Here is a 72,089-nt window from a genome sequence, read left to right as displayed (position 1 = left end):
TAAGCGAACTCAACCAACGGCGTCACGAAGCATATCTTCTAATATCTGAATGTCCTCTCCATCTGACCATTAGTCTGGGGATGGAAAGTAGTGCTAAAAGCTAGCTGCGTATCCATAGCCTCCTGAAAACTTTTCCAGAATCGTGAAGTAAACTGAGGATCTCGGTCTGAGACTATGGATACTGGTACTCCATGAACATGAACTATCTCTTAAACACATATTTCTGCTAGTTTTTCCATGGAATAACCAATTTTAATGGGGATGAAATGAGCAGTCTTCGTCAAACGATCAACAACTACCAAAATTGCATTCAATCTCTGCCGCACCAGTGGTAACCCCGTAACAAAATCCATCGAAACGTGGTCCCACTTCCACTCCGGAATAAACAACGGCTGCAACTGTCCCGCTGGTCTCTGGTGTTCAGCTTTAACCTGCTGACACGTCAAGCACTACTGAACAAACTCAACTATCTCCCTCTTCATTCCACTCCACCAGAAATACTCTCGCAAATCCCTGTACATTTTAGTACTGCTGGGATGAATCGTGTATAGGGATCTGTGAGCCTCCTCCAGTATAGTCCTCCTGATCTCAGTATCTGCAGGAACACATAGCCTAGTACGGAATCGCAAAGTTCCATCATCTGATATGCTGAACTCCTCACCCTGACCATCACGTACTCTAGCCATTACTGCTGTCAACTCTGTGTCATCACCCTGGGCTGCCTTAATCCTCTCGTAAAGTGTAGGCTGAACCACTAAGTTGGCAATAACTACTTGAGGACTCTCCTCCACCAATTCTATACTGAGTCTCTCAAAGTCCACCAGAATTAAGTGCTGAATCTCCATAGCTGCCAGCACGGATCCCCCTGATTTCCTACTCGGGGCATCTGCCACTGCATTTGCTTTTCCTGGATGGTAGCTAATTGTGCAATCATAGTCTTTAATAAGTTATAGCCACCTTCTTTGTCTCATATTTAATTCTTTCTAAGTAAAGAAATATTTCAAACTCTTATGATTTGTGTAAATCTCGCACTTTCCACCATGTAAGTAATGCCTCCAGATTTTAAAAGCATACACCACTGCAGCAAGTTCTAAATCATGAACAGGATAATTCTTCTCATATTCTTTAAGATGTCTGGACGCATAAGCAATGACCCTGTCGTGCTGCATCAACACGCCTCCAAGACCCTTCAAAGAGGCATCACTGTATATTACAAAACCATCCTACCCTGATGGAATAGCCAGTACTGGAGCTGAAACTAACCGCTGCTTTAACTCTTGAAAGCTCTGCTCACAGTCATCAGTCCATTCAAATTATACATTTTTCCTCGTAAGTCATGTCAATGGACCTGATAGCCAGGAAAAACCATCCACAAAACGTCGGTAATAACCTGCTAACCCCAGAAAACTCCTAACTTCCTGAACATTTCCCGGCCTCTCCCAATTCACCATTGCCTCTATCTTACTCGGATCAACTGATACTCCTGCTTCTGAGATCACATGGCTGAGAAAAGTAACCTGTCTTAACCAGAATTCACATTTCTTGAATTTTGCATATAATTTCCTTTCTCTCAATATCTGCAACACCAGTCTCAAATGATGCTCGTGGTCCTCAAAACTCCTCGAATAGACCAGTATATCATCAATAAATGCAACCACAAACTGGTCCAAATACTGGTGGAACACTTGATTCATCAAATCCATGAAAACCACTGGTGCATTAGTCAACCCAAATGGCATCACCAATAACTCGTAATGCCCATATCTGGTACAAAAAGCGGTCTTCGAAATGTCCTCTGCTTTGACTTTCACCTGGTGGTAACCTGACCGCAGATCAATCTTAGAGTAAACCTGGGTCCCTTGGAGCTGATCAAATAAATCATCGATCCTAGGGAGAGGATATTTATTCTTGACTGTCAATTTATTTATCTCCCTATAATCGATGCACAATTATCGATCAAATAAGTCTACTGCCTCTTTCTGTTCTTGTTTCCATTTTCCTCTCTTTTTAATATTTAAATACCAGTATTTTCTGGGTCGTTACACATAACATCGGTATCGTGCAAGGGCTAGCCTAAATCAAGCCAACCAGGTTCTGATAACATATATTATATACTGAAACTGTGACATATAGATATTTCATACCATTAATTACCGAATCAATATCATCATATCATTTTGCGTATGTATATCATGAAAATTTTCGGCCTGTACGCCGGTATTTCACATTTTACCATAGCTCGGCCCGTACGCCGGCAAATCATATCCATAACTCAGTTGTTACGCTAGCAAATCATATCCATAACTCGTCCCGTACGCCGGCAAATCATATACATAGTTCAGCCCGTACGTTGGCAAATCATATCCATAGCTTGGTCCGTACGCTGGAAAATCATATACATAGCTCGGCCCGTACGTCGGTTTTCTATTATAGAAATCCATAACTTTATCATATTCCTATAAAACTGTATTTCATAATAATTCTACTCATGCCACACAAACTAGGTTTTTCATATATTTAACATAACATCATTTTCAGCAGTATTTTTTAAATATAAAACATATATAAATATATTTATTTTTCTGAAATCATATGCTGTAATAACATACATACATTTTCATAAAATAACTAGTTTAGTTTACCCCTTACCTGAGTCCTAAAAAACCCCTAAAACAAACAACCCCGCACTCGCAGGGTTCCCTATTCAACACCCTGAAAATAACATTCCCCAAAACTAAAGTTCAGTATTACTACGTGTACTACGCTTTCTACAACTATCAAATAGGCAAATACTAAGTAGAAAACCTTACCCAGAATTTGGGATGGTTTCCAACTCAGCCCCACCGACGATCCACTTCGGCAGACTTGCAGAGAACTTTCCCAGGAGCATCGTGGTGGTCTCAAATCATCGATCCAGTAGAAAATCGGCCCGAGATCTTAGAGAGAAGGGTAGGGAACCGAAGGATGAGAGAAAAAGAGAGATTCCTTTGCACAAATGGGTTGAAAAATCACATTTAGAACTATTTATACTACGGGATTCGTCGACGAGTCCTGTAGAAAGTTCATCGACGAACCTGAATCCTCGTTGACAAATTTCAGACTTCCAAAAATCATCTCTCGGTATCTTTTTGTCGGCGAGATCCTGAAGAAACCTCGTCGACGAAACCCCTGTGTTCGTCGATGAGACCTGGAAAATTTCTTGGGATTATCCCATTCAAAATGCAGCGTCGTCGAAGAACGCAAGTCGGCTGCCTTCTCCTATTCCTGTTTCCATTTCCCTTTCTTTTTATTATTTAAATACTATTATTCTTCGGGTCATTACATTCTTAGTTTGGGGGGGGGGGATATCAATTCTACTACTTTCTTGTAAGTAGTATTCTTTGTAATGACTTGTTAACTGAAGAGATAAAGTAAATGTTCATTGTTCCATTTGTGTCCAATGTTTGGCTTAGCTGAATAAGTCAAGATTGGGCTTTGTAGAGACCCCAAACCCATTAATAAGGAAAACAAATCAGAAAAGGGTAACATGGTAATTTTGCAGGCTTCGTCGACAAAGCCAAGGTTCTTGTCGACAAAGGCCCTTCTGTGATTCATCGCCAAAATTCAAAGTCTCGGCAATGAGGAGATCCCGACCAATAGGAAAAAATATCAGACAAGGGTTCGTCGAAGAAAGAAGAGGTTCGTCAACGAAGAGCCTTCTGTGGCTCGTCGACGAAGGCACCATTCGTCAACGAGCTTGACCGGATTAAGGGGTCTATAAATATCATTTTTAGTTGCTTAATGGTTAAGAAATCACAAAAGCTCTCTCTCTCTCTCTCTCTCTCTAGAACTGACGAACTCTCTCTTTCGTCACCCGAATCCACGATTCGACGTTACTACGTGGATTAGGGGGAAAACCTCCACAATTATTGCAGATCGGATCTTCGTTTTGAGGATTTTTGGATTTCATTCCGAAATTGAGGTAAAGGTCTAAGTTCATTTTTGTTTTGGTAGATCTGTAGTAAATAGGATTGTGTTGAAATATTGTTCTTCAGTTTATAGGTTTTGAGAACTTAGTTCACTGTTTTGGAGCTATAAAGTTCGTATTTCGGAGTTCAGGGAAATAGGTAAAGGGATTTGTTTATATCAATCATTTTAGAAACTAAATCGCTAGAAAGTTAGTTTATGATTATATGCACGTATTAATTGCTAATTTGCAAAGTTTCACTGGGTGAAAATGCCAATTTTTACGATTTTACGGTTTTGGTACAAATGAGGGTTTTGGCGTATGATCTCCAAACTTTTCAAAAATTCTTTATTTGCATTAATCTTAACGTAGGAGATGCTTGAACCTTTTGTTTTCCATTTAAATGATATTTATCGAGTTATATGCTATATAGCGGATTTTGACCAAACGAGTGTGACATATGTTATGAAATGGAATATGCGAATCTTTTTAAATACGTATGTGAACTATGGAAACTAGAGTTCCATTTTGTTATCTGAAAATGTGGAAAACAAGTGCCGATTATATACTAAGTTTTGTATGTGAAAAGGGTTAAACAGAGAATGTGTGCACCGGTTTATACCACAGTATGAATGAATGAGTTTGTGAAAATACTAGAACTGCACAGGTGATTTATGAATTGGAAACAAGTTAATTTGGTTTTATCGTAAATTGTATATATGATATTGGGACCGCAGCTTGTTACTATAAAAGCCTTAAAAAGCTCAATGTTATATGAGAGCCTTAAAAAGCTCAACGTTATATGAAACCTTAAAAAGCTTAAGTGCTGTTCCGTTACTATATTCTGGATACAGTGCAACCACACATCTGATTTTTAGTATGGGTATCGAGATAGTTGGCTGGATTGGAGTGTGCCATTGGTGGATTAATGGACTAGGTGGATTCAGTCGGACTATAGTAAATTGCACAACCTGCGCCATAGGGTAGTATTGGCATTAGTTATGAAGTTTCTAAGCTGGACTATGTTCTAAATATGCATATACATGATTTAAAAACTAAAATAGGCAAAGTTACAGGTTTGAGTACTGAGCGGAGGGATTGTACAGTGTATGGGCCTATACCTTACCCTAACCCCGGGAACTCTCTCTTGTTATGATGCTAAACCATCTATTGCAGGAATTATGTCTATATGTCTCCTATATTACAGTATTGAAAATATGCTATATATGTAACTGCTTTCAACTGAAATTAACGCATGTGGTTACATACCAGTGTAATATCTTCCACCTTACTAAGAAGTGTCTCACCACAACATACAACCTTTGTTTCAGGTCCTGCAGGACGTCGGTCCAAGTTTCTAGATAGACTTGAAGTGTCGTATTGTGTTTAGCTTACGTAAGTGTGTTTTTGTATATGTATTAGACTTAGTTCAGAACATAATGTCTTTTTGGGGATTCTAAAAACAGGTTATGTTTTAAGTTTGGACATATGTATATATGTGAGGATACAACTGGAAACTCTGGCATGTCTTTTAAATTTCCATATGGATGTTTATGTTTTGCGTTGTGCATAAGATTTCATATTAGTATGAAACACCCATATGTCCTTATTCAGGGAGGGTTGTATATGTATGTTTATCAGAGACAGATCTATTATACAGGTGTAGTAGCACTCTAGGGCCGTATAACAGGCCGGGGCATTACAGTTGGTATCAAAGCCTTAGCGAGCCGGAAGTGTGATGTGGTTCACACTGTCTGGTTAGGGAAATATTCAGAGCTTAGGTTGCTAGGTTCTGTAGATTAGACTATACCAGAGTTTAGGATGAGAATAAGATCTTGAGTTTAACTTTGTATACTTGAAGGTAGAAATCCATTGATAGACTTGTTTTTCTGAATCAATTGAAAGGTTTAGAAAATCACGACAATCCATCTACAATTTTGTTTCCAAGCAGAAGGGCAGAACTTGAGTTAGAATGAGAATGTTAAATCAGTGGAGTACGTCAATATTAGGAATGTGAATTTAGGGAAATGAGTCTATAGTATTGTAGTACTAGCTGATACTTAGGTTATTAAGCTTCTAATCGATTTTCTAAAATTGCTTCTTTAGGATGGAGTCCAAGGATAATGCTGCCAACGTGGGAGACAGTAGTAGCAAGGGAGCCAGCCATGAGGCTGGTAGTAACTCTATGAGTGTATTGCGGCATTTCGCACAACAGCTTATGGCTGAGGTGGTGCGAACGAATAGAGGGCAGGACCATCTCACAGCGGAGATGGGATGCTCCATCGACCAGTTCACTAGACTAAAGCCTTCTGTTTTCATAGGAAGTGCAGATTCGATTCGAGCTGGGAATTGGATCCAGGAGATCGAGAAGATCCTGAATGTTTTGAATTGCACGGAGAAGCAGAAAGTAACCTTTGCAACGTTCAAGTTGTTAGGGGAGGCAGAGAGATGGTGGGTTTCAGTAAAGAAAATGGAGGAGCATCAACCGATACCAGTAGCGATGAAGTGGGCCCATTTCAGAGAATTATTCTTTGAACGATACTTTCCAACCACGGTTAGAAACGCGAAGATGGAGGAATTCATGAGTCTAACACAGGAGTCGCTGACAATGCAGCAATACGCCACCTGATTCTAGGAGCTATCCCGATTTGCTCCATTCATGATATCGGATGAGGCAATGAAGGCCTGGAAGTTTTAGAGGGGTTTGAAGAAGGAGATTCGAAGACAAACAACGATCTTGCAGTTGTAGGACTTTGCTACATTGGTAGACAAAGCTACTTTAGCAAAGGAGAGTCTGCTGGAGGACACAGAGGTCTACGTTCCTAAGAAGAGGCCAACGCCTCCTAGTTCTTCTTCTGGTGCAAGGCAGGGTAACTGGAAGAAGAACAGTAGTGGTACGTCTCAGAGCACCACATCCTATCGTGGTTGCCCTATGTGTGGTAAGGGGCACTCTAGGCAGTGTTGGAGGACTACAGGGGCTTGTTTGCGATGTGGTAAGCAGGGACATCTAGTGAAAGATTGTCGTATGCAGGGGAACAGTAGAGCCCCACAACAGCCATACAGAGGAGGTACGCATATCATGCCCTGAACTTGCAGGTGGGTCCCAGGTGTGAATAAAGTAACCTAACCTGTTTCTATATCAATTTAAACGTACATGATACAATACATAAAGGGGGGTCCGACCCCGTGGGGTAAACAGATGCCCACATACATACACACAATCATCCATACTCATCTACAATACGTGGCGGAATACAGTCTTTTATACAATAACAATATCATACCAGAGTCTATACAACTAGGATATACATTCCCATAATTACAACACATACTCCAGGTGTCCAAAAAACTATACCGACAACTTGGATGCCAAAACTCGTACTTAGTAGGTACTAGCAGTAACTACGACACCCTTGCTCCCAGACGCTAGGATGCTACTTACGACTACTTGAAGGTCCTGAAAAACATTGTACGTACATTCGGGGTGAGACACCTCTTAGTAAGGAAAAAAATATTTTATATCAGTGTGTGGCATACTAGTGTCATTTTGCATACTTCATAATACTATACATACGATACAGTTTGAAACAATTCGTACAGTTTCATACAATTCCATACAGTTCCAGTATTTTCACAAAACTATTCCAGTTCATACGATACCAAAACATACATACATACATACATGCATACATACATATGGTCAGTTTCGTCACACTAGTTCACAACTACACATGGTCACCTCGTCTCACGGCGATTACATTGCTACATACGCAACTATGTTGTGACGATCAAGGCCCAATAGTGATTACATTGCTCCATACGCAACTACAGAAGGTCACCTAGTCTCACAACGATTACATTGCTACACATACAACTACGAAGTGACGACTCAGGCCCACGGTGATTACATTGCCACATACGCAACTACACAAGGTCACCTAGTCTCACAACGATTACATTAACACATGCACAACTATGCTGCGACGACCTAGGCCCACAGTGATTACATTGCTACATACGGCGTAGAACATACCCTTCGGTGACCAGCCAAATCATACTGGTGATATTTCACACCCCAGATATAAAGTCGTCCACTCTCGCCCACGGTAGTTAACCGATACATGGCTTTTTTACAAAACCCTGGAATCATTTTGGAACTCACGTTCCTATACATTTCAGCGTACAGTAATTAGCTGCAACATAGCTGTTTTACAAATACTTGGAACAAATACATACAACCATACATACCACACTTATTTGGTTACGGCAAATCATATCATTTACAATTTCAAGTATATAGTTTATGCAAAATATGGATTATGGTCACCTCAATAATACACTTTAAGCATAACCAACAGTTTTCCAAACAAAGTAGAGATGATACCCGAAATCCCCAATTTCCCCAAAAAAAATTGTAACCCGAAAATCCCGTATTTTTAGCTGATAGATTTTTTCCAAATAAGTAGTCATAACATACATACCATCGTAGCCTACAAGCTTACCGATCCTGATTTCGAAAATGAACTGATATAAACAGAATCCCCTTACCTTAACCCGAATTCCAACTACAAACTCTACAGTCCTCAAAACTATGAACCGAGACTCCAAAACCTACAAATCACAGTACAGTACATGCTTACAATCTGTACTACTACACATATACTGAATCAGAAATGAAAACCGAGCCTTACCTCGATTTTAGCCCGAAACCCGAAAACGCTTGAAATGGGATTCCGATCCGCTAGAAATGTAGCAAACCCTTCATTGATCCTTGTAGTAACTTCGGATTTGCGAATCAGGCGACATACGATGAAGAAATCTAGAGAGAGAGAGTTCCTTCAAGTTCTAGAGAAAGAGAGAGAGAGAGAGAGAGAGAGTTTAGGGAAAGCTTAACCCCAAAACAACCCAAAAAAATCTTTTATAGGCCTTTGACCCAAGTAGATTTGTCGACGAATTGTGTCCTCGTCGACGAATTCTTCACTAGCCTCGTCGACGAATTGGCAGCCTCTTCGACGAGCCAAACATTTCAACTTTTTCCTAAGCCCCTCGGCATCTTCTTGTCAACGAGCCTCTGAATTTCATCGACGAGAAGCCTTCTACCTTTGTCGACGAATTATGGCCTCTTTGATGAAGTCTGCAAAATTCAATTTTTACCCCTCTTTTACATAATAATCCCACGTCTCATGGTTCAGGTTCTTACAATGCAGGCGTAGTGTGGTGGTTAACAGGGGGGTAGAGTCCAAGCTAGGGTGTATTCCCCGACTCTAGATGACGCAGAGAATGCTGGTGATATAGTCATAGGTACCATTTACACGCTTTGTAATGACCTGCTATTTAACTGGGTTTTTTTTTTTTTATACAATCACATTCTACATGCCCTGATACCATACTGGGGAAAACTCAATCATTAACCTAAGCAGCAAGAAGCGGAAATCAAATAAACATGTCCATATATAATTATATATAATACAATACCAGAGTGCTAACATGTTTCCCAAAATATATACGTATCACTGTTCCCCCAATATCCTCAACCGGTGAGGGGTATACAAAAATATTCCCAAAATATACTCACTCTCTCTTTGACAAAGCAGTACTGTGGCCCCTCTATCTGCAAGTCTGGTCTGCTCGCCTACCTGGATCACTTGAAAAATGATTTAATACTAGGATGAGTCAACGCTCAGTAAGACGAAATATGTTATTACTAGTGTGTGGCAATTGAGCTACAATACTGAGAAAATCTATTACTATATAGTTATGTATCACTGGATCTGTAAAGGACAATACTTAGAAATATAATCTTCATTTTTACCTGTTGCTTAACATTTCTGTAATTTAGGTTTCTATTCGAAATACTACTAGTATATTTATATCTTTTCTGTTTCTGTAAAGCTGTATAAACATAATAATAATTGTAAACTTCCCTGTGGATAACTGTGTGTCATAATTTAACCCCTCATGACAAGGTTGTGCGGTCCGTAGGCGGGATTTACCCTGGCTGGCCAACCAGGAATAAATCACTATACTCCATAGTCTCATCAGCCCTCCTCAACCCATATCTGATGGAGAGCTTGTCCACCCGTGGGCTCTATGCGATCGACTTTTATACCACGTATTATCTGAATAGGTGATTGCACTCTATAAACTGTATGCAGCTACTGTAACAACCTCAATTTCCTTAACATAAAATGTAATATAATGATAAAATAGTCAACCCGAACCCGTGGGTAATGGGGACACCTGTCAATCACAGCGGAAACCTAAGCAGCAGCAAACATAAAATTGAAACCATCCATTCATCAAGCATAATACCAAAGTTTACTACAACATCATAATACTGTATTTTTAGACATCCTCATAAACATCAAAATAACTCTAGGGTCAAACTCAAAATAATCCTGACCCTAATACAAAAATCTTACCCTCCTAACGGGGTAATATCCCTAACTCAATGGCGGCCACGACTCGCCGGTCACTTAGGGTGTCCTGAAAAATGAATTAATGTTGGGGGTGAGACACATCTTAGTAAGGGAAAATAAACTAAATACAGTTGTGTAGCAACATGAACATTTAATGCAATTATACATATACATACATTTCATATTTTCGTAAACATTCATTATATCATACTGAATAATCACATGCTTTCATATTTTCTAATAAGTCGTATCGTACATAAAACATCTGTTATACTGATAATACTGAAAACATACCCATGATAAATAGCTAGCTAATGTCATGTATTACCCCCCATGATGGGTTGTGTAGCCCGAAGGCGGGACTCGACAATGGCTGGCCGACCACTATCGAATCAAATATGTCTGTAAGTACGATGGGCCCGCCACACCCTGGTCCGGACTGCCAGGTGGACGTCCACACTATATTGAAAGTGACTCACTCGAAAAATGAGCAGCTTGGAAGCTATCCCAAGTATAGGAGTTCTGTCATGTAATATTAAGCCCAAGGGCTAGATCGTCTCCTCAGGGAATGCGTTTTAATCTCAGATTTTACGTTCTTCCAATCGAAATTAAAAGGTACTGAACTCAGTTCAGATTCGAGGTTTTTCAAGATTGTTGGGATTTCTTCTGACGAATTAAATGACACGTAATTTAAAAAACCTAAAACTAACATGCACTAAATAAAAGAAAACAAGAATAGAAACCCTACGTCTACTTAAGGAAACATTGGGACACGCATTAATAAAAACTGGAAACCTAGAACATGGAACTAAAACAAGCAAGAATGGAAACTCAATTAGACACAAACGCACATACTAAAATCGAACCTTTAACAAAACTACGAAAATTAAATCAAGCATCATATTTTAAACGCAAACACAAACTCAACGAGAATTTAAAGCACGCAAACAATGACGAAATATGATAAAAACATGAGTTTTTGCTCAAACCAACCCTAACTAAACCATGCTTCGATAAAAAGACTAAATTTTGAAAAAAAAAACAACTTCAAAACAAAAACACTCCAAATAAAATGGAATTTAAGTTGAAGGAACGATAAATAAATAAAAGAAACTAAATCAAATTCTTTCAATCTAATGACAACATAAATTAAGAGAACATAAAAAAAATCAAAATTAAACTTCACTCAAGCAAATTAAAAATTACTTAACAATCATTCAAAATAAGGATTTCAAAACTCTACTAACTAACTAAATAAGAAGAAAGGAACTATTTTGCTGCAATCAACAATAAAAGAAAGAAAAAAAATAGAGAAAAAGAAAGAGATATGTATAGCTGCTGGAGAGTGGTCGGAAGTTCTGCAGGGTGTGGAATAGAGGGCCTCTGCTACTGTGCTTCGGGCGCTGCTCTGCTGCATGTGCTGGAACAGAGGATGGTGCTGGAGTTGGAACTGCAGAGGCTTTCGGATTGCAGAGGGCTGGAGAAGCTGGTTGCAGCAGCTGGTGTGCTCGGGGCCTGCTGTTCCTGCTCGGTTGCTGCTGTCCTCTACTGTGTTCTTATGAGCTGTGTGCTCCGGCAGTTGCAGAGGAGCTTCTGCTACAATTTTGGAGCGTGGGTTCGCAACTGGAGTAGAGGAGGGGAGCGCGACTGTGGAGGAGCTGCTATAGAATCTGTGGATGCAGGAATTGGTGTTTGCAGCAGTGGATAAGTTGAGGGCTAGCTTTCGGATTGCAGAGGGCTAAGGACCTTCTGGAACTATCTGTTGGTGTGGAGGAGGCCGAGAGGGACAAAGGACTGAGAAAGAATGGGACTAAGGGAGAGAGGAGAGTAAGAAAGAGAGAGAAAACAAAAACAAAGCAAGAGAGGGTGCGGGGGCACACACGGGAGCAGAGGAAAACAACACAGGAGAAAGGGAAAAACTAGAGGAAGAAAAAGGAAAAGAGGGAAAGAGAACAAAGAAGAGAGATCATGGAAAGAGCAAGCAGAATTGAAAAGAAAAAAAAAACAAAACTAAAGAAGAAGAAGAAGAAGAAGAAGAAGAGAATAAGAAGAAGAAGAAGAACTAAGGGAAAAACAGGGAAGAAAAGATGATCCCCAAGGAGCTGTGCTGGAGGAGTTTAAAAAAGAGAAGAAAGAAGCCCTACGCGGTTTAGCCAACCCGACCCAGCCATGCATGGCCGGGTCACATCAAATATTCATTCAAATATATTTTTTATTTTCTCATTTTATTTGTTCTTTGTTCGTCGTAGATCTGACTCTTCTGGAGCTAGTATCTCACAAAACTCAAAACATAAAAGTTGTAGATGATCCTTTTCTCTTTCTCCAAAAATTTGAATCATCTCGATCAGAGCTCAGACGGAAAAGTTATGCATGAAATACGAACAGGTATCGGTTTTTGTTCCCGAAAATTTTTCTACGACAAAAAATTACCAAAACTTTATAAATAGTGCAATAAAGTTCAAGAATGATAATTTTGGCACTTTATTAAAATATTGGACAATTTTAGACATTTAATTAAATATATAAACCGTAAAGACCGGGCTAAGATGCCAAATTACGCAGTTTTGGTGCATAATCAGAAAGCCACATCGACTATCCATCTCTCACCCCCTCGTGGGGTGGTTAGCACTAATCTGAACATAGATATCTGATCTATATAGCTATGGTACCGAACTCCTGAACTGAACTAAACTAACATCCAGGTTCTGATAACATATAGTACATGGTTATATAACATCTTTTATAATTACGGTCTCATGCCGAACATATCATAGTTACGGCCTCGTGCTGAACATATCATAATTACGGCCTCATGCCGAACATATCATAATTACTGCCTCGCGCCGATCATATCATAATTACGGCCTCGCGCCGATATCATACATAAATATGTCATTCTAAAAATAATCATTTTATCATGCATTTATAAGAATCATAATGTATTGTATACCTTCATAACTTCTCAGATCATACTGCATTTACATCATTATCATATCAAAATATTTCTCCATGTAAAATAATATTCATGCCACACATTTTCTGCATTAAAACTATTCATTGCATTTGGAAATCATGATTTCTGGCATCTTATACGTATATATACTCGTTCCAACATAATAACAGTATTTTTCCCAAAAGTGCATTAATTCCATAATATACTAATATCATACATATTTTTCGGAAATCAATTTACTCATAAATAATAGTAATTTGCGTGAAAAGTAACTGCTTTAATTTATTCCCTTACCGACTACTGAGAAAAGCTCCTATAAACTCTAATCTCACACTCGTAGGATTTCCTGATCAATAACCTGAAATTGAAAACTTCCAGTATTAAATTTCAGTATTTCTACGTGTACATCATTTCCTATAACTGTCGTAAGACCAAATTTGGCTTAAAAAATCTTACCTCAACTCAGGGATGATTTCCAACTTGCTTTCATTAATGATTCGCTCCAGCAGATTTGGAGAGAACTTCTCCAGGAGCATCATGGTGACTTCGGAATGTTGAACCGGCGTAAATCCGGCCCAAAATCGATGAGAGAGAGAGAGAGAGGACCGAAGGGGAGAGAGAAAGGGCGAAGATTGCTTAATAATGAAGTTAAAAATCTGGATTTTTCTATTTATAGAACTAGATTCGTCGACGAGCCACGTCATTCGTCGACGAACCCTTCAATAATTTCGTCAACGAAATTCAGTCGACTCAAAACTCTCTCAGTATTTTTTCGTCTACAAAATTCAGTTTTCCCTTCCTCTTTATTATTTAAATACTATTATTATTTGGATTATTACAGCTACGGTACCGTGCTCTGTAACTGTATGGTCCAACAAGGTCTGATACTATATAATACATCTCTATATACAACTATCTATTTTACCATGATTCTGTAATAACTGTATAAACCATGACGCTGTAGAAATCTGTATATATATCAACTGTGTTTCTGTAATTAACTGTAAATCTGTAACTCATGGTACTGTAAAACTGTATAATCATGGTATTTCTGTAATTGCTGTAAAATACATTCACTATCTGTATATTTTGTAAAACACATCTTTGAAAATACTGCAAAGCATGTTTCTATACTATATACATATTCTCAAGCCACACAGTAATTTTAACACATATTAATCATATCTAATAAATTGTATGAATCTCTACTGTAAACAGTACTCTGGTGGAACATTTATAATTTTATACTGAAAACGTTCTCAAATAACCTAGCATTTCCTGCTAAAAATCTCGTTTCCTGCTAAAAATCCTCTATTATAACAGGTCCAACACTCGTAGGGTTCTCCACTCAACACCCTGAAAACCATAAATCCTAGAACAAAACATCAATATTTCTTGGCCTACATTTCCTACAACTGCCAGGAACCCAAAAACTGAATAAAAGACCTTACCCTGGATTTGGAATGAATTCCAACTTCGTTTCACCAACTATTCGCCACGGCAGACTTGCAGAGAACTTCGCTAGGAGCGTCGTGGTGGCTTCGGATTGTCGATCCGGCGACTGGCGAGGCCGAAATTGAAGAAAGAAGGGAAAGAGTCCGTAGGACAGAGAGATGAGAGAGAGAGAGAGAGAGAGAGAGAGAGAGAGAGAGAGAGAAGCCTGAAAATGTGATAAAAATCTGATTTTTCACTACTTATAGGGCCAAATTCGTCAACGAGACACATCACCTCGTCGACGAGTCCTTTAGTAAATTCATCGGCGAACCCTACCCTTCGTCGACGAAATTTAGAGTAGCCCAAATCCATCTTTCGGTATTTTCTCGTCAACGAGATCCTAAAGACATTCGTCGACGAATCCCTGTATTCGTTGACGAATCCTGGAAATTCTTGAAATTGTATTCTCCAAAATGCAATGTCGTTGACGAAGTCTACTGCCTCCTTCTGTTTCTATTTTCATTTCTCTCCCTCATTATTATTTAAATACTATTATTCTTCAGGTCGTTACACGCTTTCTCATAAAACTGTTATATTATTCGATTTAGGGGCAACGCATTCCTTTATTTCACGGGGATTCATTAAACTGTGTAGGTTAGAGGTACAACAGTTAGATCATGAACTGGTAGTGGCTAAGCCATCTGGGTCTATAGTCATATGTAGTAAAGTAGTTCGTGACTTTCTAGTAGAAATTCAGAAGAGAGTACTACCAGTCAGTCTCATTGTATTTGACATACATGACTTCAATATTATCCTAAGAATGAATTCGTTATCTGTCAATTATGCCAATATTGATTGTCACAGGAGAGAGGTGGTGTTTAGACCACTAGGGGTGTAGGAATTCAAGTTCTTAGGGTCGTGTGTGCGCAGGTTAGGAGATTAGTCCTGAAGGGATGCCAAAGGTACTTAGTGTTTGTGAAAAACATGTCGGAAGAAGAACGTAAACTGGAGGGGATTCCTGTAGTGTGCGAGTTCCCAGGCGTGTTTCTAGAGGACTTGTCGGGATTACCTCCAGATCAAGAGGTGGAGTTTGTTATAGAGTTGGTTCCACATACGGCGCCAATATCGAAAGCTCCATACTGTATGACTCCAACAGAATTGAGAGAGTTGAAAGAGCAGCTACAAGAGCTGTTAGAGAAGGGATATATTCGATCGAGTGATTCACCCTGGGGAGCACCGGTGCTATTTGTAAAGAAGAAGGATGGGTTGATGATGATGTACATCGATTACAAAGAGCTTAACAAGGTGACGATAAAGAACAAATACCCGCTACCCAGAATTGATGATCTGTTTGACTAGCTACAGGGCACACAGATTTTCTCTAAGAACGATCTATGATCTAGGTATCACCAGCTGAGGGTGAAAGCAGAGGATGTTCCGAAGATAGCTTTCCAAACCCGGTATGGCCATTATGAGTTCATGGTTATGCCATTCGGTATGACGAATGCACCTGTGGCATTTATGGATCTGATGAACAGGGTCTTTCACAAATTCATCGTGGTATTCATAGATGATATTCTAGTGTATTCTAGGAGTGCTGCAGAACATGAAGTTCATCTGAGATTAATACTGCAAATGCTCAGGGAAAAGAGGTTATATGTTAAACTGAAGAAATGTGAGTTCTAGATGGAAAAGATTACATTTCTAGGGCATGTAGTGTCCAAAGAAGGGATATCAGGGGATCCGAGTAAAATAGAAGCGATAGTGGATTGGGCGAGGCCGAAGAATGTTCAAGAGGTCAAAAGTTTTATGGGCTTTGCAGGATACTACCGACGGTTCATAGAGGGGTTCTCCAGTTTAGCAGGTCTATTGATGCGACTCACGAGAAAGAACATGAAGTATGATTGGACTGATGAGTGCAAGCTGAGTTTCCAAAAGCTGAAGCATCGATTGGTTACTACTCCCGTTTTGACCATTCCATCTGGGGATGGTGAATTTGTTATCTACAGTAATGCCTCTAAGAAAGGTCTCGGGTGTTCTAATGCAGTAGGGAAGGGTGATTGCTTATACTTCTCGTCAACTCAAGAAGTACAAGAAGAACTACTCAACACATGATATGGAATTAGCAGCGCTAGTGTTTGCATTGAAAATATGGAGGCACTACCTGTACGGTGAAAGGTGCGAAATTTTTATCGACCACAAAAATCTAAGTACATTTTCACCTATAAAGAACTGAATATGAGGCAGCGTAGATGACTTGAGTTGATAAAGGACTACAACTGTACCATTAGCTATCACCCAGGAAAAGCAAATGTGGTAGTTGATGCTCTGAGTCAGAAGTTTGTGGATGCGTTAGTCTCAACAGTGGGAGTTCAACATCAAATATGTATGGACCTGGAAAGGTTGGGCTTAGAGGTTGTGGAAGGAAATCACCAGCCCTTTCTTGCTAGCTTGGTGGTACAACCGACCTTATAGGAGAGGATTCGAACAGCTCAAAAGAAAGACGAAGAGCTGGTAGAGGTTATGGAAGGGGTACATAGTGGTTCAAAGCCGGATTTCAATATCTCTGATGATGGGATATTGAGATTCCACAGTAGGGTTTGTGTACCGAATGACGCCGAGATTAAATGGGTCATTCTGGAGGAGGCACACCATTCGCTCTACACCATACATTCTGTGTAACGACCTGCTTAATAAACTGATTTTATTTTATTTTATATATACTATGATAATCTACATGCTCTGATACCATACTGGGATAAACCCAACCATGAACCTAAGCAATGAGAAGCATAAATCACATAGACATAACCATATGAAAATATATACACAATACAAAAACCAATGCCACACAATACCAGAGTACTACTTGTTTTCCAAAATATATATACATACGTCTGTTCCCCAAATTACCCTTAACTAGCTAGGGTATACAAAAATACTCCCAAAATGTACTCACTCTCCACTGGCAGGGCAGTATAGAAGCCCCTCTATCTGCGAGCCTGGTCTGCTCGCCTACCTGGATCTCCTAAAAAATGTTTCAACACTGGGATGAGCCAACGCCCAGTAAGAAGAAATATGCTATTACTAGTGTGTGGCAAATGAGCTACTATATCATAAAAATTTGTTTTCAAATAAACATATATAACTGAATATATAAATAAAGTATAAGTGATAAAATCCACAACCCCTGTCCCTAATGTTTAACATGTCAGTATCGAAGAATATTATTCAAAATACTTTTAGTATAAGTAAGTATGTTCCCTGTTTCTGCAAATCTATACATACGTAATAATAACTGAAACTGTTCCTTATGGATATCTATGTGTCATGACTTACCCCCTCAAGACAGGGTAGTGCGGCCCGTAAGCAGGATTTACCATGGCTGGCCAAGTAGGAATAAATCACTATACTCCATCGGTCAATCTACCCACCTCAACCCATATCTAGATGGGGAGCCTAACCTTTTCAAGGGCCTAGGTGATCGACCTTACCACGTATTATCTAAATAGATGGTTGCACTCAAAAAGTAACGTAATATCTGTAGCAACGGTACCGTGTTCTGTAGCTGCATAGTCTAATAGGGTCTGATATCATATAATATATTTCTATATACATATCTATCTGATTTACCATGATGTTGCATAAACTGTAATTGTGGTTCATACGTAATACTAAGAGCTATATAATCATAACACTGACATCTGCATAATCATAGTACTGAAAGCACATGATCATAATACTGATATTCATATTATCATGGTATTGAGGTTCATGAAATCATGGTACTGAAATATCGTAAAATCAGAATACTGAAATATCGTAAAACATATCTCTGTACTATATTCATATTCATAAGACACACGATACTGTAATACATAATTTTCATCATTTAATAAAGTGTATAATATTTTAAAAATACCTAGCATAACATATTTCCCTTACCTAACTACTGGAAAGCCCCTATGGAGTACTAGCCTAACTCCCGTAGGACCTCCTACACAACACCCTGAAACCAAGATATGCCAAAACATAAGATTAGTATTTCATCGCCTACATCATTTCTTATAACTACCATAAGGCCAAAAATGGGCTAAAAGGTCTTACCCTGAATTTGTGATGAAATCCAACTTGATCCCACCGACGATCCGTCCTAGCAAACTTGAAGAGAACTTTGCCAGGAATGTCGTGGTGGCTTCAGATCGTCAATCCGGCGTCTGGCGGGGCCGAAAACGAAGAGAGAAATGAGAGGATCCGTAGAAGAGAGATAGAGAGAGAGAGGAGAGAGAGAGAGAGCGGCGTGAGAAATGAATAAAAATCCTATTTTTAGCTATTTATATGACCAGATTCGTCGATGAGACATGTCACTTCGTTGACGAATCCTTTAGTAAATTCGTCGACGAAGCCCTGTATTCGTCAACAAAATTCAGAGCAGCCCGATCCGACTCTCGGTATTTTCTCGTCAACGAAACCTTGTATTCATCGACGAAGTCTACGACCTTCTTTTGTTTCTGTATCTATTTTCTTCCCTCTTATTATTATTAAAATGTTATTATTCTTCGGGTCACAACATTCTAGAAGTACGAAGATGTATCGAAAACTTAGGGAATCTTTTTGGTGGTCGAACATGAAAAGAGAGATTGCCCGTTTTGTAGAGCAGTGTCTGACATGTCAATAGGTCATGGCAGAGCACCAGATGCCAGTAGGACCCTTTCAGCCACTTGACATTCTCAAGTGGAAATGGGAGCATATCTCAATGAATTTTGTATTGAGGTTACCTACAGCGGTGCATGGGCAGAATGCTATATGGGTTGTGGTAGATCGGATGACAAAGACTGCACATTTCATTCCAATCAGAGTCAGCTATTCTCTGAATAGGTTGGCAGAGCTATATGTGCAGAAGATTGTACGACTCCATGGTATCCTGGTTTCTATCATTTCATATTGAGACCCACGCTTTACTTCTCGATTCTGGAAGAGTCTACAGGATGCCTTGGGATCGCAACTCACATTCAGTATGTCGTTTCACCCGCAGACGGATGGACAATCCGAGATGACTATTCAGATGTTAGAAGATATATTGCAGGCATGATTACTAGATTTTGGGGACAGTTGGATACGGTATCTACCACTTGTGAAATTTGCATATAATAACAGCTACTAGGCCAATATAAAGATGGCACCATATGAGGCATTGTATGGTCGTCGGTGTCGGTCTCCGTTTGTTAGAATTGGTGTATTCCCAAGAGGGGGGTGAATTAGAAATTTAAACTTTTCTCCTAGGTTAAGTCAGAAGTCAATATGATTTGGTAACCTAGGATCTTTCTACACAATTCCAAATATCCTGATAAATAAAATATGCGGAATTTAAATCATGCACATCATTCATACCATAACATATTCGTGCGGTAAATATAAAGAGCAGAAATGTAAACAGACACACGATATGTTATCGAGATTCGGCGAACTGTGCCACGTCCCCGCCTCTAGCTCGCAAGCCTGAGGATTCCACTAAAGGCTCACTTAAGGGTGGAGCGGCACCGATTACAACCAGGTCAATTACCACACGGCTGACCTCAACCTTTACAACTAGGTCAATTAGTGGGGCTGACCTCAACCTATACTCCTTAACAAGATGGCGCACCTAACTTTCCTAATCAGGTCTAAGCCAGTCCGGGACTATTTTAAAAGGCTAGTCTCCCTCTTCAGGCCCGTTCCTGGAAATACAACAGTATTTGCAATTAAATAATATCGGTACAGTGATTGTGCTTTCGTGTAAAGCATATATGTACCCGGATGCACTCAGTTACATACACCACAAGATGATTTAATATATAAGCTCAGTGTGGTCTAGTATTTCAACTCTCATATATATATTTACTATCAGTGTAATGAGTGCATAAGAGCATCAATCAAGCAATCTTTGTATCACAAGATATTCAACCAACAGATTCACACAAAGATGTCAAGCAAGTTTCAAATGTATCAGTCTGAGGGATATATCAATCACGTAAATAGTAGATGATGTATATGCTTGGTTGGCAAAAGATGTATAGTCTTTGTATTCAATAAATGATATGCAAATAGATATTGAAACAAAGATCTATATTACAAACACAAATATTTTCTCAAAGATATATCAATATAAATCACACAAGATATTTGAATATATTTTGAAAATGATTTTGCAACCCAAAGACAAATACAAGCTTTTTAAGATATTGCAACACAAATGCAATACTTAGAAGCTTAAGCAAGTCTTCTTAGGATAGGCTTATGAACAAAACCCCCTAAGAACACTTAGGTTTAGCTCTCAAGAAAATCGTTTCAATCAAAAAAACAAGGAGAGCAAACCTTTGAGAATAATCACTCAATCAACTTACAAAAGACTTTTGGCAATAAAAGAAGGTAAGTATGAGTGGTTTTAGTATGAAAATGAATATTATAGGTTTTTGGATTTTCAAAGAATTTTCCCTAATCAAATCTGCTAATCTATTACTAATAATCTCAAATGAGGGGGTATATATAGACACCCCATGAAATATAACCGTTGGGGACATATTCGGGCTTATTAGAGAAGATTAACGATGTTTTAAGTATTTTAACCCTGATAAAAATAAGTTAACCACGGTAAAAATACAGGGAAACCCGAGAGGTCCGGTCGACCAAGACAAGTTCGGTCGACCAAAGTTCATATGGCTCGGTCGACCGGGATGATTTTGAACTAGGGACTCGGTCGAACGGACGTATATGTCCGAGGCAATTTTTCCATTTTATCGAGGTTCGGTCGACCAGGCTATTTTGAATTAGGCGATTCGGTCGACCAAACCGTTGAGATTTCTCCCGAGGACCCTCGGTCAACCAGATAGTTGCAATGCAATTTGTGCTTGGTCGACCAGGTGGTCAAAATGTTAACCTCAGGAGGTTTCAGTCGATCGGGGGCTAATTGAACTATTCAGTTCGGTCGACCGAGACATGGTCAACCTTTGACTTGGACCTGGGTTCGGTTGACCGGGATATAGATAAACTATATGGTTCGGTCGACTGGGCTGGCTGAGGTCAAATTATTGATCCAGGCCGGATTCGATTGACCGGGGCAAAATGAATTGCTAAGGTCGATTAACCGAAAGTGCACAAAGCGTGCATTTCAGTCCTGTTTTGATTCACAAACACCCTATTCAATATACCTAACATATATGAGCATGAGTGAGTGTCCTAAGGTCATTTCCTGGTCCTTTTGAAGACACCAAAAAAATCTGGTGTCAGTTAACCCTTAAGGTCTTTCTAAGGTCATTGGTATTATGAGCTTACGTATTTGACCATGCATATGATGTATGTGATAATTACATTCAAAGCCCTAATTACTATTACAGACCCTTCCTACTTAAATATTATAGACCCGAATATAAATTGCAACACATAAATTATATCTAGGGTCTTCGATTTCGTCCCGGTCTCCGAGTGCCATCATAGGATACTGCCAAGATAAACCTGCACACCAACTCGACAGACATTAAATACCTGAGTATTTGTCATAATCAAAACAGGGTATGACCCATAGGGTCAACATCGTTGTACTGGGATCAAGTAGGCAAGCGGCAGATACTAGGACCGCAATTGATTCAGCAGACCTCTGCAAAGGTCGAGCTGATTAGAGAGAGAATCAGGACAACTCAAAGTCGGCAAAAGAGTTCTGCAGATACTCGTTGACAAGAGCTAGAGTTCGAGGCAGGAGATATGGTATTCCTGAAGATTGCTTTGATGAAATGAGTAATGAGGTTTGGAAAGAAGAGGAAACTAAGCCCTCGGTACATTGGGCCATTTGAGATCCTAGAAAGGGTAGATCTGGTTACTTATCGAGTGGCATTACCCCCAGCACTATCCAGAGTTCACGACGTGTTTCACGTGTTAGTGTTGAGGAAGTACGTGCCTGACCCTTCACACATGCTGAGTTACGAGCTCTAGAGATCAGTGATGCATTAGCATACAAAAAGGTTTCGATACATATATTAGATCAGAAGGTGCAGCAGTTACGAACTAAGGAGATGTCATTGGTGAAGGTACTATGGTGTAACCATGCAATGGAGGAAGTTTCATGAGAATTAGAGTCAGAGATACGCCAGAAGTACCCTCAGTTATTTAGGGATAATTAGAGTTAGACAGGTAAGTAAGAATGTGTGTATGTATGGTAGAATAGGTGGTTCATATTATTTTAGATATGGTCTTTGGGAGAATTTTGTATGTGTATTGTAATCTCCCGAAGCATCACACTGTAACCACGGCATTTCTCCGCCATATGTGAGGGTATGTAATAACCTTGGGTCGGAGCCGCTATGTGGGTGGCTGCCGACTCTTTTGTAGAACTGAGTCATAAGGTAAGGTTATGCTTAGAAACAATTAAAAAATTTCAGGGACGAAATTTTTATAAGGAGTGGAGATTGTAGAAACCTGAACCCATAAATAAGGAAAATAAATTAGAAAAGGGTGAAAAGATAATTTTTGCAGGCTTCATCGACAAAGCCAAGGTTCTCGTCGACAAAGGCCCTTCTGCGGTTCGTCGCCTAAATTCAAAGCCTCGGCGACGAAGAGATCCCGACCAACAGGAAAAAAATATTGGACAAGGGTTCGTCGATGAAGGAAGAGGTTTGTCAACGAAGAGTCTTCTATGGCTCGTCAACGAAGGCACCATTCGTCAACGAGTTTGACCTGGTCAAGGGGTCTATAAATATCATTTTTAGTTGCTCAATGGTTAAGAAATCACAAAAGCGCTCTCTCTCTCTCTCTCTAGAACCGTTGAACTCTCTCTCTCTCTCTCTCTGATCCTTCGTTGTTCATCACCCGAATCCACGATCCGACATTACTACGTAGATCAGGGGGAAAACCTCTACGATTATAGCGAATCAGATCTTTGTTTTGAAGATTTTCGGATTTCATTCTGAAATCGAGCTAAGGGTTTAAGTTCATTTTTTGTTTGGTAGATCTGTAGTAAATATGATTGTGTTGAAATACTGTTCTTCGGTTTATAAGTTTTGAGAACTCGGTTCACTGTTTTAGAGTCGTATAGTTCATATTTCAGAGTTCGGGGAAATAGGTAAGGGGATTTGTTTACATCAGTCATTTTAGAAAACTAAACTGCTAGAAAGTTAGCTAATGATTATATGCACGTATTAACTGCTTATTTGCAAAGTTTCACAGGGTAAAAATGCCAGTTTTTTCGATTTTACGATTTTGGTAAAAATGAGGGTTTTGGAGTATGATCTCCAAACTTTTCAAAACTTCTTTATTTGCATTAATCTTAACGTAGGAGATGCTTGAACCTTTTTCTTTCCATTTAAATGATATTTATCGAGTTATATGCTATATAGTGGATTTTGACCAAACCAGTGTGACATATGTTATGAAATGGAATATGTGAATTTTTTTAACTACATATATAAACTATGAGAACTTGAGTTCCATTTTGCTATCTGAAAATATGGAAAATAGGTGTCAGTTATATACCGAGCTTTGTATGTGAAAAGGGTTAAACCGAGAATGTGTGCATCGGTTTATACCACAGTATGAATGAATAAGTTTGAAAAATACTAGAACTGTACAGGTGATATTGGAACCACAGCTTGTTACTATAAGAGCCTTAAAAAACTCAATGTTATATGAGAGCCTTAAAAAACTCAACGTTTGAAGTCTTAAAAAACTTAAGCGCTGTTTCATTACTATATTCTGGATACAGTGCAGCCACACATCTGATTTTCAGTGTGGGTATCAAGATAGTTGGCTGGATTAGAGTGTGCCACTGGTGGATTAATGGACCAGGTGGATTCATTCGGACTATAGTAAATTGCACAACTCACTCCACGGGGTAGTATTGACATTAGTTATGAAGTTTCTAAGTTGGACTGTGTTCTAAATATGCATATACATGATTTAAAAACTAAAATAGGCGAAGTCACATGTTTGAGTACCGGAAGGAGGGATTGTACAGTGTATGGGCCTGTACCCTACCCTAATCCCGGGAACTCTCACTTGTTGTGATTCTAAACCATCTATTCCAGGAATTATGTCTATATGTCTCTTATATTACAGTATTGAAAATATGCTATATATGTAACTGCTTTCAACTGAAATAAACACATGTGGTCACACACTAATGTAATATCTTCCACCTTACTGAAAAATGTCTCACCCCAACATACAACCTTTGTTTCAGGTCCTGCAGGACGTCGGTCTTAGTTGCTAGAGGGACTTGGAGTGTCGTATTGTGTTTAGTTTACGTAAGTGTGTTTTTGTATATGTACTAGACTTAGTTCAGAACATAATATCTTTTTGGGGATTCTAAAAACAAGTTATGTTTTAAGTTTGGACGTATGTATATATGTGAGGATACAGTTAGAAACTCTGGCATATCTTTTAAATTTCTGTATGGATGTTTATGTTTTCCGCTGTGCATGAGATTTCAGATGAGTATGAAATGTCCATATGTCCCTATTCAGAGCGGATTGTATATATATGTTTATGAGAGACAAATGTATTATATAGGTATAGTAGCACTCTGGGGCCGTATAATGGGTCGGGGCATTACAGGCTTGGTGTTCAATGTACCGCTTCGAAGCTTGTGTAGCCTATGCGAAGCAAGCCTACATAGGGAAGGACCATTTCTTTGAGGTTTTCAAAATCCCACATTGCTAATTTCCTATACGTGATTTTTTTTTCTAAGTATACCCTCAACCATGTTGCAATATTTAATAAAGGGTAAAAAGGAAAAAAAATATTTTCAAAAGTAAATTGTACCATGTTGATAGCATATACTTATTGGCAAAATAGGAAAAAAATATTTTTAATGATATTATGTAAATAAGGGTAAGAAGAAAAAAAAAATTCCAACCATATTACGTTTAAGAAGAAAATTATTTTTAAAAATTTTTATTTAAATAGATGTAGCCTGTAGGGATATAAATGTCATACATTCAAACTTAGACAAGGTTTGTGAGATTTTAAAAATCTGGTCTTTTGAATTAGGAGTATATTTTGTATTTTAAAAATAAATCATAATAAACATATTAAAAAATCGACACAAATATTGAAGTCCGACTCCAATTCTCCAAATCGCAATTGGTTGCGCGAGGGATGGTGACAGCACTCATTTCATACTCGCATTCTACACTCGCTGGTTCTTAACGCCACGTATGCTTTCTTTAAAAACAACGAACTGGAAACCGGCCACTCCAGTCTCCAAGAGGCTGTTTCAAAAGCATTCATGAATAGAATTAGAATTACTCGTTCCAACACATCCCTGGTATACAACAGCAACCCCTCTCTCTCTCCTCCTGCAACGAACTTCTCTCTCTATTTTTCTCTCTCAAGGCTTTGATCTCCTCTCATTGTGAAGCCACTCTTTGCCCACTGCAACCAAGCTGCGATGATGACAGCGAACGAAGCTTGCGACGGCGCGAGACAGAGCTGCCGTCGATGACGTCGGAGAAGGCGGTGGCAGCGGCGACGGCGACGGCTTCGGCTTGCTCTGTGGACGAGGGAGCGAATTCCGGCAGTGTCTTATTGCCTAGAGCCAATAGGCGACGGCAGCGACAGGTACGTTCCACTAGATCTGTATCTGATTCTTATTCTCACTTGCGGCACATCATGGCTCAGTGATTAGGGCTTAATGGCGTGGGCGATAGGTTGGATTTGGAGATTAGAGTTTCGAAATTGGAAATTAGGGCTTAGAGCCTGCGCCGCGACGTCTAATTGAGTGACGGCAGTATCTGAGAGAGTAGTTTGTCTTCTGAAAGAGTTTAAGGGAAAGATATGAACTTTCAGCACTTGGTTGAATAAACGATCCCTTTTAAACGAAGTATAAGCGATATATTAAAATTTTAATAAACTCTCTCTGACGAAGAAAAATTTGAGAATGGTATACACACTAGACACATGGAGCAACTTTATTTGTATGTCTCTCTAAACGAAAATTTCTATGGGAATGTATGTAATCGTATGCTTATATCACGTTCTTGCTGCATTTGCTTTTTCGTTGGAGGCAGGATATCTTGAAGGGGTTAAAGTGAATTGTCTGCGATGAGATATTTTTTCTCAGCAATCCTGAAATTTCAGCAGAAATGGTGTTTAGTAGAATTGTAGACGTTATTTCCTCTTTCAGAAGTCATTTGTCGGCCTCGCGGTCATCTACTGCTCCATACATGTCATCTGGATTGCCGTCTCAATCAGATTCTGGTCACGGTCTTGATTTTTCTGGCTCTGCCCAGAAGAAAAATTTGCGACTCTCTTCATCTCTCCAAGATCTCTCTGCATATCGCCAACTTGACCCAGAAGAAGGTGATCTTAACCCTGGGATTGATAGGAGTGTGATCCATGCAAAGCAAATTCATCCTTTACTAAGAGAAAATGGTGTGTCAAGCTTTTCAAAGGAGAAAGCATTACCTGGAACCCCATTTGTGCGGAGGAAATGGGTGCGATCCATCCTGATTTTTCTGTGTCTACTGTTGCTTGCTTTTCTTATATTTGTATTTTTAAAATTTTTTTACTCCAATTGGTCTCAACGAGCATCCCAATTCTATGTTGTACTTGATTGTGGAAGCACTGGGACTCGGGTTTATGTTTATCAAGCATCTATTGATCACAGAAAGGGTGGCAATGTTCCTATTGTTTTGAAATCATTACCAGAAAGTTTTCATAGAAAATCTGGTTCTCAGAGTGGCCGTGCTTACAACCGAATGGAGACTGAGCCTGGATTTGATAAGTTGGTGAACAATGAATCTGGCTTGAGGGCGGCAATTAAGCCACTTCTTCAGTGGGCAGAGAAGCAAATCCCCAAGCATGCACATAAGAGAACTGCTTTATTCCTTTGTGCAACAGCTGGGGTTCGCAGACTGCCAAGTGCTGACTCAGAATGGATTCTTAACAATGCATGGTCCATACTGAAAAAGTCACCATTCTTGTGCCATAGAGATTGGATTAGAATTATTTCTGGAGTGGAGGAAGCTTATTATGGTTGGATAGCTCTGAATTATCACACAGGCATGTTGGGTGCCATAGAAAAAAAAGCAACATATGGTGCACTTGACCTGGGTGGTTCATCTTTGCAGGTTACTTTTGAGAGCAACAAACATGCACACAATGAGACTAGCTTAAGCCTAAGCATTGGATCTGTTAAACATCATTTGACTGCCTATTCTCTTGCAGGCTATGGTTTAAACGATGCTTTTGACAAGTCTGTGATTCATCTTCTTAAGAGGCATACAAAAATTACTAAGAAAGATTTGATTAAGGGGAACATAGAACTTAAGCACCCTTGCTTGCAGTCTGGGTACAAAAAGCAATATATTTGTTCTCGGTGTACTTCCATAGTTGAAGAGGGTGGAATCCCTAGAGGCGAAAGAAATTTGAGGCAAGGAGGAAAACGTGGAATTCCTCTAACACTTACTGGTGCTCCAAAATGGGAAGAATGCAGTGCACTTGCAAAAGTTGCTGTCAACTTGTCTGAATGGTCAGATCTAAGCCCAGGAATTGATTGTGAGTTGCAACCTTGTGCTCTTGCCGATAATTTGCCTCGTCCTTATGGTGAGTTCTATGCATTGTCTGGATTCTTTGTGGTGTATCGATTTTTTAACTTGACTCCCGAAGCCACCCTTGATGATGTATTAGAGAAAGGTCAGGACTTCTGTGAAAGAACTTGGGAAGTTGCAAAGAACAGCGTTCCTCCACAACCCTTTATTGAACAGTACTGCTTTAGGGCACCGTACGTTACGCTATTATTGAGAGAGGGCCTGCATATCACCGATAGCCATGTCATTATTGGTTCTGGAAGTATCTCTTGGACTCTAGGGGTTGCCCTTTTAGAAGCTGGGAAGGCACTTCCAGGCAGAATGAGGTTTTACGGTCGTGAATTGTTCCAAATGAAGATAAATCCAATTATTCTTTTCGCTATTTTGTTGAGTTCGTTGATTCTCCTAGTTTTTGCTTTATCATGTGTTGGCAATTGGATGCCAAGGCTTTTTCGTAGGTCATACCTCCCCCTTTTCAGGCATAGCAGCGCATCAAGTGCATCTGTTCTTCGGTTCCAGCGTTGGAGTCCAATCAGTTCAGGTAGCCGAACAACTGAATTTTACATGTTTCTGCAAGATTTGTTACTTATTGCCATTACATGTATCCTTCTTAAAATTATTTCCTGTTCTGTCTTTTTGTAGTTCTGACCTTTCTTTTTCTGGAGGAATATTTTTATGTAAGGCACAGAAATTGACCATCTGAGTGGTCGGAGTCTGTAGACAGTCCTGGCAATTTTAATTTTGGACTTAGGCTATATGATACTGAATTGGAGATACAATAATGTAAGGTTAAAAGGCTCTGTATTAAGAACTTCAGATATCAAATTGTTTACAGTTGACTTGTGTATTTTAAGTGTTTTAGGTGAAAACATTTTGTTGAGGCTCAGGAAACTTCATTACCATATTCCCTTTAGTTTCTGCAGATTAATGGGATAGATTGCTGTTGCCTGTCTAGAAATATCAAATGGGTCAGTTTAACTGTTCAAATACTCCGTGGGAAATGGGGACTGTGGTTGGTGGATCTCCAAACTATGAACAAGGCCTCACTTTGAAATGTTTGTGGATGTTTAAGCATGAGAACGAGAACTTTTGGAGAAAAACTATGAAATGCAAATTTGGAGAGAACCATAATGACTGGATGGTGAAAGAACTAGAAACTGCATGGCATTGGAAAAATATTAGGAGGGTAGGGTACATAGAGTTATTCTCAAGAATAACTTTTGAAGTAGGGGATGGAGGCAGGATATGTGGTGTGGTAAAAAAATTCGAAAGATCAATTCTAGGGCTCCTTTGGCTGGCCACTGTTCCATGTTACAGTGTAAGTGATTGGTTGTGCATGGGAAAATAAGAGCTCAGGTGGATTTAAATTCAGGAGAAATCTGGATTAATGCTGAAATGGAGTTTCGGACCTTTTACAAAGCTTGGGGATGAGGGAAGGGTAAGGACAGAGTTAGATGGCCTTAAGTCTGGAGAATTCACTGTTAAATCATATTATTCTAGTTTGCTGGGCAATGGGGGAGAGACTGGGGTTGCTTAGGGTTCATTTGGTTAAGGATTCAAAAATGACTTTCCAGGTATTGTTGTTTTCTCGAAAATGAAAATAAGGGATTGCATCATGCATTTTTTTTTTTTTTACTCAAAAATGTGTGTGGTTGTTTCTAGATTTGTTCCTAAAAATGAAAACAGTGGAACTGCGTTTGGTTAAGGTTGATCCCCGTGAAAATTTGCTAATTAAATAACTGCAACCATTATTAACATCATTGCTAGAGCTAGGGAAAGAAAGTGTAGAGACTTGGGTAAGTAAAATGTATAGAGGATGAGAATGATGGTGTCTTGGTTAAGAAGAAGATGTAACAGAGAGGTGGTGAAGATACTTTGATAACATGTTTAATAAAAATAAAATTGTAAGTTTTTTTTTAATAGAAAAAGAAATTCATTAGATACAGATAGAATTTACAAGCACAAGAGAGGACATCTCCTTAAAAAAGTTTGATAACCCTCAAGAAAACCAAAATGAAAATTGCAAAAATAAACAATGCCAAAAAACTCAAGACACCCTTAGAAGAGACTTCCAATTGCGCTGAACTTCTGAAACACAACAGCACAACAACAACAAAACCAAGCCTTAAGTCCCACTAGGTGGGGTCGGCTACATGAATCCTTTTCCGCCAATTTATGCGATCATTGACAATTTATTCCGACAATTTCAGGGTCATTTGAAACACATTCCCTTGAAATTTCCTTAGCCGATGCACCATAAAGAAACCATAAACAGAATTTTTCCCACACCAACCAATATGGTAACTTCTTCCCTGCAAATATATGGACATTACGTTCCTTCCACAAGCTCCAAAACACTGCAGATATGGCACAATTCCATAATGCAATTCCTTCCTTCTTCCTCCCAAACCCCACAAAAGAAATTGGGAAGAATTCCTCCGCTGTTCTAGAACAAACCCAACTTTCTTCAAAGTAATTGAATAACTTGTTCCAAACCTTCAATGCATAATCGTAGTGCAGGAAAAGGTGTGAAACAGACTTTGAACAATTAAAGCATAGCATACAAATATCAAGAAGGAGAGCATTTAGAGGTCGCCTCATCTACAAGTCATTAGTATTTGTCCTATTAAACACAACCAACCAAAGAAATGTTTTTTATTTTAGGGGAAATTTTGACCTTCCATATAATCTTTTAAAGAGGAGAAGAGGAATTTATCCGAATTGAAAGTTTGAACTTAGATTTACAAATGAGGAAAAGAAAAGTATGAGATTATAGAGTTAGTGAAGTAAAGATGCTGTTAAAAAATATGAAAAGTAGGAAATTTATAGGGCTGGAGAACATCCCAATTGAAGTTTGGAAATGTTGAGGGGATATTGGAAGTGTATGGCTAACGAATCTTTTCAACACTATATTAAAAACCAAGAGAATACCAAAGGAGTGGAAGAAAAGTACAATAATACGTTTTATACAAAAACAAAGATGATATTCAAAATTGTAATAACTATACAAAATCAAACTTATGAGTCATACGATATAGGAAAGGGTAATTGAACAAAGATAAAGTTAGAAATGAATATCTTAGAAAATCAATTCAGTTTTTATGTTTGGGAGGTCAACAACAAAAGCTATTCATCTTCTAAGAAGGCTAATGAAAAAGTTTAGGGGAAAGAAGAGGGATTTGCATATGGTTTTTGTTGACCTTGAGAAAATATATGTTAAAGTACCTAAGGAAGTTTGGTGGGTTTTGAAAAAGAAGGGAGTATGCAATAAATGTACTGATATCATTAAGGATATGTTTGAAAGAGTAACGAAGAATATTAGGATTGAAGGAGGAGAATCTAATTCATTTCCAATCACAATAGGGGTACACCAAGGTTCTACATTGAATTTGTATCTTTTATCTTTAGTGATCAATGAACTCATCAGGAATATCCAATATCAGATCCTGTGGAGTATGTTGTTTGTAGATGATATTCTTCTAATTGATGAAAGTAGGAGTGGAGTAGAATATTCAGAATTATGGAGAAAAAATTTAGAATCTAGAGGCCTTAGAATAAATAGAAATAAGACAAAATATATGAAATGTAACTTCAACCACATAACGTGAAATATTGGAGATAAGATTAAAACTTGTAATCAAGAAATTAATTACATTAGTAGATTTCAATACTTGGATCTGTCATACAAGTGGAGGGAGAAATTGAAGAGGATGTAATAAATAGAGTTAAAGCAAGTTGGGTAAAATGGACAAGTTCTTCAAGCGTGTTGTGTGATCATAGAATACCCTTAAAATTAAAAAGGAAGTTTTATAGGATGGCTATAAGACCAACCATACTATATGGATCAAAATAAATGGAAACTAAGAAACTACAAATTCAAAAAGCAAAAGTTGCATAAATGTGAATGTTAAGGTGGATGAGTGGTATAACTTTAAAGGGTAAATTAAGTAATGAACATGTTCCCAATAAGGTAGGCACAACACCAGTAGAAAGATAAGATAAGAGAGTGGTGACTTAGATGGTTTGGGTATTTGAAATTGAAACATGAGCCAAGTAGTACTCCACTGAGGAGGAGTGAGTTAGTTATTGTTAATGGTAGTAGAAGGGGTAGTGGTAGACTTAAAAAATTTACTTGGAATGAAGTAGTGGGAAAAGATTTAATAGTTTTTAAGCTAGATGAGGAAAATGCCCTTAATCGTGTGAATTGGCATAAAAGGATTCATATAGCCGGCCCCACCTAATAGGACTTAAGGCTTATGATTATTATTAATTGCCTTAAATGGGCTATATCTTACACGGTACCTCATTCCTTCCAAAAAAACTGTACCCAAAAAAATGGTAAACGCCTTAAAAGATCATTCCTAGAAACTTATAATTTTTAGAGGCATTTTCAGATATGGAATTTTGTGTATTCTTTGTATCCATGCTTTTTTAATACAAAAAACGATATCCAAAACGTTAAGCAAACTGGCTCTTATTTTCCTTGGAAAGCTGTTTGGAAAAGAGGGTACCTCAAAGGTTGCTTCTTTTTTCCCTCTTGGAAGGTCATTCAGGAGACTGATGCATGGAAGCACACAAAATTTAGGAAAAGGAACAGGATTCTCTTGGATGTGATTGCTTCAGCACTTTTCTGGCTAGTCTGAAGAGAGAAATTTGAGAGCCTTTGAACAGGTAGAGTCTTCCCTGTAGAATATCAAGAATAAATGGTTTTCTGTCTTACATTTCTGGATGAAGTGCACTTCTTGTGGTAGCCTTGACTCGCTGTTTATAGATATGTTGTGTTCTTGAATTCAATTTTATGTAACATCGTAAATGGGTGTTTCCCCACTGTAGACTTTCTTCCATACATTTGGTTACTTAAGGGTTATTAACAAGAAAAAACCTTAATGTACAGGTCTCCTGGTGAATTAGTTTAGTACAAGATAGGATAATTCTAAATTTGTATACAACCAAAGACCATTTTTATGATTTGAGTCTAGCTCTCGGTGATGACTTTATCACAAGTTGCCTAACAAATATTTCCACAAACCAATTCATTTACATTTATATTCATTCTCTCTCCCTCTCTCTCACACACACACACACATTTAGCTCCATGGCTTGCTTTGGGGTTGTTCAGAGCCCCATTTTTGTAGGTGAAATATGATAATAGATCATAAACTTATTTGGAGAAACTTTATTTTCATTCTAACAAGCTGTCCCTCTCTTTTATTTAGCCCCATGGCTTGCTTTGTGGCTGTTCAGAGTTCCATTTTTGTAGGTGAAATATGATGACAGATCATAAACACATTTGGAGAAACTTTATTTCCATTCTAAGAGGTTGTTCATGCCATTCCCAGTTGGACTCTGGTGCAAAGCTACAATCCTGCATTCTACCTTACAGAAGAAGTTACTACAGTATTAGAAGTACTCATCTCAGCCAAAATAAGGCAACTTGTAGAAAATGAAGTGATTTCAGCTTGCATTGTTTGTGCTACTGATTAGCAATTATTTTGTGAGGACTTTAAGAACTTGATTACCTACAAAGAAAGAAACTTCTCTGGTTAACTTCTTGATTGTTATGAGCTATGAAGTTAAAAGTTGGAGTCGGAGATGAGACAAAAATCAGTTCACTGATGAGTTGACTAAAACATTTAGAGATTTAGGTTGGGGCTACCTTCGTCTAATACTTGATGAGGTGCAAACGCAATGTCTGTACACTTGCATTAAAAATGATATCTCAGGTTTGAAGAGGTGGAAGAAGTTGTAGGTACATGGGTGAGACTTTAGGGTGGGGAGATTCTAGAAGAGTGATATTTGCTTTAATTTTTTAAGATAACATCTTAATCATGTAAGAGAACTCACTAATTGTGTGAAATTATTTGTATGTTATTTATTCTTACCACCAAGATACTCTTGGTTTCTGCATACGGTAGGCATACAGCTCGACTGTTTTTCTCTTCCATCTCAAATTTTGACTTTCTGAATACAGCAATTGCTGCTTTTCTCCATGCTTCAGTTGAGATGTTTATGACAAATGTCCATTATAATTTCTCTCTCTCCCTTTCTGATCGTTATTATTTATAATTTATTATAACTATTCTTCTTTTGTCAGTTTCTTCTATTTTTTTTGGTAATTATGAATATATTTCCCTTATCTATTTTTTGAAGCAATGTGATCTATGACAATGTTTCAGGTGATGGAAGGGTAAAGATGCCACTAAGTCCAACCATTGCAGGTGCCCAACAGAGGCCATTTGACATAGATCACGGCTTTGGTGGCAGCAACATCCAGCTGGTTGAATCTTCATTATACCCATCAACGAGTGGTGTTTCACATAGCTATTCCTCAGGTAGCCTGGGCCAGATGCATTTTGACAATAGTAGCATGGGTTCTTTCCGGTCTCCTCATAGAGGTCAGATGCGCCTTCAAAGCAGGAGATCTCAATCTCGAGAAGACCTTAATTCTTCACTAGCAGAGGCACACCTGACGAAAGTTTAATCATGCTCAATAAATTTTGGTATGTTCATTTTCCTTTTCACCTACCCACAATTTTCCTGTTATCTTCATTGAAAGTTCTGCTTTTGTTCAAACCAACACATCTTGTCCATTTTTCGTAGTTTGTACCATATGTGCCCATTTTGATGAGGAGCAGATTGATATATTGCTCGTCCAACTTGTTTAACAAATTTTACTGGTTATGATTTTACACGAGCATGGTCATAATTATAAAATCCTAAACTGCTGTTTTTTAACAATCTGTCTTATAGAGAATTTACCAATATGAAAATACACAAAGGAGGTCTAAGGGTCCGTTTGGATCAAGGATTTTATGTGGGAAAATGAAAGAAAAGGAAAATAAGGAGGAAACTCATTTTATCTTATATTTTCCTTCTCTATTAAATACTATCAAAAATGAAAGTTTATTTTAATATGACTAAAAATTAGAAAAAATTAAATATTAATAATGTGTAAGATCAAGTTTTTGTTTATAGATTTAGTATATTTTTTATTCTCTCTTCTTTAATAACCAAACATGAAAATGAGGATTTCATGATATTTTTCTTTCCTTTTCGTAATATTTTCTGAATTCCAAACGAGGCTTAAAAGAAGTAGGAAAAAATAAATACCTGCCCTGAGTTTTCAGCAGCATCATGTGTTCAGTTCTGGTCCATCCAGTTTTTATTGAGTTAAATTAGAGATTATGTGCCTGTTATACCTTAAGTAACATGAAGAGATTTTTATTTAATTCTCATCATACTTCCAATTATATTGTTAGATCTTCAGTACACTTGATTATACACTTGATTATGATTTATTTACATGTTCCCAGTGGTACATAGTTTTTCTGTGGAGGAGGTGATATTATGGTGTGAATACGACGTGCTCAGATCGCAGAATTCCACCATTTCCATTTGCGGGATCTCATCAAATATCAAGCTGACTGGCTTAAAAAGATTCGCAGTCTAGGCAAGCTTAAAAAAATTTCTTGAGATGGAGATCAGTGTCGCTGCCTCCTTCACTGGTTAGATATGTTTATAGAGAGTGCTTACATATTCAAGTATAATTCAATTGAAACGGAGAAGGCCTATATTTAATCAGGAATACTATAGTGCATGCATGTCTGATGAGATAACTACAACCGAAAAATCTAATGACGTAGTAACATTTTTTCTCTGATCTGTACAAGAAACTTGGGCCCTATGATGGTTCCCGAGAAATTGTTTTGCTTCATAAATCTGCAAATGGAAATATGAGAAGAGACTGGAAAAAGGTTATTTTTTGAATCATCGTGCAAATTTCATCTTCTCTTTGTCTGCATCTCTGGATGTTCTCTGAAAACGGTTTGATGATATTTGCAAGTAGTTTTATGTTGTTGATGGCTGCTGTGGGGTTGTTCGACCAGCTCTTGTAAGAGAGTTGAAGAGCTGCAGCTTTTACATGTAATTACGGCTAGGGTGCTTCCATCAGCACTTTTTGAAATTGACATTATACCCCGCAAAAACCATCATCATCCTATCCTTAGCCAAAAATAAAAAAATTCGCCCCTTTTATTTTGCCAAGTGATGTATTTTTTATTATTAATCTGTGCCCATATTTTTTTTTTTCTAAATATCGTTGTGAAAGTGTTAGCTAAATAGAAAAATTAATGAAAACCATTCCATGTCTGTTTAGATGTGGAGAATGTTTCTTATTTATTATTTTTTATAGTTTCTTAAAAAAAATTGCAATTTTTTAATATTTTTATTAAAATGTAAATAATAAATAAATAAAGAGTTTGTTTAAGTGTATAAAATGTTTTTTTATTTTTAGATTTTAATATAGTGATAAAAAATCAAAATTTTAATTTTCATAAATTATATAAATTTATATTTAAGATCATGTATTTTGAGATTTAAATTTAAATGAAAATAAATGATTCATACAAATTAAAATTTAATTAGTCTCTTATATGCAAAATTTAAAAATAATAATAATGGTTTTCAATTTTTTTTTTTTTTTTTTTTAAAAAAAAGGTGATGAAGCAATCTTGATTGTCGTAGCTAACTTTTTTTTTTTTTCGAATTTGATTATTCAAATAGTATTAGATCAGATATCATATTTGCCCTGCCCTGCACCTGCTATACACAGATTGCAACTATATTAAACACCGTTCATTATTACATGAAAAGTGCAAGGATAGTTAAAATTGGATACAAACAATTACATTTGATTATCTTTAAAAGTCCAAAAAAAAAAAAAATTAGAAACTCACCGAAGAAAAAGGCACTGCAGTGGGAAAAGTTGTCTTGCCCATTGGAATTAATTTAAGTAAAAAAATGATGCTCATTTCGAGAGGCCATGGGCCCCGCCTCCTCTTTGCGCTCCCAGTTTGGCAGACCTCAAATGCCCAAGCCTTAGCCAGTTAGCCGTCTTTCGTTCTGGAAAATTATTTTTTTATTCTTAATGCCTAATCTTTTCAGTATACTGCAAATATACCAAATACAATTTTTAAAATTTTTTTAATTGTATAAAGATAAAAATATATATTTTCCAAACTTTCCCAGAGCCTCTTTAGAGTTTAGGGTTTATTTGTAAGACTGGTTGACATGTTAGTAATTCTTGGAGCCTATTTAGTCGTTTTTTTCATTTTTATTTTTAAATATCTGAAAAAATAACAATACCTTTTAGCTTCCAAATTTCTAGTATTTGTATAGAAAACTAGGAAACCGCCCTTTAAATATTTTCTATGTTCATATAAATGTTTCAAGAAACTAGAAAATAAACGACATTTTTTTTGTAAATTCCTTGAACAATACTAATAATAATAATAAGAAGAAGCATCAGTTTCCACAACTAAATAAGCCTAACCACAGATTAGAACCGAATAAAAAGAGAACAAAGCTGATAACAATTTGTGTTACAAATTAAAAATCTGTCTGCACATACAACAAATAACCATACTAGTATTATCAACTTCAAGATACACCATACAGACAGTCGACTTCTAGATCAGTAGGGGAAGAGGATCAAACCAGCTAAAACTCATGTTGTGACAAAAGCTATTGTCCCCATGAGCAATGGGCTTGATCTATAATCGAACTCTGCTAGATGGTCAGCCAGCCGCTGGAAAGTCAGGTTAAGAGGGGGCGAGGAGCCCCAAGAATGAGAAACAACAGAAAGAATCATTTCTTCCATCACCAAAAAAAAAAAATTTAAAAAAAAAGGGAAGAAAAAACTATAACTCAACATTGTGTGATCGAATATCATCATTCCCGAACAAGAATAACCAGCGGAACAATTGTGATAACTTACTGGTTGCGGACTTTGCCTCTAGTTGCTCCAACTTTACACTGCAAACTGTGTTGTAGTCATGCTTTTTATGAGGGGCAACTATTCTTTCCTGGAAAACAAAATAGACATGAGTTCGTCACTGAGGGAGAAGCCACAATTTGGCTGAGTTTTAGGCTTGAATAAATGAAACAATACCTTGAAAACTTCAAATGGACAGAAGTCGGAATTATGGCAACCCTATGGACAGAAAAAAGACAACATTCAAAATTTTTGAAACTAAATACAGGCATGCAACTGTAAGGGTAAGAAAACTTCAAGGATACAACAACAGAAGAACAACACTAACAGGAGATGAAAAGGAATTAGTGAAACACTAGGACTAACAATGCAGGATAACAAGTCTTACCAGATTTTAGGGAAGCATGAAACAACTATACCACCACCACCACAGGCAACTATGAGTCTAGCACTAACATTTTTACATTTTTTCCCATTTTATTTGAGAAATTTAATTCCTTAAAACTATAATGTAAATTTATAATCCCTATAAATTCTTTTGGGCCTGGTGTTGATGAACCATGTACGGTCAAAATTCTCTCTGCTGTATGGCACCAATTAAATTGCAAAAGAAAAATGAAGCCCAACAAATCTCACAGAGAAGGTACTTCACACAAGACTACTCAAAAGTTTTGAAATAATAGACCGTCGTCTCAATTTAAGACAGCAGTGTTTATTAGATGGATCCTGGAAAGACAAATTTGCATCTTAACAAAATCAGAACAAAGAGGGAGTCATGTTAGAGAGAGAAACTCTCCCTTCTCTCTAAAAGGCGCATGACACTGGGTAGAGTTCTCGGAGCTGATTTCCTGCTCAGCTTGTGATTTTCATACAATCAGCTGGGATTGGTGTTCGATCTAAAGGTCTTTGATATAATCGAAGGCTAGACTGATTTTCAGCTTATCATTGTTATCTGGAGTCTTGGGGGTTGATTATCCGTGGGTGTTTGGTGTTGGTTCACTCCTGGAATTTCCGATATCCCAATTTCTGCTGTGGTTGTAGCTGGATCTGATAAGTTTGAGATAATCGAAGACTGTTGGGCTGATTGTAAGTTGATTATCTACTCCTCTTATGTGACTCATAAACCGGTGGTTCAATTTTCCATTTTCCCACTCATGCGGGTAGTTTGAATTTTTGAATTTTCATCGTAACAATGGGGCACCAAAAAGCTTCTAGGGTCGCTGGGCGGTCCAATCCGGAATCAGAAATGAAAGAGGAGAAAGAGTGCGCTGAAGTTCATTGAAATCAAAGGAGGTTCACTGAATGATTGGGTGAACAGGAAACACTCTGAAATCATGGCCGAGTTTGAAAGATTAGCTAGAATGGCGAGTCAAAGATGCTGTAAAGATAGGGAAGGTCTGAAGACATCTTTGGCGTTACTAGAGGACCTTTGTGTGCAGAGTGGCATGCAAGGTATCCAGGGGTCTGGGAACATGATGGAGGCAGTAGATGATCAGCAAGAGGAGGTGGGTGTTAATGAAGGCCTTGCTTAGGCCACCTTGGGGGAAGGGGACAAATGCTGCAACCAAGTAGGGGTGATGCTAAAGAATCCCCCCCAGCCCCCGAACAGCAGGTCGTATGTGGGTGAGGGGCCACATGATGACAGATTGCAACTCATGGATGAGGAACACAATTCCATGGCAGTATTGAGGGAAGAAGAAGCTCATGTGGTGAGGAGATGCCTTCAGATTCTGATAGACACTCTAATGATTCAAGAGGTATTGTCGCTACAGTTCAGGAAGAAGCTAAGGGACGAATGGAGGAGAAGGAGGACCCTGTAGAGAGTTTACCTGCTCAGAATGAAACAGGTGAAGAGAGAACTCTCTTAAGAAATAACAAAAGAGTGGCTTGGTCCGAGCTCTTTGCTAAGAACAGAGACCCTTCTAACTGTGTACCATTGCCTGCATTCAAAGCTAATGGTGATAAAGCAAGAATTTCAGCTTCTGAAATGTAGAGTTCAGAGGGGATTTTTAACAAGCACTTGGTGGGCTACTTTACAGGGAAATTCCCTGGTAAGGTGGCATTCAACAATATACTCAAATCGTGGAGAGTCCCAGTGCAGTCAATAAAGCATGAAAAGGGATGGCTGGTGTTCAAGTTTCAGAAGGAGGAAGACTTAACGAGGTTCTCATGAATGGACCATACTCAATATATGGTAGAACATTAATACTTAAGAGAATGCCCAAGTACTTTCAGTTTGGGCTTGAGCAAAGGACTGTTGTTCCTGTTTGGATCCAGTTGAAGGATCTCCCATTCGAATTATGGCATACTATCTTGAGCAAAGGACTGTTGTTCCTGTTTGGATCCAGTTGAAGGATCTCCCATTCGAATTATGGCATACTATGGCAATTGGGAGAATATGCTCCGAAATTGGGAGAAAATTGTGCATGGACAAATTAACCACCAACAAGGCTCGAATATCGTATGCTAGAGTAATGGTGGAGGTCAATATAGCAAAAGAAATAAAATACAGTGCAAGAGGTGGTCTATGAAGGATTGCTGAGATTTTGTAAAAAATGTAAGGCAATCAATCACTCGGAGGCTTTTTGCATGCCAAGGGGTGAAGTTAAAAGGCCTGGTGGAGTTCACTATTATCCTAATCATTACCAGTGAAGGATGTGAGTAATAACAGAATGACAGAGGCATATAAGGCTACTGAGAACAGAGACAATATGCAGATACAGGGTGAAGGAGCTACATCAGACAATGCACAGATTAAAGCAGGGACTGATTCTGTTGTCTTTTGAGTACACAGACCCTTCAGAGGATTTTGCAGAGGAAGGTGACAGGTCTCCTTCCCAGTTACAGGGGGAACATATCTGCAGCTGGGAGGACACTCAGGGTAACTTGGAAAAATCAGATGATGGCACTACTGACTGTGATGCACTGGCCCGTCCATTGAATGCTGGTCCTGGTGGTAATGGCGTCTTTAGTAAAGCTACAGAGAGTAACAACTAAAAATGATCAGATACCTGAAATGAATGACAACCAAGCTGGTATGTTGGTAGAAGCTGAGAGATTGGGAGAGGGGCAGGGCAAAAAAGGGGTTAGGGAAAAGGATGCTGGGCTTGCAGTGGCCAATAACAGAAATCCCCAAAAGGGAAATTTGAAACGGAAAGATAAAGGAAAGGAGAAGATGCAGGAGTTCATTCTAGTAAAGAAGAAGAAAGGGAAGGGAGCACATTTCAATCCTCTAGTGTTTGGAAAGGGGTTAAACCCCAATTCTAAATTAAAATGAAGGTTGCCAGCTGGAATATTAGGGGCTTGTTGCAAAATGGGGTGGTTAGCCTCATTAAAAAGGAAAATTTAGATGTTTTGGGAATATTGGAAACAAAGCTGTCACTTAATAAGCTGGAGGAACTAATGAAGAAGAAATTTGCAAACTGGAATCAAATTAACAACTTCAGGGACCACGCTGCAGGAAGAATTGTTGTGTTTTGGAATCCTCAGAAGGTCAGACTTGAGATGATATAAAGTAACCCACAAGTCATTCACTGCTCTCTCAGTTGTCTTATATCTTCAAAATGCTTTTATATAAGCTTTGTATATGGATTGCACACAATAGTTGCGAGAAAACCTCTCTGGCACTCTATATGTGAGTTTACTAAAACTAACCCAGGCCCCTGGATTTTGCTTGGTGACTTTAACAATGTACTTACCCGGAATGAGAAGAGAAATGGGAATGTTGTCACTCCATATGACACAAATGACATAAAGGAATGTTTTATTGAATGTGGGCTTATGGATCTGAATTCTGCTGGTAGCTTTCTCACTTGGTCAAATGGTAGGACATGGAGTAAACTAGACAGGGATATGGCAAATAAGGAATGGTTTATGGCTGGTATGGGTGCTCAAGTTTTTTTTCAACTTCCAGGTATTTATTCAGATCATGCATCCTGTATAATCACTCTGATGGAAGATGATGACCTGGGAAGAAGACCATTCAAATACTTCAATATGTGGGGTCAACACTGTAACTTTCAGAAAGTTGTTAGGAAGGTTTGGAGTAGGGAAGTTTCGGGGTTCAGATTGTTCAGGCATGCAATGAAATTAAGAGCTCTCAAAGGCCCTCTGAAAGAACTTAACCTTCTACACTTCTCTCATATCTCGAGTAGGTCTGATAAAGCAGCTAGTGACCTCTTGTATGCGCAGCAAAGACTCCATGATGATCCTGAGAATGATGGTTTGCAAAGGGAAGTGGGGAATTTGAGGGAGATTGTTGGGAGGCTTGAACAAGCAAAAACCAGGTATCTGAATAACAGCGATAGGAGCTCCAAGTTCTTCTATGCTTTATTGAAAAGAAACATAGTTAAGAATCATATTTCAAAATTGAAAAGGGATGATGGTGAGTTTACGGTTTCCTTATCTCAGGTGGCTGATGAATTTCTTTCTTTCTATAAGGGACTGTTGGGTTCTGAATCTGAGTGTGCTCAAGTTGATCCTGTTGTGATTGGTCGTGGCCCTATCTTGAGCAATGACCAAGCTTTGCATATGATTAGGGATATATCTAATGAGGAAGTAAAACAAGCCTTGTTTGATATTGGAGATGATAAATCTCCAGGACCTGATGGATATACCTCCAACTTCTTCAAGGTAGCCTGGGGAATCATTGGTAGGGATTTCACTGAAGCAATCAAGGAGTTTTTTGAGAAGGGGAAGCTGCTCAAGCAATTGAATCATATGGCTATTGTGGTTATTCCCAAATCTCAACATGCAAACACAGTACATGACTTTAGACCTATATCATGCTGTAATGTGGTTTACAAAGTCATCTCTAAGATCATTGCAAACAGAATTAGCCCTGAACGGGATAAGATTGTGAACCTTGCTCAATCAGCTTTTGTGAGACAAAGGTGTATGGTAGAAAATATATACTTGGTTCAGGAGCTTGTAAGAAGGTATGCTAGAAAGAGCATATCACCAAGATCCATGTTGAAGATTGATTTGAAGAAAGCCTATGATTCCATCTCATGGAAATTTGTGAAAGAGATGCTGACTAATCTGAGTTTCCCTGTCAAAATGGTGGATTGGATTATGGAGTGTGTGACTACAACCACTTACTCACTATCTCTGAATGGCAGTCGGGTGGTTTTTTTTCAAGGGAAACAGGGGCTGAGACAAGAAGATCCTTTGCCCCCTCTTCTGTTTGTTATATGTTTAGACTATATATCAAGGCTGCTGAAGTCATTGGAGGAGGAACCAGATTTCAACTTCCATCCCAGATGTAAGGAGTTAAAAATTACCCACCTAGCATTTGCAGATGATCTAGTTCTTTTCTCCGAGGGTGACTACAATTCAGTTAAAAAGCAGATGGATGCTTTAGAATCTTTCTCCAAGTGTTCAGGTCTGAGATCAAATCCCTCGAAGTCTAATCAATTCTCTGCAGGGCTGAGTGATTATGAAGCTGAAAGCATTAGAAATCTGACCGAGTACCATCAAGGGTCATTCCCATTCAGATACTTGGGCATTCCTCTAGCTTCCACAAGGCTGAATGCATCCCACTATGCACCACTGATTGCTAGAATTGAAAAATCCATTGGATCATGGCCAGGGAAAACATTGTCCTGTGCAGGTAGAATGGAGCTGATTAATACTGTTATTCAGGGGATAGAATGCCTTTGGCTGTCCATATTACCCATTCCAGTGGCTGTGATGAAGTAGATAATCAAACTCTGCAGAGTTTTCTTATGGGGAGGCAGAGTTAAACCCTTGGTGGCATGGAAGGATGTATGTCTTCCTAGAAATGAGGGTGGTCTGGGAGGTTTCAATTTGAAAATCTGGAATCGGGCTTTGCTGACATGGGCAATGAGGAACATACATAAAAAGAAAGATTCATTGTGGTCGAAATGGATATATCAGATTGACCTCAAACATGGCAGTATCTGGGAGGCCACAGCAAAACATGATGACTCTCCCTTGTTCAAAAAGATTGTGGAGATAAAAAATCTGTTGGTACAACAATGCAGTGGCAGGGATAATGCAGTGCAGCAGCTGGAACTATGGGTCTCTCGGGATGAGATGAGGTGTTCGAAAGCCTATGACTTCTAGAGGAACAAAGGTGCTAAATTGCCTTGGTATCCACTGATATGGAGGAGTGGGTGTACACCAAAATACTCTTTCACATTATGGCTAAGTGCTAAAAATAAATTGTTGACTAATGACAAACTATCAGATGAGGAAAAGATGATGCCCTGTGCTCTATGTATGGCAGAAACTGAGTCTGTAAATCACTTATTTTTCAAATGCAAAGTTGTTATGGAGGTGTGGAACTACCTTAGAGATTGGTTTGGATGGACTAGGAGAATGACAACTCTAAATGCAGCCTTAAAATGGAAGAAAAAAGAAGCTAAAGGGTCGGGTACAGCACCTGTGGCCGGGCGAGCTTGTGTGGTTACAACTGTGTACTGGATATGGCACTTCAGAAATAAGAAGAAATTTGAGGTATAGAGACACCGGTTGAAGCCATCATCAAATGCATTCAGATGCACGTGTATAGAGCTCTGTATGAAAAATTCCCATCTCTTTTGCAGCATGGAACTGAAGGTCCAGGTTAGACTACATTGTAAATGTACTTTCTGTTGTTCTTACATTGACTTTTGATGCTCTGATAGTGGATGAAATGAGCCGTGTCTGGTAGGAAGGCCTTAATAGGCTTGCCTTTTCTATTGTATTGCAATGCAACTGTGATAGGGGCTTTGTATGCTCCTCAAGTCTGGGTATGCCCAGAGTATGTTGTATATACACACTTGATCAATATATTTACCTTTACTGATCAAAAAAAAAAAAAATCAGAACAAGCCTCCCTGCACATAAAGTGATGTTTCTCTGTGATCTCTAGCATTTTAAAGGTGTAAATTGTGTCTCCCGATCTCACAAAGACCAAAACCATCAGCCACCAGTGCCACCTTCATCCTTCCCCAGCAATGATACCTAACACCACAATCAACACTAACAAACATTACATCAGCAATACCACCATCTCTAACTACCCTATGGCGTCAACATATAACACCCACATCAAAATCTAAAGCCAGCTTAAGTACCTATCAAGAATCTTGCTCCAAAAAACTCCAAATATAAGTGAACAATAGAAGGAAATTCTCACTGAAACTTAAAACTTTCAAATTTGTTGCATATGTTCACAAAGCTGTAATTTTGCTGCATGCAGAGAAAAAAATCTCTCAAAATGGACAACAATGATGTCTTTGAATTTGTTCCCACTACTATTCGAATCTTTCTGAAGATTATTAAAACAGTTACTCTGAATTTGAAACAAAACCTCTAATGATTAAACCCAAAGTCTGCATTATCAGTAGAATTACAAATTGAGACTCAACCACCAGCAAGTCATAGTTGATTTTTTTAAGACAGCGGGGCCAATTTTTTCCTAAGTAAATTACTTAATTTTGCAATGCCATTACTGTCTTTCCACCACAGACATTAAAGTTGGCTTGAGTAAAGGAAGCTGCATGTAAGTACCAAAATTTGGAGCAGTCTTGCACGAAACATATTAGATAAAGGCAGCGGGCTGCAACTTCCCCGATAAATAAACAAACATAAAGATTAACCAAATAATGTTAAATCCTGATATATCAATCAACTAATGCTTACCGGCATCGGCATGGGATTTTCGTTATGCAGTACTTGCACATAGTATTTGCTCGAAGCATTGGCTGCACAACTGTATAGAACCAACATGTTGTTCCCAGCAAAAGGTGCCACCAAGCTGCCCCTCCAACTTCTTTTTAGGGGAGGCTTTGGAGGTAGTTGCAAGGATTGTTCTCTTTGTATTTGTTCAAATTCTGAAATATTAGCAGATAAAACCTACTAAGAAAACAACATATGACAAGCCCATAAAGGGCCAGTAGAATGTAATATTTGCTGACAATTAGATGCTCATGATCCATCCGCATGATTAAATGCAAGGACATATACATACATACATTTTTTCTTTTCCTTCTTCCCTTCCGATTTTTTTTTCACACACACACACACTCTCTGGAACACTGGAAGAAACCTCAAAATTAGGGGTAAATTTGTCATTTTTCAAGCATGGCGAATCGAAGCTTAGAGAAAATTTTGTATTTGCATTTCATATGATTGTATGAGAGCAGCACATCTATATTATTATGTAATATCATTCATAATTTCAATATCTCAATACAGTAGTAGTGATGGTAGTAATAGTAGTTGTAGAAGTAACAAAAGCAAACCATGGATTAGCTCTAATCTTAATGCGAATACAAGCTACCTGGATGCTATTGGATGGCTTTGTCACTCTAATCTAGTTTCTTACATCATTTGGCCTGGATTTAATAATGTATAATTCAAGGAGGAAATTCTCCTAATTACGTTTGGGACCTTCAATTTTTGTTAAGAATTGAGGATGAAACTAAAGGAAATTAAAGTCAAAACACTAATATTGAAATGAGCAGCTAGAAATGTAAGGGCTTAAAAAAGGCAATCATAACCTAGTAAAGTGCAAAATAGGAGTGCATTCATTTCTTAGCACATAGAATACAGCGTGATGCATTGTTTTGTAGTCAAGCCATCCTTCAAGCGCAGGGATTGCTTCAGATGGGGATTCTTGGTCAGATAGCTTTTTTTAGCTCCCCTAGGCATTCAATGAGTGGTTAAAAAAGTAATTTACAGATATGTGGTACGGGCTTTAAAAAAGGGGGCAAGCATAACCTATTGAAGTGTAAAATAGGAGTACATGCATTTCATGCATCGATTGTGTTCTTTGTCTCGGCACATAGAATACAGCCTGACATCAGTGACATGCTTTTTCTTAAACTCAAATCACCCTACAAGTGCAGGGTTTTTATTTTTCCAATGAGGATCCCGAGTTGGTAGCTTTGTTTAGCAGTCCACAAGGCATTCAGTGAATGAATGATAAAGTGGTTTTTATAGAAATGTTTTATGTTATATAAACCTGCTCTCCATATAATAATTATGTTTGAACCTAAGTGATTAGAAATTATTTAGAATCCTATATTTGAGCTTATGACGAAGATTTTGAAATCTGAACTAGGTTTAAATTATGAGTTTATAAAAATAATGAGCTATATCCATTTTTGAGAATTTCGCACCATCATATTTTGTGATGATGATCCCCTTCATACCCTCAACCTCCGATGCATTTTGTTAGGATTTGAGGTTTCAGTCTTGAAAGTGAACCACGGTAAAAGAGATCTTACTCCAATAGGAGAGAACACGAGGGGAACCTTCCTTGCTGGTCTTTTGGGTTGCAAGATGGAATCCTTTCCCATTAACTAACTCGATCTCCCCCTTGGAGCCCAATTCAAAGACGAAGGAGTCTGGGACCCCATTATAGAGAAGTTTGAAAGAAGATTGGCAGGATGAAAAAGAAATTTCTTATCAAAAGTAGGCAGGCTCACCCTTAACAAAAGCCTTTGACGAATCTTCCAATTTATTTCATGTCCCTCCTTCCCTTACCAGCCTCAGTTGCTAGGAGATTGGAGGGAAAATAGAGAAGATTTCTTTGGGGAATCTTAGGGGAGGAGTTAAAATATCACCTTGTTAGATGGAGAGTGGTTAAACAACCCATATGTTCAGGACTTTCAGGACTGAAATCCCTCCTCTCTTTCAATAAAGTCCTCCTTGGGAAGTGGTTATGGAGGTTCATGAAGGAGAAAGACTGCTTTTGGTGAGACATTATTGTTTCTAAATATGGGGCTTGTGCATAATGGTAGGACAACACACAGTAGTAGGGGACCCTATGAAGAGTGGGAATTTGGAAATTCATTAGGAAAGGATTGGATGAATTTTTCCAATTTGTGAGATTTTAAGTGCGAAATGGGGCCACTTTTACTTCTGGCATGATGCGTAAAGTGAAAACAGTAATCTTAAAGCTGCCTTACCTTCCATCTATAGATTGGCTTGTGACAAAAATGCCCTTATCAGTCATCATGGAAATCACCAATTAGGAAATTTTCTGGAACATTTCTTTTACTAGGAATGTGGCATATTGGGAACTTCATGCACCCTCTGACTTTTTCAGAAATCTCTATAATTTCCATAACCAAAACACCCCCAACAAACCAAAATGGGCTTTGGACAAAAATGATGTTTTCATTGTTAAATCTTTCTACAAGAAGCTCTCCTCGATGGGAACAAATTGCAACAACCCCCTTGGATTCATATTTGGATGAAAGCAGCCCCTTCAAAGGTTGCCTTTACTGTTTGGGAGTCCACAAATGGAAATATTTTAACCCTTGAGATCTACAAAGGGGGCTTACAGTCACAAATAGAGTTTTCTTTATATGGATGATACAAAATCAGTCAAACACATTCTTCTTTACTACCCTGGACAAGGAACTTGTGGAATATGGTTCTATCCTTGATTGGATATCAGTGCATTACTGCAAATTCCATTGGAGGGGAGATTTGGGCTTGGAAAGAAATCAGAGCCACCAAGGAGAAGCCAAAGGCTTTGAATCTCATCTCTCTCTCCATCTTTTGATGTGCTTGGAAAGAAAGAAATAAGAGAGCCTTCAAAGATATAGCTACTCTGCTTCAGATTTGCAAAGAGCAGTGGATTGTTGTAGTTTCCAGCTGGCTTAGTGAGCAAATTGTTAATGATCTTAACATCCTTGATGTTTGCGAAACTCTGTAGAGTGGTTGATGTTCTATACCTACGGATGGCAACCTTGATGCCCTGAGCTTTGAGGCATTCGGGTGTAAGCCTTTCGAGAATTTTATTTTTAGATAAAACTATGAAAAAAAATTACATATATTTTTAAATTCAAGAAAATTTTAAAAGAATCACAAATATAATGTAAAACAAAATCAAATGTAATTTGCAAACTATTTGTTTGGTCATTCAAAAATTGCTAACTTGAATGAATCATGACAAAAGAAAAGCTATCACGTTACAAATTTCAAATTATTTTCAAGATCTAAGATACAACTCTCAATTATTTGGGAAATGTTGAGGTCCAAGAGTTGTTAGAAAACAACTCTCAACTATCACGTTACATTCTTTTTATATAAAGATGGAGTTAAAAATTTTCTAGCCAAATCTAACTTGAGAATCACACACCCAAAATGCATAAAATAGGAGATGCACAAAAGGTGTTCCTTTTGTACAAATGCATAAGCCTCAATGTGTAATGCATTAGCCTTTTCAGGATTTGGTATTTTAAATTGAGTCTCTAGGCGTTTTAGACATGCCTTGCCTTGAACTGAGCCTCGATTGAGCCTTTTAAAACATTGTGCCCTGCTACTATAAATTTCTATCTACTAATCCAAAGAAAAGAGACATAAAAACAGAAAAAAGCTACATATTTTTATACTCCTTGATGTAGCATCTTCACTGGATCAATTCCTTAAAAGTAGGAATTTTTTAAAAATGGACCCCATAGCATCACATCAAACACCGCATCAGGGAGTAAGATTTGTAGTAAAAATTTGGAGTATGAAAAGCATTTTGCATTCATAAATTGTCTGAAAAAACACCTGGGTGTATTCATAAAATTCTAGTAAGATCCCTGTGAGAAGTGTGAGGACCAGCTTGTTGTGTTCACATCTCCAATTTTCTGATGTCCCCAACATAATATCTCTATTATTCTTATAACAGGCCATCAGATCGATTTGATTCTGCTTCTGATGTGGTTTCAGGCTGTGTACTTGGATTATTTTTTAGGTCTGCTTTATGATGACTATGTAAATTATACACGTCCTCTGAATGTGAAGCATTGCTTCAGATAAAAATAATTTGATCTATGGAATCCCATGAACATTTTCGAGCTACGTTTCACAAAAATAGTGCGCATTATATAACCCTTTCTTATCCATTGACTGGGCATCAAGCTCATCCTAATTCTTTAAATTTTCGCAGGGTCCCGCTCCTGGTTACCTTGTTTGATTATTTTCATATTTCAGCTAGAGATGTAATCCACAGAAACTAAGTTTGTTCTTTGGAATACAGCTGATAGTCACTCGTCTATTTTTGTGATATATCTATTTTATTGATTAATGTTGATGGTACACTAATATGGTAGTTTTAAGTATATAATGACTTTGTGTTTCAATAGATGATGTTAAAGTTTGATATATATTGTTGACCCACAACCTAATAGCTTAAGCTTTTAGGTAAAGTGGTAATCTAACAGAAGATATTACAAAAGATTATTCAGCACGATTCATGATAGAGGTTATCTTCATGTGATTTTTTGAGTTTGAATTATCCTGTTTTCCTGCAGTCCAGCCATCCTAGGGAGGTCAGGCCCACTAGGATGAAACAGATCGGAATGAATAATCAAAGCACTCACCAGATCCTTCAAGAAAAAGCCCAAGCAGACAAGAGAATGGAACAACAGTCTCAGCATGTGCAAATCGAAGTCTTGCCTTCTCATAACTGCCAGGAGCATGCCCTTCTATATAAAGACAAAACAGAAAGCAAAGATATCATGAGAACAAAAAAGTTGTGCACCTTCAGTAAAGCATTCTTTATAGGGTGAAGCAACCATTCAAACGTAGGAATTTATCCATTTCTGGGAATAGACCATGCAACATTTCTAATTGAACATTAAAAAATGAATAAATTTAAGGATGGACATAATGGAGCTCATGTCTTTAACTTTTGCAAGGGAAAACAAATTAGTAAGTTTGTAAGGAAAATTACATCAAAAGCATTGGAACAAGTTGTGAACAGTGACATTCTAATTTAACTTATACAAGAAAGTAGCAATCATTAACCCTATGTTTGGATAGGCCTTGAATTTGAAGTTGTATTAGATTTGGATGAGATGTAATATAAAATTATATTGAAATTTTTCCAAATTTACCCAAATCCAAATCCAAGAGCCGAAATCCATGCTCCCAAACGCAGCATAAGGGCATTTGAAACAACCTAGCTATTGGCAATTCAAGCATGGTTTTAAATAGCAGTCGCAGGTAGCAATGGGTATAGTGGAAAGTGGAAGTAGCGAATGTTACACGGCAATTGATAGGATCGGTTCCTAACAGCAGTGAATTTCTTTCAAGCATGCACAACCTTGTCTACAATGATATATTTATATGTTTTAAGCCTCTAGTCCTTCTTTATAAGATTTTTAATGTATTTTGACTCCTTTTAGTTCAATGTACAAATAATGTTTAGTAAGAGTAATAAATTCTATGTTGGTTTTAAAATGCTACAGACAGAAATATTATAAATTCTTGTTACATTATGACCAATAGAAATGGATCATTGATTAATCATATATGTGAAAGATAAATTAATGAAACAAAAGATTGGATTTGCAATATGATTCAGACTATTAATCTATTAGCCGATTAGGCACATAAAACATACAATAAATTAAATAAGATCTATTAGTTTATTATTTAAATCTTAAGAATATAATATCCACCACATAACCTAAGCTATAAAATTACAATATTATAAAATTACAATATTATAACTTTATAGTCATAACTTATATTTAAAATGCAAATTATCAAAAATTTGACAAGACAAAACTGGAAAAGAAAAGAAGTTGAACAATATAAAAACAAAATACCAAATTATGAATATTATCAAAATAAGATAAAATTTTAGAAAAAAATTGTTAAATAATGCACCTTCTATTAATATTCAAAAAGTAAACAATTACATAACATTTTATAATCATCTCCTCCCCCTCCTATTCAACTAGTATTGATTTACAAAAGGTAAAACAAAAGAAATTGAGAAGAAAAAGTAGAAAAATAAAAATAAGTTTGCATTGTATGAGTCCTGTAGCAACCATAAGTATCTCTTGTAATGATCTGTAGCAATTGTACACAATGGTAGCGACTAGCATCCATAGCAACTGCAATGACTGTGATTTTTATTCCTGCAAACAACCCTATAGTGGTGCGTAACAGTATTCAAGACTCCAAAAATACAAAATAGAAATTAAAAAACGGGTCTCAGCCACTAGATAAAAACAAGTTTTCAAGGATAATAAGCTTAGACCAAGACCACACTATTAGTACCCATCCTGGTCTTAGCTTGCTAGCATCAGACTGAGGACTAGGCCTAATAATTTAAAACAACCCTTCAGGCGAATGAAAGGTGGTTGTGGAAAACAAACAGTGCAACAAACCTACAAATCAAGTTCCTCTACATCCAACACAAGGAACACAAAGTTTTCAAATTGTTTCCACCCAAAACAGTTCAGCTACAGTACAACTAGGAGATGACACAGCCTATGATACATAAGACAAATAAGATTGTAAATGCAATCACATGGTTTCTGATACCTTCTTTAGCCTTGATAGCGTCCTCCATGGACTGAACAACATCTTCAAGCAATGGCACTCCTATTCGATAATTTAATGATTTACCATAACCCTTCAGTATAAACAACTCCAGATCATCCGTCCACTCCAGCATATTAACCTACACGCATTACACTACGCAAGGTTACTCTAGCAGCAGAGAAAGAAGTAATGATTAATTAAACCGTATTAATGAAATTTCAAAACACACAAACAATTGCAAAAAAGATAACAAATAAAGTCTCACTTAGATAGCAAAAACAAACAACGAGCTCATTTCACATAGTTTAATCATGCATTAACTTTCTATTTTTTATTTATTTTTTAAAAAAAGGACATGTATTAACTTCCTTGCTGCAGAAGTATTTTTTTCTTTGTTTCTTCCAGTTCATAAACAAAGCAATATTATATAGGGCAACCCGGTGCACAAAGCTCCCGCATATGCGGGGTTAAAAAAATTATGAAAAACAAATACACTCTATAATCATGAATATTTTAAGTTATAATAAACAGCAACCAATCAATGACATCACAGAACAATTAAAAGAATTATAGCAAAATCTTGTTTAAACTTCAGTCTCAAACACAGTTGTATTGTATCCAAAAAATACCTACTACATTTTTTAGCCAGAAACACCTATTAAAAAGCAAAGTGGAGAGTTAAATCACATTTTATATTGATAAAATTTAGTACCTCAGATGGGCTGAAAAGAGCACAAGCTTGATCAATTCTGTCCAACAAAGACGCTTCCTGCCAAATTGAAAACATAATGTAAATTTGCAAAAGAAAATAAGTAATCTGCTCCAATTAGTAAAACAATCTAGTCTGGATCAACAATGATGACTAAGCATTTATCTCAACTAACAATCTATTCCAAATTCATCAAGTTTTCTCCTTCCCCACCCAACCAATCCCCAACCCCCAAAAAACAAAAAACAAAAACAAAAAAGAATGTCAACTCAGGAAATAACAACCTGCTTACACAAAAACCAGAGAGATGATGTATCCTGTCTGGTAAAATTGAGCCCATAGCGCAGTGTTAATGCAGAGGTAATTTCATCAAATATAGGTTCCTTAAGCTTGTCAACAGCCGGCTCCTGTCTTTTTCTATAACCCTGCATCCATTGACTCAAGATTCAAGGCAAAGCAACAGTTGCGCAACTAGATTCTGAACACGAACAAATTTTAAAAAAGATACTTCCTGAACTCGCTATAATTGCAGGCTATATCTATAACCATTATGAGACAAACTTGACCAGCATATGAATTTTCTGCATATGATAAAGTTAAATACGATTGCAAAACATGCATGCGCTATCACTGTGTCTCAACATCAGTAAAATCATAACAAGAAATACCACATGCTGGAGGACTCTGGTAGGCAATGAAATGGAGAAAAACCAACTGCCAGCCATTTGTTTAAACGAAAAACAGTAAAAAATCCTTCTCAGATTTGACTCACATATCCAGCTGTACACATCTAAAACAGGCTCCTATTGACCTTCAATTTAGTAGTGTTGGTAAAAATGATAACATCCCACTTGACCACAGGACTCAAGGTTTGCATGTCCAAGTCTTTATACACTTATATTCTGCTAATTTATCTAAAACAGCACATCATTATCAGAATTTTCATTCTCTCTAATGCATCTAAAACAGCTCCTTCTTGTCAGAATTTTCACTCTCAGAACCTTCCATAGGGTTTGACAGAATTATACGTAGAAGAGTATGAGAATCAAGTGAATAGCACAATGAGTTTGAATATCAAGTCTGAATTCTCAACACAGACTGCATGTCCAGAAAACAAGATGGTCCAGTTTTTGTGAGTAGCTGAAGAGAACCCAATTTTAATGATTGCTCCTCAAATAAATTAACAATTGAAAAAATCAAGAAAGAAAATTAGCTCCAGCAGAAACATTGATGGAGAAAAACCAATGGAAAGAACAGTATAAAAACAAATTCTGTCTGACAGGATGTTTCATGATAAATGAAACCATTTTAAATTACAACATAAATGATACAGCTAAAGACTGAGGCTATGTCATTAATGGACCGAACTGAAAAATTCAGATGCTCGGAGGGTCATGACAAACTGGAAAACATATTTTAAGATTGCCAAAGGCAGAGAAAGAATGACAACAAGAAGCAAACTTAAGCCTCACTAGGTGGGGTCAGCCACATGAATCCTTTTTCCCAATTTCCACAATCCCAAGCAATGTCCTCAGAGGGCCATAAAATCCTCACTATCTCTTCCAAGTTTTTCTAGGTCTACCCTTACCCCTTATACTGCCACTAACATTCAATAGCTCACTCCTCCTCACTTGTGCATCATTTAGCCAACATTAAAAGTGTCATCTCAGCCACCCTTCCCATATCTTATCTTCAACAGCTGCTATGCTGAACTTACCATGAATGCGTTTATTCCTTAATTTATCTTTTAGAGTTATACGACACATGCACCTTAGCATTCTCATTTCAGCAACTTTCACATTTTGGACACGTTTCTTAGTTGCTTAACATTTTGATCCATATGGCACAGCTCATCTTACATCCATTTAGTAGATTTTCACTTTAATTGTAACAGTCTTCTATGATCACCTAACATGCAAACTTCCCCATTTTATGCAACCTACTTTAACTCTATTCCTCCTTCAGCTTTGCATAATAGAACCAAGGTATTGAAACCTATTAGCGCCATTAATTCCTTGACCAACAAATTTAATCTTCTCTCGTAATGACTAAAATTAATTTCATATATTTTATCATATCTCTACTTATCTTAAAACCTCTAAATTTTAGAGCTTCTGTCCATAATTCTAACTTATATTTTACTCCAAGTCTAGTTTCATCAATCATGACAACATCTAGAAACAACAAATCTAATAAAAAAATCATCTAGAAACAACATATGCCATAGACCCTCATTTTGGTCACTCCTATTAAGTTTATTATTAGGTAATGCAAAAAGATAAAGATTCAAAACAGATCCTTGTACACCTCCTATAACTGGAAATTCCCTAGAGTCCACCTATAGTCATAATGCTGGTCATTACTTTATGGTACATATCTTTAATCACATCAATACACTTACTTCATATTCCCTTTTTTTTCACTAGAACCCACCATAAAACTTACCTATGGCTTTCTCCAGGTCAATAAAAACCATGTTCAAGACCCTTTTCTTTCACCTAATTTTTTCCATTGATCTTCTTAATAGATACATAGCTTTTGTAGTTGAAAACTAAACTGATTTTCTAAAACCCTCGTTTCTATCTGTATTCTATTCAATTACCGTTTCCCAAATTTTGATTATATAACTCATAAGTTTAATTCAATGATAGTTATTATGAATTTGAATATCTCCTTTATTTTTGTACATATGTATTAAAGTTTTTTCCCTCCATTCATCAGGAATTTTCTTAGTTCTTATAATTGCGCTAAATAAATTAATTAAAATAAAAATCCATTATTGCCTAGGCATTTACACACTTCATTTGGGATGTCATCTAGTCCTATGGCCTCCCCATTTTTTATCTTTTTTAAAGAAAACTTAACTTCTTTAACTCAACTTTTGTGAATAAAATTCAATTTTTTAGCCTTTTCCTCATTTGTTAATTTTGAGTATAAGCCTTCTACTTGGTTTCCATTAAGTGGCTTATTAAAGTAAGCTTGCCTCTTTATTTTATGTCTTCTTCTTTAACCAAAACACCATCTTCCTCCTTTTTTATGCATTTTATATAACCTAAGCCCTTGCTCTTTCTTTCTCTAGCTCTAACAAGTTTAAATATATATGTTTTCCCTTCATTTGTATCTAGTCAAGTATATAAATCATTATATGCCCCATGTTCAACTTCACTAACCACTTTTGTTTGCATCTTTCTTTGCCGCTTTATACTTTTCAAAGTTTTCCATGACTCTACATTTTTGTTATGTATTAAACCACATTCTTTTTTCTTCATGGATTTTTAGATGTCTTGATCCCAGTGCCAACTCTCTTTACTAGCCAACAATCTTCCTCTAGATTCATCTAAAACCTCTTTTTTGATCTTTTTAATGGAAGTAGCTATTAGCTATCCTACTCCAATAAGAATTTGGTCTACTAATGCTCTATGTTCTCTTGCATTAGTCTATGTTGCCCCTTTAGTCAAACATCCAAAGAAAAACAGAATACAAAAAGTAGTAACCACTGAAAACTTGTCCAATAAATATGGTTTTGGACCTAGGTCATCATGAACCCAAAAAAAGATCATATAAGTTGAAGGCTACTGAGCATGATTATAAATCATAATTGTAGCTAGCAAAATAAAATAAATGGTGCAATTGAAAAAGGAATAATGTGTGTAAAGCTAGCTAGTGAAAAAATCAGACAAAAGCACTACACATACCTTGTAGTTTTCACAGCAATCATAAAATCTCAGTAATATATCACTTGCTCGGCTTTCACTAGAAACAGAAAAAGCTCGATGATGCCCCGGCCCTAGACTGCCCTTTCCACTAAACAGCCCCATGCCGAATGCCACAGCACTAGCTGATGCCCGAGGAACCTGAGTCGTAGTACAAAATGGAAGAAGATGTGTGAAACTGATGAATTCTTACAGGAAAAGAACTACAGAAGATAAAGTTACATCACAACCCATGCAATGCAATAGGTATAGGATTTTTTAACCAACCAAAACTAAAAAAAAAAAACAAACCCTAATAGTGTGTGTCTTCTATGCATTGTAGTGGCGGTAGTGCAGCAGGGGCAAAGACCAAAGGAAGATATGAGACATTCAAACAACACTCAACTATATTTCCTAAATCAATCAGCAGAGAGACACTGTTTTGTCATCATAATCCAACAAGGGAACATCACAACATCAAAATGAAGAAATATTTTTGAATGATAGAAGTATGAGAAAATTGTCAATATGGATAACCTGTGTTGCTTTTATGACATAAACATCTGGGTGATATTCCTCATTTAGCAAATTTGGGAATCTATCTCTGATTCTGACTGCAAGTTCATACAATTCATCTTCTCCTTTTCTAATCAATTCCCCACCCCTTGACTTTCCTTTCCAAGGAGATTCCCACCCCTGCAACCAAGCAGGAACTTTTTTCAAGGGTGCATTGTGTTCTGCCTCAACTTTTGCAGCATTAAAAATTACTTCCATATGTGCAGCCAATCCATCTAACTCTCGGATGCGTTTCTTGGTCGGCGAACGAGTTCCATGCCTTGCCTAAAAAAACCCAAAACTGGATAAAAGTTTCACAAGTTTATGAACATATATATATATATATATATATATATATATGACAGCAAATGGACATATAATTAACTTCCATCATGACACTCATTATGGTAATGTCTATCCTATCACATTCCACATTAGATGGAATAACACAATCATTTGCATGATTAGGATTTTGTCTAAATTATTAACTATCTATATATTTTTTATTATGCTTTCCTCTTATTCCATTCAATTCCTAAGAATGCTCATTCCACAAATAAGCACAAACTAGGGGCAAAGAAGTAGCATATTTGCTCACATGATGCACCAGTCTTCAATTATCTCTATAAATTTTAAAATTTAAGTTCCTTGAACTATTATTTTAAATTTCTTATAACCAGATCTTCCTAGTGCACAAGGAGGCAGTCAGCCAGTCATGAAGCACATGCCCCTGGTTAGGGTATTAGCATGGTTGATGTTTATGAACAAATGCTCTATATATCTATTTAAAAATGAAAATTACCACGAGATTTAAGTGGATGGGACTACATTCATCTGGAATCTCAGTAGGCACATATGAACCCTCAGGACGGTCTTTCTCTACGCCGTACCTGAGCAAAGAAAAAGTAAAGAAACGAATCATCGATTGTGCAACACATAACAAAATAAAAAAACCGGGTCACCATGTCCATTCACGTCCAATAACAGATTTAAGGTTAGAAAAAAAAGTGAAAAAACAAATCCTCAATCGCCACTGCATAGCAAAACAAAGACCTAGTCCAGTCGTCAATTTTAATTTCTCTAATTTTCTCCCCGGCCAAACGGGGGTTCGCAAAGAGGATGTAGAATCAAGCGGTGAGGAAACAAAGGAAAAACAAAATCGTCCATTTATGATTCGATCCGGCTCAAATGCTACCCACTCGATGTGCCCAGGCAAAATTACTTTTTCGTATTCAAATATTTGGCATGCAATGAAACCGTAGAGAGAGTGGGAAAGAGAGAGAGAAATACCTGGTTACGGTAGAGAGGTGTCGCCGAACGTCGAAAGCTTCACCGGCATTCGAATGGGCAAGCATAGATAAGAGCAGAATCAAAGCAGCAGCCATGGCCATCTCGCTCGCTCCCCGTCCCCTCCTCTCTCTCTCTCTCTCTCTCTGAGTCGGTGGGGGTCCGATAACTGCAAGAATAAGAGAAACAGGACGCGTGTATTGTTGGTACTGAGAGGGCCTTTTTTAAGTTGAGAATTATGTAATTATAATTTTAGTATGTGTTTGAATTATAATTGAATTATGTAATTGTATTCTTTTCGTTTAGTAAATCATATACATAATATAAAATTATATTAATTTGGTATACTAATTAACATCATAGTAATATTTCATGGTATTTAATAATTTCTTAAAAATACTCCCTAGTTTGCTTTTTTTTTTTGCACCCGAATAATATTATTTGTCGTGAATTTTGTAATGATTAGGGGTTAATGTAACTAGTAAGTAAAGGATGAGCTCATTTGAATTCGTGACTTTTCAACTTGTTCGCCACATGGTGATAACCAATACAATCTATACTTATTAATCCCATGATATCCACCATAAATGAGTTAGGATATATCAATTTACTTATAAAAGGGTTATAAATTGGTGATTTATTTAAAATAGAAAAACAAATAAATGGATGAAAATAGGTATAGTTGTTTTAACTTATTAATCATTCTTAATTTATAACCTAATAATTGTAAGGACGTTTGATTTGCAACATAAAAAATGTTCTCATGAAATGACATTTTCAAAAATTTCATTTCACATGATGAGATGTTTGTCTTGAGAGATTATTTTTATTTGATTAGTACAGTAAGATACCCAATAACATACAAAATTCTCATGTTAGTAATAAGATTAATATATATGTTTCTTTTAAAGGCCCTTAAACTAAAATATCATTGCTAAATCATTCTCTAGAGTTATAGGTAATATATTTGTTACTTGAGATGACTTTGAACTTTATTATCATTGGAAATTAATTTATCTTTCTACCGGTTCTTTTAACCATTGCCCCTTGAGTTTCTTAAGTTATAAATTGTGAATTTAACTTTTAATACATTTAGGAATCATTTGGAATCACTTATAAAAAAAATTATAAAAAAGGTATAAAAGTAATATGTGACTACTTATTATAAGTTTTTTTTTTTAAATGCTTACTTTAAAGACATATATATTGTTGATTTTTTTAGTCCGATCCTTGATTTTGATAATGATAAATCGCAAGTTTCTTATGTGTGTATTCAATATTTGAACAGGTAACATTTAGAACACACACATAAGGAGACTGAAAAATATAAGCCAGAAGAAACTCGAAGAACATGTACATCAGCTGGCGTGCGAGAATATGTAACCTACGAAACCTTAATAACAGATATCAAATGAATAGGCATACTAGAAAACACATGTCTTAATAAAATCAATCTTCCACCTTGCAAGAGGAACTTAGATTCCATCCTGCAATTTTCTTTCTAATCTTCTCCATAAAAGGCTCCAATGTCCTGAAAGACAATTTTCCAGACACCAAAGACGCACCCAAATATGTAACTGAGAATTTACCTTCCATGAAACCCGTGATTCTCAATAAACCACGCTTTTGAGTGGGAGTGATGTATTTTGAAAGGAATAACACTGACTTAGTCTTACTTATTTTTTGACCCGACCACTTCTCATACTTTTCCAAAGCGTAAACTAAATTTCTAATAGACATCTTCCCACCATTCGCAAAAATAAGAATATTATCCGCATATAGCAAATGCGAAACCAATGGGGTCTCAATTGGATGATTAAATTTACCAATCTGACCAGTCTCGTAGTTTTTCCTAAGCAACCTTGTCAAAACCTCCTCCATTATGATGAATAAATAAGGAGAGAGTGGATCCCCTTATCGCAAGCCTCTCGTAGATTGAAAAAACCCTTTAAAGGTTCCGTTCATCAAAACAGAAAATCATAAGGACTCCACACAATTTTTTATAAGCTTGCAAAACCTCTCAGAGTTCGGTTAACTGAACTCTTGTGTTCGGTCACCCGGGGCTGATTTGAACTGAAATCCTCGCTTGCCCGAGTTAGTGAACAGTCCCTTTCAAAGGGTTCGGGCGCCCGGAGAAGATATATGCATTTATGGTTCGGTCGCCCAAGGGCTGGTCAACTTTTTGACTTTGCCTAAGTTCGGGCGCCGGAGGAGTATTGTACTCCAATGGTTCGGTCGCCCGACCCCTCTTAGCTTGCTTAGATATTATCAATTTCAACACAATTATTTCACACTCATATTTTATGCAATGTGTGTGTGAGTGTTGGAGCTTAGCGTCTTGCTATGGTCTTAGTTGAGCTTACACTATGTCTTGTGTGCATGATGTGCATGTGATAAGCATACATCCACATGCCTAAGTTACTATTACAGACCGATATGAATATGAATTTCAATTACAAATTACAAATCTTCACGTCTTCTTGTTTCCTCAAGTCTCCTTCCTTGGAATATTAATTTAAACCTGCACAAGCACTTGACAATCATCAAATATCAGTATTTTTCATTATCAAAACCGGGTGCAACCTATAAGGTCAACACGTTGCAAAGGCTACTTTTTGTTTCTCAGTGCAGTTTAGGACGTCCAGAATCTTCTCAATCTCCCCAATCCAATTCTCAGCTTGAATCGGGTCTGCACTTCCTATAAAAATAAGAGGCTTCAGTCACGTGAACTGATCGATAGAAGGAAGTCACAAGAGTAAAGAAGGGGAACCCTGCGAGTGCAGGACTAGCGCATTTAGGGGGTTTCTTTTCAGTATCAGGTAAAAGAATAAATTAAAGCAGTTATTTTCTATGCAAATTATACTATTATTATTATTTATCAGCAAATTTATTTTCAAGAAGCATATATAATATGTATGAAGAGATTTATAATAATGCATGTTTGGAAAAAATGTTATTATGTTGAAATGTGTATATATTAGTATGATATGCTAGGAAATATGATTTTTATAATGGAATGTACAGTTTATTCAGCATTGTGTGGCATGAGCATTGTTTTACCTAAAAAGTATTATGTTATGGAAATTTTACGAATAAAGCTTGCTTTTACAGATTATGAGATAATGTAGTACATTATGGTTTCAAATACATGATAAATGAATTATTTATTCAGAACTATATTTATGAAATGTTTGGTGTAAGACCGTAATTGATAGCCGGTGCAAGGCCATGTATGATATATGATTTTGGCGCAAGGCCATATGTATGATTTTAGCGTAAAGTCATAGATATGAAAATAAATGGCGCAAGGTTGTACGTTTTTACGTTATTACAGAATATGCTATTAATCTATTCACGTTAAATGGTATATTATCATATATTATGTATTATCAGAATCCGGATGATAGTTCAGTTCAGTTACAAGAGCACAGTACCGTTGCTATATAGATTAGATATGTATATTCAAACTTATGCTAACCGCCCCATGAGGGGGTGAGAGATGGATAGTTGATGTGGCTTTCAGAGTAGAGTTGTAGACATCCACCTGGCAGTCCGGACCAGGGTGTGGCAGGTCCATCATACTTACAAACATTTTTGACTCAGCAGTGGTCGACTAGCCATTGTCGGGTCCCGCCTTTGGGTTGCATAACCCGTCATGGGGGGTAATACATGACATCAGCTAGCTATACATTCTGGGTAAATTTTCAGTATTATCAGTTATATCAAACATTTTATAAACTGTATGATTTATTGAAAAATACGAGAGTATATGATTTGTAGTAACCGGGAAAAAATAAAATTTTTTTAAAAAAATAATAATAATAAAATAAAATAAATTAATTAAATTAACAAGTAAAATAAGTGTACAAGCTTCTCCAAGAAGCTTTGTTTTAATTAGCAAGTTAATAGGATATTAATATATATATATATATATATATATATATAATTGTGCAAGCTTCTTCAGGAAGCTTGCTTTGATTTTTGGTGTGTTCTCTCTCTCTCTTCTCTCTCCTTAGAAAGCCATGAACGGTGAGTTTGTGTTTATGTCTTTAGTGCGATCCTATAAACTCATGTGTCCTAGTATGCATGTGCTTTGCTCAACTCTTGCTCAGAAATCATGTAAGAAACACACTCACAAGAGTTACAAAACGTACTACCTCACACAACCCTTTTTACAAATAATTCTCCAATTAAGCTTCCTTTGGTTATGCTTGGGTAATTCCGAGTATGTGTCCATTTGATCTTTCCTTCTTAACGTCTACTCGGTCCGATCTTTGCCTTCAATCCAATAATTCATGTACGAGTACCTATAGTAAACATGATATGCAAAGATAGGAAAACACTAGGAACAACATATAGGTTAATATCATCAAAACACATTAAACAATAATGGTGTAGCCACTAAGGCTAACAGTTGGTATCTACACCGATTAGGTCAATAGTAAGGTGTAATAGGGTGCTCCGAGGTTGTCTAGTTGATATTCAAGGGAAGGCTTTGTCTGCCGATTTGATAGTGTTGGACATGCACGAGTTTGATGTTATATTTGGTATGGATTGGCTAGCAGCTAATTTTGCCAGCATAGATTACCGTGCATGAGAAGTGATATTCAGACCTCCGGGGGAAGCAGAATTTAAGTTCGTAGGGTCGCAAGTACAATCCCCGCTTCAGCTAGTTTCAGCTATTCAGGCCAGGAGACTATTGCTGAGTGGGTGTTAGGGGTTTGTGACTATAGTGAAAGAGATGTTAGAAAATGAATTGAAACTTGCTAGCACGCCTGTAGTAAAGGAGTTTACAGATGTTTTCCCAGATGAGTTACCAGGCTTGCCACCCAATCAAGAGGTAGATTTTTCCATAGATCTACTTCCAGGTACATCGCCTATTTCCAAAGTACCTTATCAAATGGCGCCAGTAGAATTGGCAGAATTGAAGAATCAGTTGCAAGATCTGCTTGATAAGGGTTTCATACGACCCAATGTATCTCCGTGGGGAGCTCCTGTTCTATTTGTGAAGAAGAAAGATGGGACTATGAGGATGTGTATAGACTACAGAGAGATTAATAAAGTGACCATTAATAACAAGTATCCTCTACCCCGTATTGACGATTTGTTTGACCAGCTCCAGGGTACACAGGTGTATTCAAAGATTGACCTTAGATTAGGCTACCATCAGGTGAAAGTGAAAGCAAAAGACATCTCGAAGACGGCCTTTAGGACCTGGTACGGGCATTACGAGTTTCTCGTTATACCGTTTGGATTAACGAATGCTCCTGCGGTATTTATGGATTTGATGAACAGAGTCTTTCATCGATATCTATACTAGTTTGTTGTTGTGTTTATTGATGATGTATTGATCTATTCGAGGAGCTATGAGGAGCATGAGACGCACTTGAGGAAAGTTTTGCAGACACTTTGGGACAAGAAGTTGTACGCCAACTTCAGTAAATGTGAATTTTGGCTGGAGAAGTTCGTGTTTTTGGGACATGTTGTATCTAGAGATAATATTTCTGTGGATCCTAGCAAGATTGAGGTGGTTGTGAATTGGGCTAGACCGAGGAACGTCCAGGGGATTAGGAGTTTCTTGGGACTAGTTGGCTATTACCGTCGTTTCGTTGAGGGATTCTTAGCTTTGTCAGGAACTTTGACATGACTAACGAGAAAGAATGTCAGTTTTGAGTGGGACGACAACTGTGAGCAGAGTTTTCGGGAGCTGAAGTAAAGGTTAGTCATAGCACCAGTATTAGTCATCCCATCTGGGGGTGAGGGCTATACTATCTACAGTGATGCGTCCTTAAAGGAACTTGGCTGTGTGTTGATGCAGCATGGTAGGTAGTGGTGTGTGCGTCCAGGCAATTGAAAGAATATGAAAAGAACTACCCTACACATGATCTTGACTTGGTTGCAGTAGTACACGCGTTGAAAATTTGGAGGCATTACTTGTACGGCGAACAGTGTGAGATTTTCTCCGACCACAAGAGTTTAAAGTATTTTTTCACGCAGAAGGAACTGAATATGAGGTAGAGAAGGTGGTTGGAACTGATTAAGGATTTTGATTGTACCATCAATTATCACCCAAGGAAAGCGAACGTGATAGCTGATGCGTTGAGCAGGAAATCCAAGAAGCCAGTGTTAGCGGCTATGAGGATCCAGCATTCAATCATGATGGATCTGGAGAGACTCGGCATAGAGTTAGTAGAGAGTGATCTCCCAGTATGTATTGCTAGCCTAGTGGTACAACCTACTCTACAGGAAAGAATTAAAGCCGCTCAGAAGGAGGATCCAGAATTAGCAGAGGTGATAGACAAAGTACAAAGTGGGCAGGGGGAGGAGTTTAGTATTGCAGATGATGGAGCTTTGCAGTTCCATTCCAGATTATGTGTTCCTGCCAATACTGAGATTAGGAAGACCATTCTAGAGGAAGCTCACAGATCTTTGTATACAGTTCATCTCGGTAGTACAAAGATGTATAGAGATCTGCGAGAGTCGTATTGGTGGAGTGGTATGAAGAGGGAGATCGTCGAGTATGTAGCGCAGTGTTTGACGTGCCAGCAGGTGAAAGCTGAGCACCAGAGGCCGGCAGGGCAGTTGCAGCCGTTATTTATCTCAGAGTGGAAGTGGGATCACATATCGATGGACTTCGTGTTAGGACTACCGACGACGTTGCATGGCCAGAATGTCATCTGGGTGATTATTGATCAATTGACAAAGACCGCCCACTTTATTCCTATCAAGATCAGCTACTCCCTTAGCCGTTTGGCGGAGATTTACATTCTGGTGATAGTACATCCTCATGGGGTGCCTGTATCTATTGTGTCGGATCAAGACCCACGATTCACATTACGATTTTGGAGGAGTCTGCAGGAGGCTCTGGGGTCTTAGTTATCGTTTAGTACGACATTCCATCCTCAGTCAGATGGGCAAACTAAGAGGATAATACAGATATTAGAGGACATGCTCAGAGCGTGTGTACTAGACTTTGGGGGTAGTTGGACTCAGTTCATGCCGCTGGTAGAGTTCGCGTATAATAATAGTTATCAGTATAGCATTCGCATGACAACATTTAAGTCTCTATACGATAGGAGATGTCGTTCTCCTTTGTTTTGGGATGAAGTGGGTGAGCGACGAGTAGTGGGGCCAGAACTTGTGCAGCAAGCGCGTGATATGGTTCGGCTTATTAGAGACAGGATTAGTGCAGCTCAGAGCCGACAGAAAAGTTTTGCTGACCATCACCACATGAATTTAGAGTTTGATGTGGGTGATCACGTATTTTTGAAGATAGCTCCAATGAAAGGTATTATGCACTTTGGGAAGAAAGGTAAACTTAGTCCTAGGTTTATCGGTTCATTTGAAATTCTAGATAAAGTGGGACCAGTAGCTTATAGATTAGCTTTACCTCCGGTGTTGTCCAGGATCCACAACGTATTCCATGTGACTATATTGAGGAAATACATTCCAGATACTTCTCATATCATCAGTTATGATGAGTTGGAGCTTAGTGATTCACTAGGATATGAGGAGGTACCAGTACGGATTCTAGATAGGAAAGTACAGGAGCTACGTAATAAGAAAATTCCTCAAGTAAAGGTTTTGTGGAGGAATCATGCGGTAGAAAAGACTTCTTGGGAATCCGAGGAGCAGATGAGACAGAGATATCCGTATCTATTCTAAGAAAGTTGATAGGATAAAATGTAAGTAGTTAGGTAGTTTCTTTTGCAGGTACATGTAATGGTTTAATTAGTGTAGTATTTTAGTTTTGGGAGAATGGTTTTCTTTTGTATATGTAATCTTCCAAGACTTGAAATGTAACCATGGTATTCCTCCGCCATAAGTGAGGGTAGGTAATAAAATGAGTAGACCATTTTTCCTGGTTAAAGGATGGTGAGTTATAGGAACAGTAAATTTCGAGGACGAAATTCTTTTAAGGGGGGAGGAATGTAGTAACTGGGAAAAATAAAATTTTTTTTAAATAAAATAATAATAAAATAAGAAAATAAAATAAATTAATTAAATTAACAATTAAAATGAATAGTATGATAAGAAATATATATATATATAAGTTATTATGATATATATGTAATATATATATATATATATATATATATATATAAGTTAAAGGTATGTATATATATATATAAAGTGTACAAGCTTCTCCAAGAAGCTTTGTTTTAATTAGCAAGTTAATAGAATATTAATATATATATAAAATTGTGCAAGCTTTTTCAGGAAGCTTGCTTTGATTTTTGGTGTGTTCTCTCTCTCCTCTCTCTCCTACGACTCTCTCTCTCTCTCTCTCTCTCTCTCTTTCTCTTCGATTTCGGGTCAATTTTACGCTGGATCGACAAACCGAAACCACCACGACACTCCTGACGAAGTTCTTTGCAAATCTGCCAGAGCGGATCGTTAGAGAAAGCAATTTGGAAATCATCCCTAAGTTGAGGTAAGACTTTTTAAGTCAAATTTGAAGTTGTGACAGTTGAGAAAAGTGTTATATGCGTTGAAATATTAAAGTTTAATACTGAAAGTTTTCGTTTCCAGGGGTGTTGATTGGGAAGTTAGGAATCATCCCTAAGTTGAGGTAAGACTTTTTAAGCCAAATTTGACTTAGTGGTAATTATAGAAAATGTTGTACGTATGAAAATACTGAACTTTAATTCTGCAAGTTTTCATTTTCAGGGTATTGAGTTGAGAACCCTGCAAGTGCAGAGGAAATTTTCTTAGGGACATTTCAGGAATCAGGTAAGGGGATAAACTAAGTTAATTTTGTTTTGAGAAAATATATGTATGTGTATATATATATATATATATAGCATCTGATTTGCGGAAAATGTATATATATTTATATATATGTTTTATATTTGTTAAATACTGTGAAAATGATCGTATGATTGAATATGTGAAAATTTGTTTTTGTGGCATAAGTATAAAATATATGAAAAACTGTTTTCTGGGAATGTGATTATGGCACAGGTTTTTATGATGGGAAAACAGGTGTACGGGCCGAGATGATTTTTATGTATATGTGATTTGCCGGTGTACGGGTCGTGCTATGTGGATGAGATTTGCTAGCATACGAGCTGTGCTATGTGATTTGTCGGCGTACGAGCCGAGCTATGTGATTTGCCAGCGTATGGGCTGTGCTATATGATTTGCCGGCGTACGAGCCGAGCTATGTGATTTGCTAGCGTACGGGTTGTGCTATGTGATTTGCCAGCATACGGGCCGAGCTATGATAAAATGTGTAATTCTGGCGTACGGGCCGATGATTTTCATGAAATATGTATATGTGAAAAATGATATGATTGATTTGATAATTATTAATATGAGATATCCATGTATCACGATTTTTAGTATATGTATATCATATCAAAACCTGGTTGGCTTGGTCTAGGTTAGCACTTGCACGGTACCGTTGCTATGTGTCCATGGTCCTCGTGATCATGATATCTGTGTTAACGCCGCTATACGGAGTGGTGTGAGATTAGATGGTTGATGTGGTTATTTTCAAGAAGTGTGCTGTTATCGCCCCTGGTGTACGGACCAGTCTGGGTAGACCCATCAGACCTACAGGCTACTGTTTGACTTGGCAGTGGTCGGCCAACCATTGCCAGGTCCCACCTTGAGCCACACAACCCAGTCATATGGGGGTAATACATGACAACAGCCAGCTAACCTATCAGGATTGTTTTATTATATTATTATTATAAGATGAGATATGTTATGAAAATGCAGTATGTTCTGTCATGTTTTGATTTATATATAAGTTTTCCCAGATTTGATAAACAGTACTGAACATGTTATGTATGATATATGTTGAACACAGAATACTCATGTTGCCACACACTAATATTAGTTTATTTCCCTTACTGAGAGGTGTCTCACCCCTAAATTTTACAAACTTTTCAGGAGCCCTTAATAAGCGAGTGGGAAAAGCCCGGCTGACCTAGTGCTGGATATTTGCCGTTTTTGAAGGGTAAGATTCTTTTTGTAGGGACAATTAGATTTTGTGGAAAATGTCCCTAAATATGATTTTTGGGATGTATATTGTAGTGGCCCGAAGAATAATAGCATTTTAAATATTAGAGGGAGAGAAAATAGAAACAAAAACAGAAGGAGGTCGTAGACTTCATTGACAAACGCGGAGACATTGAAATTTTGGAGATAATATTAAATAATCATAAATTCAGGAAATTGCCCAGCTTTGTCGAAGAACACAGGGTCTCGTCGATGAAGGTCTTCAGAATTTCGTCGATGAACACAAGCTTTCGTCGACGAGAAAATACCGAGAGATGGTTCGGGCTGCTCTGAATTTCGTCGACGAACACAGGGTCTCATCGACGAATTATGTGAAGGGCTCGTCGACAAGGTGACGTGTCTCGTCGACGAACCTGGCTCTATAAATAGTGGAAACTCGGGATTTTTTTACCATTTTTCACTGAGCTCTCTCTCTCCACTCTCTCTCCCTCTCTCTACGTCTCCTTCTCCCTCTACGTCTCCCTCTCCCTTCTCTCTTTGATTCCGACCCCACCAGTCACCAAATCAACGATCCGAAGCTACCACGACACTCCTGGCAGAGTTCTCTGCGAATCTGCCGGAGCGAATCGTCAGGAAAGTGAAGTTGGATTTCATCCCAAATTCAGGGTAAGGTGTTTTATCCAGTTTTTGACTTCCTGTCAGTTATAGAAAATGATATAGGCGAAGAAATACTGATGTTTAGCTTTGGCAAATATCATTTTCAGGGTATTGTATGGGAATCCCTGCGTGAATCGGACTAGAGTACAGTAGGGGCTTTTCAGAGTTAAGGTAAAGAAAATATACTATGCTAGGAAATTTCTAAATATTATACAGTTTATTTATTTACAAAAATTATGTATTTTAGTATGGTGTGGCTTGTGATTATGTATATGGTACGGGGATATGTTTTACGAATTTAGTTTCCTGATTTTATGAATTTCAGTATTATGGTTATACGAACTTCAGTATCATGATCTTACAGATTTCAGTACCATGATTTTACGATATTTTAGTACCATGATTATACGAATTTCAGTACCATGATTATACAAATTCCAGTATTACAAATATGCAGTTCCATGTTATGATTATTCATATTTCAATACGTTATGCAGCATCATGGTTATTATAGTTACTTCAGAATCATGGTAAATCAGATAGATATGTATAAAAATGTACTATATGATATCAGACCCTGTTGGACTTGCAGTTACAGAGCACAGTACCATTGCTACAGATACTATGTTACTTTATGAGTGCAACTACCTATTCAAATAATACGTGGTACGGTCGACCACCTAGGCCCTTGAAGAGGTTAGGCTCTTCATCCAAATTTGGGTTGAGGTGGGCAGGTCGACTGAAGGAGTTCAGTGATTTATTCCTAGTTGGCCAGCCAGGGTAAATCCAGCCTATGGGCCGCACAACCTCGTCATGAGGGGCATGTCATGACACAGATAGCCACAGGGAACAGTTTTAGTTACTATTACTTACGTATTGATTTACAGAAATGGGGATCCTACTATATACACTATAAGTATTTTGAATTATAACCATAATACTGATATATCAAGCAATAGGGAAAAGGGGTGGTGTACTTTATTATTTGTGCTGTACTTTTGTACTCAGTTCTTCATGTTTATATGAAATAGATTTCATGATATATAGTAGCTCATTTGCCACACACTAGTAATAGCATATTTCTTCTTACTGAGCGTTGGCTTATCCCAGTGTTGAAATATTTTTCAGGTGATACAGGTAAGCGAGCAGATCAGACTCGCAAATAGAGGGGCGTCTGTAGTGCCCTGTCAGAGAGTGAGTATTATTTTTGGGAGCATTTTGTATATCCCAGTATAGTTGAGGGAATTTTTGAAAAACAGTTATATGTGTATATTTTGGGAAACACAGTAGCACTCTGGTAATGGTTTTGTATTATATATAATGGTTATGTTTGTATGATTCTGCTTCCTGCTACTTAGGTTAATATCATGGTATCAGAGTATGTTATTTGCCATTAAAAAAAAATCAATTTATTAAGCAGGTTGTTACATATATATTGGGATACAGTGATTATAGTAACTCTGGTGTTATAATACACATTGTGATGTATGATATGATGGTATGTATATGATTATACATTTTTTGCTGCTTAGGCTTCTACTGTATGTTCTGATGTAGCCCTGGTACCCACGGATCCAAGTGGATTGTGACCTGCTGAGCTGGAATGTGAGATGTGTGGTATTGATTTTATGATGATATTATTATAAAAAAAAATATATGGAAAATGAGCAGGTCGTGACATGATTATTCAGTATGATATGATGAATGGTTTCAGGTATACAAAATGTACTGTATATGTAAAATTGCATCAAATATTCATGTTGCCACACAATTGTATTTAGTTTATTTTCCCTTACTCAGAATTGTCTCATCCTCAAATATTAAATAATTTTCAGGAAACCCAGAAGATCAGTGGATTATGGCCACCGTTGAGTCAGTAGTACTATCCCGCTAGGAGGGTAAGTTTTAATCTAGGGACAGTAGATATGTGTTGTGGGTTCCTAGATATGTTTATATGTATTTTGTATTTTTTGGGAGATGTACATAAACACAGATATTTGGGAATATGTTGACTCTAGTATTTATATTTTATGATTATGAAAATGTGATTTATATTTACTGCTGCTTAGGTTTCCGTTGTAAATGTCATATGTGTCCCCGTTCCGATGGGTTCGGGTTGACTTTTTTATTAAGTATATTTTATTATATGATAAGTTAAGCAGGTCGTTACAATAAAGCTCAAACAAGACCGTAAATTGACCATAGGGATCCGAATGACCTTGGGGCACCCTTCAGTCGACCTTTGGTCGACCAACGCCGAATTTTCGAGGTTATCTCTCAAAGGCCCTAGACTTATCTTAGGACCCACAATTTTGCATGAAAAAGTTCCCTATTAACTTAGAACTGATTATCATGTGATTAGAGACATTGCATAAGAGGAATAGGACCAAAATGTCTAATGTTGGCATGTTCAATCGACTGAACTCTAATACATAGAGGACTTCGGTCAACTGAACCTCCACAGGGTCAACATTTTGACCCTTTAGCCGACCAACCACAAAATGTGCAGCAACACCCTAGTCAACCGAACTAGCACGTGGGGTGATCCCAACTATCTAGTCGACCGAACTTATAGAAGGAAATTGACCTGGTTGACCAAATAGTCAAGTTTGGTCAATCGAGCTCAGTCTAGTCGACCAAATCTCAGAGACTCTGAAATCACCTTATGATTGGTCGACCAACCTCTCGGTTCAAATTCTTCCCGATTGACCAAACTGAGGAACCTGGTTGACCAAACCCTAAAAGTAGTCGACCAAACCTCTCAGGTTGTTCGAATTTTATCAAAATTAAAATGCTGTTAATATTTATTAACCTCATTTAAACTTTTCCAAAAATCCCTAATTATGTT

At 37.6% G+C, this 72,089-nt stretch overlaps 2 protein-coding genes across 6 annotated transcripts; one reads left to right on the top strand and one right to left on the bottom strand.

Annotated features, from left to right (window-relative positions):
- The first annotated feature begins 26,024 nt into the window (after positions 1–26,024).
- LOC131166945 (probable apyrase 7) lies at positions 26,025–36,075 on the top strand. 2 transcript variants are annotated; one of them, XM_058125597.1, is made up of 4 exons: positions 26,025–26,338; positions 26,788–28,849; positions 34,485–34,808; positions 35,622–36,075. In XM_058125597.1, the coding sequence occupies exons 2-3, from the start codon at positions 26,863–26,865 to the stop codon at positions 34,787–34,789; spliced, it is 2,292 nt and encodes a 763-aa protein (XP_057981580.1). In that variant the 5' UTR covers positions 26,025–26,338; positions 26,788–26,862; the 3' UTR covers positions 34,790–34,808; positions 35,622–36,075. The 2 variants fall into 2 exon arrangements, with proteins under 2 accessions (XP_057981580.1, XP_057981581.1); XM_058125598.1 differs by having other exon boundaries at positions 26,040–26,338; positions 34,485–36,075.
- A 1,415-nt stretch (positions 36,076–37,490) lies between these two features.
- LOC131166943 (uncharacterized) lies at positions 37,491–58,829 on the bottom strand. Of its 4 annotated transcripts, none has more exons than XM_058125595.1 (12): positions 58,619–58,829; positions 58,131–58,218; positions 57,311–57,613; positions 56,777–56,935; positions 53,366–53,506; positions 53,085–53,141; positions 52,373–52,511; positions 50,416–50,520; positions 45,731–45,921; positions 38,258–38,299; positions 38,084–38,171; positions 37,491–37,894 (listed from the first exon to the last, which is right to left on the bottom strand). In XM_058125595.1, exons 1-12 carry the CDS (start codon positions 58,717–58,719, stop codon positions 37,884–37,886), a joined length of 1,425 nt encoding a protein of 474 aa, XP_057981578.1. In that variant the 5' UTR covers positions 58,720–58,829; the 3' UTR covers positions 37,491–37,883. The 4 variants fall into 4 exon arrangements, with proteins under 4 accessions (XP_057981578.1, XP_057981577.1, XP_057981576.1 ...); XM_058125594.1 differs by having other exon boundaries at positions 37,559–37,903; XM_058125593.1 differs by having other exon boundaries at positions 37,883–38,171.
- Between the last annotated feature and the right edge of the window lie 13,260 nt (positions 58,830–72,089).

The sequence above is a fragment of the Malania oleifera genome, chromosome 10 (assembly GCF_029873635.1).
Source record: "Malania oleifera isolate guangnan ecotype guangnan chromosome 10, ASM2987363v1, whole genome shotgun sequence".
In the NCBI taxonomy this organism is placed as follows: domain Eukaryota; kingdom Viridiplantae; phylum Streptophyta; class Magnoliopsida; order Santalales; family Ximeniaceae; genus Malania; species Malania oleifera.
This window is presented reverse-complemented; position numbering and strand designations above follow the sequence as displayed.

Bases quoted from the DNA above. Each gene is read 5' to 3' on its own strand.
- LOC131166943 (XM_058125593.1), bottom strand. From the start codon at position 58,719: ATGGCCATGGCTGCTGCTTTGATTCTGCTCTTATCTATGCTTGCCCAT. The intron at 58,219-58,618 runs GTATTTCTCTCT...TTCTTTGCTCAG, and splicing joins CACCTCTCTACCGTAACCAG to GTACGGCGTAGAGAAAGACC. The intron at 56,936-57,310 runs GTTATCCATATT...ACTACGACTCAG, and splicing joins ATGTCATAAAAGCAACACAG to GTTCCTCGGGCATCAGCTAG.
- LOC131166945 (XM_058125597.1), top strand. From the start codon at position 26,863: ATGGTGTTTAGTAGAATTGTAGACGTTATTTCCTCTTTCAGAAGTCAT. The intron at 28,850-34,484 runs GTAGCCGAACAA...ACAATGTTTCAG, and splicing joins TTGGAGTCCAATCAGTTCAG to GTGATGGAAGGGTAAAGATG.